The sequence below is a fragment of the Prenolepis imparis genome, unplaced genomic scaffold, assembly GCF_030444845.1.
Source record: "Prenolepis imparis isolate NDT839.2.m4 unplaced genomic scaffold, iyPreImpa1.0 SCAF_10, whole genome shotgun sequence".
Lineage (NCBI taxonomy): Eukaryota > Metazoa > Arthropoda > Insecta > Hymenoptera > Formicidae > Prenolepis > Prenolepis imparis.
This window is the reverse complement of record NW_028141168.1, coordinates 5066067-5138155: the sequence shown is the minus strand read 5'-3', so window position 1 is coordinate 5138155 and position 72089 is coordinate 5066067. Positions and strand designations below refer to the sequence as shown.

Genomic DNA, 72089 nt, shown 5'->3' with positions numbered 1-72089 from the left:
AAGATATTTAATATTTTAAAACCGAACAAACAATATTTCATGTTTGGGGAAAAAGGCATCAGAAACGAATTAGTCAGTCATTTAATCTAAATTTCTTCAAGTATGAGTTTTATATTAGTTGTATATTTAGATATTTAAGTAAATGCGTGGACCCCCAATAAATTCTAATCTAACTCAAACCTATGTTCTATTTTAAAATTAAGATTGCCGAGTTTTCAGTGTGACTGGTTTATATTTGTAAAATTTCACACAACGCACACATGGGTTTACAACTTTCCACGTGAAACGAGGTCCACCACTCATCACCTGGTGCTTTTAGTGTGACAAAGTCTAAATTTGTAAAATTTCAGATGTTTGCAAGTTTCCAATTTCCAATGCACCAGGTAACCTTAATTTTAAAAAAGAAAATAGGTTTGGGTTAAAATTTATTCGGGGTAGAGATGCAGGGGAAGGGGTGAAGCTTTTCCTTTGCCCATACATTTACTTAAATACTTAAATATATAACGTATTTGCTTAAATTTTTCCGAGGACCAATTTTACTGCATTTTTTGTTATTAAATAAATTCAATCTACAGTAGATCTACTGCTTTTGTAGCATTGTTATTTGTTCTGCTGTGAAATGAATATCTGTAATTTCAAAATTTGTACAAAAATTAGCCATTTCTCAGACAACACAAAACCAGATTAACAATTATCGTTTCAAAACAATTGTGATCGATGGCTAACATTCTAGATAAACTGACATAGAGAATTGAAAGTTAAATAATAAAATTATACAATATATACTCGAAATGAGTTCTATCTACAATACAACAGAAAATACTTTTTAATTCGGAAATACATTTTTGGAATACTATTTATTAAGATTTTTTGGATTGTTTTTACTAATTTTACATACTCCTAAAATTTGGTGCCATCTTTTTTGTACACTCTGTATAAAAAGAAAAGAATTATTAATAAATGAAAAAATTATTAATAAAACCAAAGTCGTGTTTGAGTCAGAGTAGCTAGCGAATAAATAAGAAAATCGCAATCATCAAAGATTTTTTCGAATAGAATAAAGTTTTCTTTTAAAGTGCACGAAACTGTCGCAACTGATTTTAATCAAATCCGGAATTATCCAGCTAAAGAAACTTTCCGCGAAAAATAAAGAGAGATAGGATGGGGAGGAAGAAAGAAAGAGAGAGAAGCATTCTGGACAGTTTTATTTCTCGACAGCAATTATCAAAATTTTCACTACCGGGACAGCGATTGCCGGGCACTTTACACTTTGTGAATATTTTGGAATCTCGAATGTAAGACTCTTGTATATATCACTTGCACACGTTAATTCATTCTAATTTATGCTGAATATTATGTGCGCTTCAGTGGCTCGTGGCGTTTGTGGCAATCTCTATAATTCACAACAGACAGTCGTGTGCACAAACGTCCTAATCGGCGCTATCAGAATTTCAATCATCACACGGCAGCGCTCCGGGCTTTCGGCACGGCTCTCCGAGGATTGCGGTCTGATAACGACGGCGTATGCGACAGACAGCTATTCCTGACGAGACGATCAGTTTACTGGTCTAGTTTTGAAATTCTATCCCCCTGCAGCTAGGTATAGTGGACACGTCATTTATAATTTAAAATTAATGATTTTTAATCCGATAAAAAAAGAATTAATTTACCTTTTTATCAGTTTACTAGTCTAATTTCGAAATTCTCTAGTTTGCTGGTCTAGTTTCGAAATTCTATCCCCCTGCAGCTAGGTATAGTGGACACGTCATTTATAATTTAAAATTAATGATTTTTAATCCGATAAAAAAAATTAATTTACCTTTTTATCAGTTTACTAGTTTAATTTCGAAATTCTCTAGTTTGCTGGTCTAGTTTCGAAATTCTATCCCCCTGCAGCTAGGTATAGTGGACACGTCATTTATAATTTAAAATTAATGATTTTTAATCCGATAAAAAAAGAATTAATTTACCTTTTTATCAGTTTACTAGTTTAATTTCGAAATTCTCTAGTTTGCTGGTCTAGTTTCGAAATTCTATCCCCCTGCAGCTAGGTATAGTGGACACGTCATTTATAATTTAAAATTAATGATTTTTAATCCGATAAAAAAAGAATTAATTTACCTTTTTATCAGTTTACTAGTTTAATTTCGAAATTCTCTAGTTTGCTGGTCTAGTTTCGAAATTCTATCCCCCTGCAGTTAGGTATAGTGGACACGTCATTTATAATTTAAAATTAATGATTTTTAATCCGATAAAAAAAAAATTAATTTACCTTTTTATCAGTTTACTAGTTTAATTTCGAAATTCTCTAGTTTGCTGGTCTAGTTTCGAAATTCTATCCCCCTGCAGCTAGGTATAGTGGACACGTCATTTATAATTTAAAATTAATGATTTTTAATCCGATAAAAAAGAATTAATTTACCTTTTTATCAGTTTACTAGTTTAATTTCGAAATTCTCTAGTTTGCTGGTCTAGTTTCGAAATTCTATCCCCCTGCAGCTAGGTATAGTGGACACGTCATTTATAATTTAAAATTAATGATTTTTAATCCGATAAAAAAAGAATTAATTTACCTTTTTATCAGTTTACTAGTTTAATTTCGAAATTCTCTAGTTTGCTGGTCTAGTTTCGAAATTCTATCCCCCTGCAGCTAGGTATAGTGGACACGTCATTTATAATTTAAAATTAATGATTTTTAATCCGGTAAAAAAAGAATTAATTTACCTTTTTATCAGTTTACTAGTCTAATTTCGAAATTCTCTAGTTTGCTGGTCTAGTTTCGAAATTCTATCCCCCTGCAGCTAGGTATAGTGGACACGACATTTATAATTTAAAATTAATATTTTTAATCCGATAAAAAAAATTAATTTACCTTTTTATCAGTTTACTAGTCTAATTTCGAAATTCTCTAGTTTGCTGGTCTAGTTTCGAAATTCTATCCCCCTGCAGCTAGATATAGTGGACACGTTATTTATAATTTAAAATTAATAATTTTTAATCCGATAAAAAAAGAATTAATATACTTTTCTGTCAGTTTATACTAGTCTAATTTCGAAAATTCTCTATTCTCTATAGTTAGCAGTGGACACATTATTTATAATTTAAATTTGATTATTTCTAATAGTAAAAGAGAAATAATTAATGTCAATATTTTTCATCAGTTTGCTAGTTTAATTTCGAAATTCTATCCCCTGTAACTAGTGGTGAATATATTATTTACAATTTTAAATTAATTATTTCTAATCTAGTAAAAGAGAAATAGCTAATATATTTTTATCAATTTGCCAATTTAATTTCGAAATTCTGTCCCTCTGTAGTTAGCAGTGGAAACATTATTTGAACATGCAGTAGAAACATTATAATATACATAAAATAAATTATTTTTAATCTATTAAAAAATCTAGTAATGGACACGTTATTTATAATTTTAAATTATTTCTAATCAAGTAAAAGAAAAATAGCTAATATATATTTTTTATCAGTTTACCAGTTTAGTTTCGAAATCCAATCCTCCTGTAACTAGCAGTAGACACATTAATTATTTCTAATCTAATAAAAGATCTAGTGATGGACACGTTATATTTAATTTAAAATTAATTATAGTTTAGTGAAAAAAATAGGTCATATAAATATTTTTATCATAATAAATTGTGCAAAGGCTCTGATATATAAATGCAAAATTAGATATGAAAAAAGTTAATTAGAGCTAGGCGCAGATATTATTTTCAGCAGATCGACTAATATCTGTTGAAGGTGATCCGAAAAAAGAAAACGTACAAAATACTTAAAAAGGAATTTAAAAACAAGTTTGTTGCGCCTAATATCTGCACCTGGCTCTTATTAGCCCTCTTCACATATTATCTAATTTTATATTTTTTATCAGAGAAAGAGAGAGAGAGTTTGCTAGTTTCGTTTCGAAATCCTCTATTCCCCGAAAACTAGCTGGTGGATACATTATTTATAATTTAAAATTAATTTATCAAATCTAGTAAAAGAGAGAGAAAAATGACTATAATATAAATATTTTTATTTCCTATTTTAAATACCATTCTTTTGCCTTTATCCTTCTCCTAGTAAGCTCAAACTCTTCTTGTAATCTTTGTATTGCATAATGAAAGTTATAATTACTATCTCTTTTTCATATCCAAGATTTATAAAAATGATGCGTGTATAAGAGATCCAATGTGCAAAAGTGTCATTTCGGATAAGCGAAGTAAATCACCTTCTATATAGGATCAAACCTGGCGGTTTTAGCCTGCTTTGTTCGTACATGATGCTTTAGCTGTGGCTAATGCGGCATTCACGCTAAATTTCGCGCATTGAAGCTCCTTTGTCCAATCCAATGGCCGACTTCTCACATATCCGCTTTTAAATCGCGTTCTAACGGGAACGTCGTCTCCGTCGAGACGTTCAACGACCAACGATAAAAAGGACAAAAAAAACTTTAATGAAGACACGAGAATGTAGGAAATCGTCGGAAAGAATGGAAATTTAATTCGCTAAATTTCCGCTCGCGAATAACGCACAATAACTTAAGAAAAAAGTGTCGCTTGCACTTAAACTCCGATTCAGTAAGAAAATTATAACATTAATGTGAGAACCACACAAAAGATAAATCACGTTCTCGCGTGAGAACACGAGATGACAATTTTTAATCTTCGGTCCTTTCGTCATTTCACTGAAACGCGAAATGATACAGGATAATCGTCGAGAGAAAACGTCGATATATATTTCATCGAGGTTTTACGCGTCTATATTACATTAAGCGCAATCACAGCCTATTACTGCGATCCGTTGATACGTTAATACGGCACGGTCGCGTATATTATCAATATTTTATTAATCGAGACGGTCAGAGTAAAATTCCGTCAATTTTAAGGTAATGCACATTTCGTGTCTGTGATGGATTTTATAAATTCATAATCATCGCACTTTGAGGGAGGGGGAGGAGGGCTACCTGCGCGCTGTTATTGACCCGTAATAAAGTTGCAGTTCGTAAAAGTGGCAAAGCCCGCGGGCTGTCAGCAGCATGAAATTCCTGCATTATCAAGGTCAAAGCGGTGCGCGAGCGTGACGTTTCAGAGCGGGGCTGTTACCCCGTGTCACGCACGAGTGACCGTGATAACCGACGACAATGGACGACGCTTCTCGGAAGCATCAGTCTCGGTCTGGTCAACGACTCCCGCTTCCTCCTCAGGATCGCAAAAAATGATTCAGAATATCTATGTATATACAGGGTGTTTACAAAATGGGCACTTCTATGGCGTTTCCTCATATGTCAAAATAGAGAGAAACGTTTATATATGCGTATACCCATAGTCGAAAATGAATGGGTACGAAGTTATGTTAGCGTTAGCTCATGTTAACGTTATTATTGAATAATCATGAGTAAGAGCTTAATTCGTAAAAAAATGCCTAAAATGACTTCCATTTGAAGACAGCCAAATTTTCTTTTATCGGGACATTTAAAATCTAGTCTAGTGTATTCATAATCTATTGATAATGAAGAGATGTTACGTCAACGCATTCTTAATACTTGACTTGTGACACGAAATCGCTCGGGAATCTTTGAAATGGTACGACAATCTTTACTCTACCATGTCAATGACTGTCTTCAATCAAATGGCGGTCATTTTGGGCATTTTATTTGAATTAAGGGCTTACTTATGATTATTTAATGACGGTAACATAATCTTTGTTTTACTATAACTTTGCAACCACTCATTTTAGACTATGGGTATATACATTTAAACTTTTTTCTTTATTTTGATGAGGAATACGTCTTGTTAGAAATTTGTCCAAGTATTTCGTAAACACCCTGTATATACATATATATCGACACTTTCTCGCGAGGCGAATGTGCAAGACAGATAATCGTTCAATATCGTAAAATGAATCGATCTTGAAGAATATCGGCAGTCTTAGTCTTTTTCTCTCTTTTTTTTTCTCTCTAGTTGCTCAGATCTTTGACACGAGATGCAGAGACTTTACTTGATATTGAACGCAAGAATTGTTTTGACATGACGCGCTACAATTTTATTATACAGAATGATTTATATACAACAAGTGTAAAAAACTTTGTCAGCTTGTTCGTTATTTGAAGTAAAAAATGCTATATGAACATATATAGATCATATTTTAATTAGGTCAAGCTTGCATTTGAGCTCAAGGAGCACATTTGAGCACTTGTTATAACTCATGCACATGGATTGTTATTTTCCAATAATAATTGGTAATTTATAATAGAATATGTTTTGTTTTTTGAGTTGTAATTAGTAGATATTAATCTACTATTTATTACAGCATCAATGAAACTTTAATCTTTGCAATTTCATAATTGAAGTAGGATTTATATTATATAACATTTTTATATAACATTTATATAACATTTTTTACTTAAAATGACCTCTCGAACAAGCTATCGAAGTTTTATACACTTATTGTAGATCATCCTATATTCAAGCAAAAAATCTTTCAAGATGCAAATTATCATTTTAATTCGTTAAAATTTTAGCTTTTGAGTTTGCATTTGTTATTTTAAATTTGAAAAATATATCTTTATCTTCGAAATTTAATATACGAAAACCAATATATATATATGTAAATTTTTTAAAAATGTATTTAAAAAAAAAATTTGTTTGCAAAAAGCAAATTTGATTTTGCTTTTTGTTTTCGTTCTCAATATTAAGTCAATAATTTTAAAATAATCTATTGATTTTATATTCAAATTTAATAATCTTTCTCTCCCAAAAATCCTCATAATATAGTCCTTTTTATTAATTGACTCATATATATATATATATATACCTTAATGCAAAATTTATAACAAAAAAATTACAAGTTTCTACTAAACTTTAACAATTCATTGAAGATTTAATAACTTTTAAATAATCTTACTTCGCGCTCATAAAATTTAATTTAAACTCTCTAACGTCGTGTAATACATTAATTTTTATAGAAGAGAGCCATGATTTTTTAAATAGATTTCTAATACACAAAAATATATTACTGACCCGCAAAAGAGTTAATTTATTCATATACGCGATGTGATACATAGATGCGTGTTGTGATTACGCGACATACGATGATCAACTTACGCAAGCCAGACGGATAGGGAAACGATAGCGTGTAAAGAGAAACATTTACACCGTTTTAAGTAAAGCGGGAACGAATCAAATTGGCCGGTGAAGATAAATGACGCGGGACTCCGCCACGAAGAACTATTTCCTGTTTCAAATGAATAGCGCGGAATGGACCAGAGATAACAGAAATACATATTGTACGCATGCGCGGCGATAACTTTGTCGAGAAACCAAGCACAATCGGCATTTACCGCGATCAGGAAATTATAGAAAAAAAGTGATCTGCTAAATATATATATATATATATATATATATATATATATATATATATATATAGATTGCGCAGGCGCGCATGTGCACAGCAGCGGGAAACGTATTGCGTGATAAAATATGCATTGCGTGCGGTCGCCGGAATTCTGAACGCACGTCCCACGGGAATAAAGTAGATATTGCGCGTAGGTGAGGCAAATTAAAGCCGTAAATCGAGGTCTGGGGGATGATGCGAGGTCCAAGAGAGATAAGTTACCGTTCTCGCGGATTACCACAGCGAGAAATCGAAGTTGAGCTTTATATTCGCGTTTACTGCGTTCTATCATCAGTCGTATCAGTTTGAAAGCGCATTACAGTTTTAAGCATAATGGAGAAAATATTAGGGATTAGTTATAAATACTAAATATTAGGAGTAATAGGAATTAGAAAAACAGAATAAAAAGGTAACGCATAATAAGAAAATATAAAATATAATATTATAAGAATTACGTCATGCAGTCATAACATAACCATAACCGAAATTATTTATATTTTAGCTTATAAATTTAAATAATATGTGGATTTAGATATTCCTAAGCATGTACAGTATAAGGAAATTTCTAATTCTAAGGTATTATTTTTATTATCATGTTTAGTTTCTTAATTAATGAGAATTAATAAAAAATTTACTTATATTAAAAAGTGGAAAAATCACCTACAATTTTGGAGAGATAGATGCTAATGGGTTCGTCCTATCAATTTACAAAGTTAGTCTAGATGATTTTTTAATTTTTGTGAAAGAGCTTAAATAATAATGCAATCTTTTTTTTCTTGCTATACTAAAATGATTTCAAAAACATATAATCTTTTAGAAAAAATGTTTCTTTTCTTAATTAAAAATAATTTAAGAAAATCTTTAGCTCCAGAGAAGCATTTATTTATTGACGCTAAAAGGTATTTATTTAAATTTAAAAAAATTTTGTATTACAATAAGTCTTTACAAAAAAATGGAAAATACTTCTTAGATGTTAAAAATTAAGTAATTTTTTAAAATTTTTTCTTGAGAATATTCTGTTTTTTTTTACACTAATATATTTTGGAAAAATTAAATTATTTTTAAATAATAATGTATATAATTTTATAAGAAATAATTTTCTTCATTTATATATTTGTGTACATATCGTTCTCCATTTTTATTATATCAATATTTAAATCCCCTATATTATTTACATTCTTAACATAAATATCTAATAAATATCTAGATTTCTCATGATTGGCCGCCATCACTGTATAAGTTATATTTAACATTTTATATTCCGTCATTTTTATTTCTTATTTCTAATTCTCAATACATTGTGCGTTAGTTTATTTCTTTGTTTTGAAGTAAAATAATTCCTAATTTCTATTCCTAATATTTTCTCTATTGAACACAGACCTAATCCTAGTCGCGCTATTAAATGAAAAGTTAGACGTCATATGAGTGACATCTGTCATCCATTTTTATAAGATAAATTAAAACATAAAGACATACATTATGAATATTATTTATTCAAATACAGATAACCACTACATTTAAATTTTAAAAAGATACAAAAAAAAATAAGAAAAAATTGCAGATTTGTGCGCGTGGTTGACTATAATGTCATCCCCGCGATCACTCCAGAGTTAAGCGTATCAATCCTGTTTAGAGCGTCTCGAATCCGCTTCGTCATCGAATATCGAATCTCGCGAAAGATAATTACGAACGTGTTCTTCGGAAGAGAGAGGCCAGTAATTATATTCCCGCGCAAACAACGTTAGATCTTTACAGCGTGCAATTTTTTTTATTATCCCAATAATCAATTATTCCGCAGGTATTCAAGATTGACGCACAAAAGAACCAAGTAATCTGATGATAATAGATATTTCGTATGTAATTGTTATATACAGCGAATATGTCATGAGTTAGATTATTCCAAATAAACAATCAAATGTGAATAATGTTTCGTCTCGCAATCTCCATTTAATTCCTAATAATAATATTTTAAAATATTAAATATTTCAAATTATAAACCTGAATATTCTTAGACGTCATAAGTTATGATAATAGGGGAATACTTTATACATTTGTATATAGTAATATGACATTTGTAATAGGAAAACCGTTCAGATATCTGATTCCACCAGTAATTGAAATTCTGAAACATGTACGCGCTCGCGACATAAATATGTATTTACACGAACGCACGAGGTGACTTAAGAGATTCTTACGTACATGATAAAGAGACTATAGGATGTTTCAGAAAGAGAGAGAGAGAGAGAGAGAGAGAGAGAGAGAGAGAGAGAGAGAGAGAGAGAGAGAGAAGAGCGAACAAATTACACTACCGTATATAAGAAACGCGAGTGCGTGAGAAATTGCTAGATGCGCTTGTAAGACGCCCCTTAAGACGTATCATAATTCCGCTATTTTCGCGGCTGTTAGCGCGATCCTTTTTTTTCTCATTCCTTATTTCTCCCTCTCTCTCTCTCTCTCTCCCTTCGAAAATTCTCGCGGATCGTTACCGGGGCCCCGCCGATCCGCTCTGCTCTCTCGGGGATCCCTCGCAAATATGAATTATTAAATTTGGACAAAGGTTCACGCCTCGGCGATGTACTCGCGCGAGTGCCTACGTGCCCTGCAATAAGACGACCGAATGCAGGCAGACTCCCTGTAATCAAGCGCAATCTCGGCGACTGCTTATTTACACCTCGGGACTCTCGTGAAAGCCGTGCAATGAGGGAGGGAACGGGGGGGGAGGGGGGCATCGCCTCAATGAGGCCCGTCTGCAAAAATCATAAACACCGTGGTACGATCCTGCTCATAAGTTCTTCGCCGTTCGAGAGGCTGCTGGCGAAAAGAGAATCGCCATCGTCCGTTTTATATACAGGGGGGTTGCATATATGTCATCCCTATTTCTAAAATTAACGTATTTATAGTATCGTCAGATGTGTCAAACGCCTTTTTAATTAATTCGTCATTCGTTATTATCTGATTACATAATTGCGACGGATAAATATTATCTGTTGATAAGCGCGTATGATCGGATTAATAATTTTGAGAAGAGGGGCAAATAATTTAAAAACGTCGTGTTATAACTTATTTAGAAACGCAGCAACACACATGATAAATGCTGTTGTATATCCCCGACTGTACACTGGGGGATTTCCTCTCTTCGCCGTTTATATCTTGAGAACAAAGGGAACGATGTTACAACGTGTAAGAATGCAAACTGCAAACTCGTTATTGCTGAAACAATACGCTCGTATAATGCATAATGTCGTCCCATATCCGTTTAGAGTTTGAAATAAAACCGAAAAGGACGTATTAATCGCTATTTATATCGTGATGGCCGCGAGAGATATTACAGTCTCAATTATGTGTGAATTATTATATATTATGTGCATCTCTCCGGCGTCCAGATATAACATATATTACAATAATATATACGCAACGAGATAACGGGCCGTCAAATACGAAAAGTTTTCCAACGATTGCGCAAACTTAGCATTAATTAATTTTTATCAATTAATTTCCGTTGTTTATATATATTATAATTTAATGAAGCGAGCTTTATACGCGAAGCAAGAGAGGTGGAGAAAATGATTTTATAAATACCAATTTGCTATTTTGATCGCTTTCCAACAATACACGTATATGTCATCGAAATACTATTTCCGGTATGTTTAAAAATTAAGCGAGTTGGAAAAGAGCGAGAGGCGCAATTGTGTATTTGTAAACTTAAATTATCGGATCGAAACGACATACTCGAACTTGTACATGTAATCTACTCGGTCTATTGGAAATTGATCGGTCATTTATTGAATGAGAAAAAAGCAAAAAGTTTTGAAAAAAGTTGGGACCATTCAGATTGAGTACCCGTATAATTTAATCTAAATGCGTTTTGAATGCATTTTAACGAAACGTAATTTTACGATAATTGGTACAAATTTTTATTTATTAACTAAGTTTTACTTATTAATTCACATATTGAAAGAGAGAGAGAGAAATGGTTGGTACTTTTTCGCTTATATCCAATGCGAATGATAATATATGAAACTAATTTATTTAGATACGCATTTATACGAGAAAAAATTTATGATTCTTCATTTGTAATATCTCAATGTTATATTGAGATGCAATGCTCGTACAAGAGAATTGAAACAAAAATGATGCATTAAAAACACAAATAAACAAATATACGGAAATATATAAACAAAATTCTCAATCGTAAAAATTAAATAATTGTTTTTTAATAATTTTTATTTTTTTAAGTTATATATATGTATATGTATATATAATTTTTTGTTCTATATTTATTTTTTTTTATTTGTGCGTACAAATATTATATTATCAAAATAATATAAAAAGTTTATTACGATAAATTAATTAAATCATTTTAATTAAGTTGAGAGAAAAAAGGAGTTTAATAATTTTTAAATTATTTTAACTTGCCTTTTCGTCTTACTCATATAGGGGTAAGATGACGAAATTGACATATCTTAGAAAAAAATCTAAATTAAAAAAAATTCTAATTAGTTTATCAATTTTTCAATTCTTAATAGATGATAAGCAAGATTTAAGTGTGAATCTGAGAAAAAATATAATTTATTACACTCGCGTTAAATTTGTTTCCGGCATGACAGATTCTAGTTTCATGCCATATTATAGTTATCCAAGAGAGAAGATATCTTATTTAAATATTATCGCATAGAAAACCTAGCTACTGAACGCAAAAAAAAAGGAAAAAATGTCGACGTGCTGCGGAAGGGCGAGACGCGTCAATTGCGAGATCATCCTCGAGAAAACTTGAGCCTCCTCCCTGGGCGTGTTGTAAATAGAATAAGGTACCTGCGCGATTAACGGTTCCCCGCGAATCGGAGTCGAGAACCGGATACGCGATAAGAAGCGACAAGATGCTTCGTCCCGTCGTCCCGTTCCGTTCTGCGCGGAATCGATTTTCAACGGGCAGAGGAACGACAAGGAACGACGTTTTGACGACATGACGCCGACCATTATCCCTCCTACGCGAGATCGCGAAAAAACGCGCCGCTTCGTTAATTTCCTCGATACGCCGACAGGCGCGCCTTCAAAGTCGCTTCGCCGATTTCGCATCGCAGGTGTGCTCCGAAGAATGAGAAATTTTACGTAAAAGCCTCTCCGAATACACCTGAATACAGCGATACTCGATACTTATCCTTGGATTATCACGTTAGATCCTGGAGCGGTCGCGCGGACATTAGCCAACCACAGGTACGAATCTGCAATTTTTTCTTATTTTTCTTATTTGTCAACAATCTTTTTCAAATTTAAGCGTAATGGTTAATACATGTATTTAAGTCAATAATATGCTCGTATAAAAGTGTCTTTATAAATTCGTCTTTTGAAAATGGATGACAGATGTCATCCATGCGATACTTATTCTAATGTCCTATTTAACAGTGCGGCCATTTAAAAAAAACGAATTCCAGATGTGTGAATAATAATAAAATTATATGTCAATAACATTTACGTGAAAGTAGTTAAAAAATATATAAATATAATTTCGAGACTTACACATGTATACATATATGTAAATATTCAAGTGTAATCTTATATATAATAAATTTTCTTTAGAATTATTTTTTTACATACATATACATATATATATATATATTTATAAATAAATTGTATACATATTTATAAATAAATAATATTAGAAATAAAATAATATTAAATAATAATATTAAATAAATTTATATATTTATAGTTATATACACATATACATATATATACATATAATATATATGTATATATATATTAGGGTGATCCTTATATGGGTTTTTTCAGAATTTTAATGTTAGATAGTCGTAAATCGGCTTTAAATGTGAAAAAAAAAATCTCTAATTTTTTCAGATTTTTATGATGAGCCCTGAGTCTCCCTGTTGGCACGTAATTTTCTTTTTCATTTAAAAAATATTTATTTAAGTTAGTTCTAGTCTAAAATAGCGACTAAATTTGCGCTTAATCATTGAGCACTGGAATGGAATTCCCGACACATCTTTTTCCTATATAATCGAAAATAACGACGATTTAAAGTTCAAGGAAGATTAAAAAAAATATAAAATACGTCGTTATATTGCTTGAAAAATGGATAAAAAATAATTAACTGAATTAAAAACACCCACGACTCGTGTGGAATAGCCCATATACGATTTTTGACTATCTTTTACGAAAAATTGAATAATTTCACTACTTTTGCAGCTGACTCCATCTAGAACTGAAGTAAATTAGTATTTTTTTTCAAATTATTAAAAAATATCATATAAATAATATTTAAATAACATATAAATGAATAAATAAATGAATTGATATAAGAATATAACATAACACACAACTCGAGTGAAATACCCCGTATACAATTTCATGCTATACCTCACGTCAACGAAACTTATTTAAATCAGGTTTGTTGATTCTATTTTTAATCTAAAAATTACTTAAATTGGTATTTTTTTAAATGGAAAAAATCCACGTGCAAACAGGGAGACTCAGGGCTAAAAATAAAAATCTGAAAAAATTAGAGAATTATTTTTTCTAGCTGATTTAGAGCTGATTTATGACCATCCAACATGATCTTCCATTTAACGACCACCCTAATATATATATATATATATATATATATATATTTATAACTAAATTTATATCTATATATACATATATTTATTTAGTTTTAATATATTATTTATTTAAACGTTTCTCATATCTTCATTTTCAATGAAAACAAATCTTACCACATCTAATAAATTCCAACCCGTGTAAAAAAAGTAATAAGGCTTTAAAAAGGACCTGATTAATATGCCTTAAAATTAATCGGGCCCTAATAGGTACAGATAGCTTGGGCCCTAAATGGCTTGTAACAAATAGTTCTTCGGGACCCCATAAGGAAATATTACGGGGACCTCATAAGGAAATATTACCGGGACCTCATAAGGAAATATTACCGGGACCTCATAAGGAAATATTACCGGGACCTCATAAGGAAATATTACTGGGACCTCATAAGGAAATATTACCGGGACCTTGTATGTAAATTTTATCACAGGCCTTATTTTAAAAATATATATAATTTTTATTATATTTTTATCCTTAATTCATGTTTTATTTTAAAAGCTTTATTAGTTTCTTATTTAAAATTTTAGTTGTAAAGAGATTGGCTTCAAATGCCCTGAAATGTTCTCAAATATAAAAATAGATCTTTTAAATATATACCTATATCTATATTTAAAGGCTTTCTTGATATTATTATAATAATTAATATGAAATCCATTCACTTATTTTTTTCTCGTATAGGTTGTGAATGAAGAAAGTTGTTTATATGTATATATAGAAATTAATATTTTAATATTCCAGTTTTATTCAATATTCGCTTATATTATACCGATAAAGTAATAGTAATGTAAGTAAAATATAAGTACTAAAGTAAATTACAAAAGTAAAATACAAAAGTAAAAAATACTGAGAATAAAATAACAAATAAAAATGAAACCATTTTTTAGTTTCTAATTTCTATTTAAAAGGAAATAAAATGAAATTAATTATTCTTGCTTATTTTTAAATATTATAAGAAAGTAACTGTTAGTATTGAATCTCTTAATAAATTCAACAAAGTTATTTGGTATCTAATAAGTATTCAAAATAAAATATTAAGTACTGAAAATAAAATAACATAAATAAAACTTTTTAATGAAATAACGTTAACGAGTAGGTAGTAAATATACGCAGCTTGTAAAAATCAATCATTCTCGTTTGCTGCTTCAGTTGCTATGAGTCGACGTACGTTTCTCTGGTTGTCCCAATCTTTAGCATTGTTAAAAATAGATCCTAAGGCTTTGTAGAAATCCTTTTCCGTTATAGGTTTGTTATTTTCTCCTGTGCAATTGCCACAGATCAAATCTACAAAATGAGTTATAAATTTCATTATTTAGTTATACGTGCAAACATTAATTTGTTATAATTTTTTTATAAAATTTGATTAATTACCAAAAAGAACTTTATAAAAAATCGTATCTTTCATAACATATTTTTCTTTTGATCGACGAACCGCAGTACATTGTATGGCTAATTCTCTATGCATAAATTTTTTCAATACTGTAAGTACAGTTTTGTACATATTTTCTTCTATCAGATGTTTCAGGCATGCCTTCTGCAAATAAAATAATATCTCTGACTAATGTTTTATATACATATTATAATTTTATATGTATATTAAATTATATTGAAATTTATTTAAAGTAAATTAAAAAATAAATAAATAAATAAATAAATAAATAAATAAATAAATAAACTTACAAAATCAGAAAGAAATTCTCCATCTTCAGATAATTTCTCTTCAAAATTTTTAAGTGCTGTTAAGTTTGATAATTTAAGAATTACATTATGTTTGTTAATAAATTTTTCAACAGTCATCGGATCCACTTTTATTTTCAAAGTTTGTTCAATAGAATTCTTTAATTGCCTTATTTGCTCGCTTTGCATAGATATTTCAATAGTTAAGGACTTTACTGCTTTATGAAGCAAAAGAATTTCTAAAAAAAAAAGAGAACTATTTATAATCATTTGTTAATTGGAATAAATACTTACAGTGTAAGTTCTCATAATATAGAAAATAATTTATAAACCTTTTGGAAATGTAGCGTCCTGATAATTTTCTATATGCTGTATATTTTGATTGGGAATGCCAGCTGTGTTATTTAAGTCGGTACTAGTAGATGGTTGTGAAAAATTGTTCGATGATGATTTAGTAGCATCATCCTTTAGGTTAGATTTCTTTGTCGAAATGTGTGCTTTTGTGCTCATTGTATTTGCCGAGATATTCATTTTTATATTTTGTTCAACATCTACATATTTGTTTTTACATGTATTCAAGCTCTTTTTATTTTTCATTAAACTCTTATTTTTTATAGATTCTTCACTTTGGTCACTTGCTATAAAGATGAAAAATAAACTGATTTGAAAATAACTTTAAACAATAATAACAATAAATGATATAAATTCAAATAATATTTACAGCTCGTAGAAGAACTGTCTTCGCGTGACTCTTCTATCTTATTGTCATCGTACATAATTTTCTCAATTGTTTCTTGATGACTCATCTCAGTTTTTCCTTGAAAAAATTTTGTAGAACGTGCTGACCTTTTTTTAGCGTGATCATCATTATCAATAAAATATGCATATGATTGTGTTTTATGAATAATTTTATGCATTTTTTGTTTTGCTTCTTTTAATGTTTCTAAAAAAGAAAATAGGAAACAGAAATAAAATAACAGATAAAATTTTAACTGAGATTTCAAGAAAAATTATTAATTAAAATAATTATTTTTACCTGCTTCATCTCTCAAATATACTGGATATGACGGCCATGATTCTGGTGCTTCAGATTTAGACAAGACAAAACTAATTTAAGTACGTTACCCATTTAGATGGGACACAATCAACAGAAATTTTGTTATCCTCTCTATCGTTTACAAATTCAACAATTTGATATGCTTTAACATTCACTGAAATAGAGATCATACGAACTATTAGAATCGATAGGACATTAACGTGCTTTTGATAGGGACATTATGTACTTTTTGATGATAATTTCACTCAGTTTTACATACGATAATTCACACTTATTTATTATCGTATCAAATATTTGATGTCTCTTATTTTTATAGTGTCGTGACTAGAAATATATTATTAGCAAAATTATCACACAATGCACACACAATAGACTGCAATAACTTAACCTAATCTAACAAACAACAATTGCGCGGGAGTTTTTCTGTACTGAACGTGAAACGTGTAATGACTCTGGCAGACCAGTTCGGGCGTTTTCCATTTGGTGACACAAGTCGACACAAGCATCATTCTATCTTTGTTCTACATTCTAATGCAGTGTTCCGATTAGGGACCGGCTGGCCGCGCATGCGTGCTTTTGCGCATGCGCGGCCAGAAAGATACAGTGACGTACATATGTACGCATGTAGTATCTTGGCGCTTGGCGGGGGCGGGATGCGGGATCGTGAACGACAGTTAGGGATCGGACGATCGGACGATTACGATAATTAATAATTATAATTTTTGTTTATTAATGAATACTGGTAAGGTTTTTGGCAGTTTTCCTTACCCTTGCAACAAATGTTGGTATTCTTTGAAGTTTCTGCCAAATTAAAGATTTTTATTTTATTGATGTAAAAAGTGTTTTATTTAATGATATCACCTTTTTCCCTTCCTTTTTATTTTTTATTATAATTAATATTTATAAAATAATTAAATTTTAAATATTTTTTTAATACTCTAAACTCTAAATGTAACCGGGAGAGTAACGGTGCCTCTTTTCCCTAGTACAAAATACTTCACTGATGCCGCATGCTCGCACATGCGCGGCCAGCCGGTCCCTAATCGGAACACTGATCTATGAGAACAAAGATAGAATGATGCTTGTGTCGACTTGTGTCGACTTGTGTCACCAAATGGAAAACGCCCTTCGTCTGGCAGACGATTTCTCGCAACACGTGACGCGCGATATCCAATGAGCGTACGGAAAAAACTGTACGCTCATTGGATATCGCGCGTCACGTGTTTCGAGAAATCGTCTGCCAGACGAACTGGTCTGCCAGAGTCATTACACGTTTCACGTTCAGTACAGAAAAACTCCCGCGCAATTGTTGTTTATTAGGTTAAGTTATTGCAGTCTAATGTGTGTGCATTGTGTGATAAAATACAGCTTTTTCCGTACGCTCATTGGATATCGAGCATCGCATGTCGCGAAATCGCGCGGGTCTGCCAGAGCCATAATACGCATATGCGCTCTGCGCATGTTCGTATAATTTGAGTGGCAATAGTGTAACAACAGGGTAGCAACAGCGGGCAGTGTAAACTTTTTTTTATTCTAAAGACAAGGAAATAGAGAAATACAGAACGGTATTTGTGCTTAAACATCTATGATTGTTTATGACTTTATTGTATATGACTTTCTCATATTAATTTAAACGTGTTTTCAGGTAATAATTCATCTCTGTCATACAAAAGAAAATGAATAATAAATCACGATATCGTGTTAAAAAATCTCGAGCATTAAAAGAAGTATGCATTGAAGAAATCGAACAGATAAAAACTATAGCTGGGAATTTAACTAATTTACAGACTGTGGAATCAAATATAATAGATGATCATTGTGGTAAATATATGTTTCAAGTAAAATATAAAATCCAAAAAATTTTAAAGATTAAATTGTTTTAGACGAAACCAGGTCACGTGACGTAACACAGAAAGATACAGCTGAACTCGATATTCTTGTGCATAAACATGTGATTAAAAATGATATTTGCGACGATGCTATAAGTTCCTTGACAAATGACATTGAAACAGACACAGACAATACATTGTTGGAAATTAAAGAATATTCTATAGTTGACGAACTACGTCACTGGGCTGTCGAATGCAATATTAAACATAATCATTTAGATAAACTACTAAGCATATTGAGAAAAAATTTAATAACTGATTTGCCGAAATCATCACGAACTTTTCTCAACACATCCGAGGCAACATACAATATAGTAAACATGGAAGATAATAATTCTATATATCCGAATGGCCAATTTGTTTATTTTGGTATAGAAACAGGTTTAAAACTACAAATCAACAAAGATTTCCGTCAAAATGTCATTCAGTTGTTAATTAACGTGGATGGTATGCCTATATCTGCTTCTGGAAGCAAATCTTTTTGGCCAATTCTTTGTAAAATACATTATTATCCGGATATATACAAACCTTTTACTATTGCTATCTATTATGGACAAAGTAAACCGAGATATTTAAACAGATATCTCGAATCATTTATTGCTGAGATTAATAGTTTACAGCAACATGGAATTTGTATAGAAAATCGAACTTACAAAGTCCAACTATTAGCATTTGTTTCAGACACTCCAGCCCGGGCTTTCTTAAAATGTACTAAAGGGCACAATGGTTATAATGCTTGCGAACGTTGCACAATTACTGGAGAGCTAATCAGAATAGGAAAATCTTCTAAATTAATTTATCCCGGTTTGGATTATCCGGAACGTACAAAATTATCTTTTTTTTTTACAAGAAGATCGTGCTCATCACACCGGTGTTTCTCCTCTTATCAATATAATTCCAGAGATAGATTTTACAAAAGTATTTGTTTTAGATCACATGCATTTATTTTTTAATGGGATTATGAAAAAATTAATACATTTATGGATGAAAGGCCCATTGGCTATAAGAATAAGTCGACGATTAAAAGTACAAATTTCAGAGAGACTTTTGCATTTTGCTGCTCAGATTCCTACTGAATTTCAACGAAAACCGAGAACAATTTTTGAATATTTAAATTGGAAAGCAACAGAATTCAGATTTTTTTTATTATACTGTGGCCCGATTGTTTTAAAAGACATTCTTTCAAAAAAATTATACGATCACTTTTTGTTACTTCATGTTGCATGCAGAATTATATGCAGTGAAGAGCTCGCTGTAATTCATAACACAATGGCAAAAAATTTTTAAAAAAAATTTGTTTTGGCTATGCCGTACTTGTATGGACCACAATTTCAAGTCATGAATGTTACAATTGAAATTCAGTACATCATCAGCCACATGCACAATTTATTGCATGTGGCTGATGATGTACTGAATTTCAATTGTTCTCTAAGTAGAATAAGTTGTTTTCCATTCGAAAATACACTTGGAGAAATTAAACGTGTTCTTCGTACAGCTAATAAACCTTTGGCGCAAGTGTGTCGTAGACTACACGAACAAAATATAACTACTGATAAAAATATACGCATTATTGATAATAAAATATTAAAAAGCATAGTTCATAATAATAAAATTTGTATACAAAAAGTTAAATGGAACCGTTTCATAATTACAACAAAACGGCAAAATAATATGGTACTTTTAAATAACGGTATAATTATGGAAATTTCTTCTATGTACAGTGATGAGCATGATACATCTCTTTCAAGCATTATGATCGAAGGTGAAATTTGGACAAAAGCAAAATTATTATACAAATATCCATGCAAATCTAGTTTGCTAAATATGTGGCACCTTCCTGCAATATCCCGCCATGTTACTGCTACATACCCGTTAACATATGTGTCAGATAAATTAATTCGACTTGAACTTCCGTCTTGTAAGTTACGTAAACAGAATACGTTTGTCATATCTTTTCTTCATTAGTAGGAATCTTAGGATATAATATATATGTATCTATTGTATATTTTTTATATATTTAATATCTATATGTATGTAAAAAATTTTTTTTATTTTGCACAATAAAAATAATGTGACATAAATGACATTTTTCAGTACAAAATCTTTTATATGTTATCATCAATGCAATATATTGCTAACTTTACTCTTTTAAGTTTTTTGTAAATTGGCATTACACGTAAACTTTTCATTTAAAAAATGCGTTAAATCACATTTAACAAATCCATATAAGTATCTTGTTAATTATCTTTATTAAAGTATTCTAAATTAAGGTAAGATTTGCAAATCCTTTTGAAGTCCTTATAAATTGGCATTAATACTCCCTTGTTTTGTTAAAATCATGTATCCTTAGTAATATCTAATAGGGCACCGATTTAATAATGATAGGGTATCCCTTAATATGGCATCCCTATATTATTCTTATCGGGGCCAGTAGTTTCATGAACTAGCCCTAATAATTTTCTACACGGGAAATTATTTATTAATTTTCGTAGCAAATTACTAGCGCATTTTACGGATTTATTTTGACAAATGCGGACGATGCCACGCGCAAAAGAACTCATTTATTTAGTTGTATGTTATAAAGAGAGGAAAAAAGATTTGATATTTTTTTCCGTTTCATAATTTAAGGGGGTGGTAAAGCTATTCACTTCTGTTTCTCTCAATACTTGCGACTTCGTAACCGGCTATGCGTTAGAAGTAATTGCCGCAAAAAAAAAAGAAAAAAAGAAAACAGCTATTTTAAAAAATTATTTCTATTTCTTCCGGGAATAATTACAACTTCTGATGTCTCTCTCTGATGCGTTTTTCATTTCCTCGAAGGAAGCTGTGTTGACGGATATAATTTAAGATGGGGTGACCGTGATTCCTTATATTCGTTGGTATAAACAAACATCGTGAAAGAGAAATGCAAATATTGCTCCCGGCAAGTTTATTAAACCGACTGCGAATAGTCGCGTGCGATTTGCAAGTAGAAAATGTCGACGAGAGCGGAGGATATACGACGAGCAAAAATAATCTTCCCCCTCTTCCCCCTATCCGATTAGAAGAGGGAGGAAGCGCGTCGCCGAAGCTCCAAATCCGTGCTATTAGATATACGGAGAGTGCGTCGGATTTCCTCCTCTTATCGCGTCGGTATTTGCAGAGAAATGGATCAACTATACGCCCTGGTACCGCGCGTAAACGTCTTCGGCAAATACGGCTACCAGGGGATGGGGAGGGGGGGGGGGGGGGAGAGAAGGGAAGTAGCGAGCTCCCTGGTTTACTCAAGGCACGAACGTCACTTGATAGAGAGAACTTCGAAAAGCCGGAGATATACAACTTTCTTGGCCTCGCGACTCTTCCTCGGAGAATCAACTGTTTCGACTGTCTGAATTATAAACTTGATGTGGATACGAATGTTGAGAAGTAATTACAATGCGAGGAAAACAAAGCTGGGACTTCACTCGCAACAGGCAAAATACAAAGAATCTCGATCGTATAATAGTACATCGAACACGATGAATAAATTATATATAATTTTTTATATAATCTTTAATCGATTGCTATAATTATTTTATAATTATATTTTTATGTTTATCATATTATAATTACATTTATGTTTTGACTATATGTATTATATTATATTCTAATTTAAAATTCATTTATTGTTAATTAATTGATTGATATTTTAAGATTTTTATCGCATTGTCATTATATCTAATAAGTGCAACGCTTTGACAAATATAAGGTGTATAATAGAGAAAATATTAAGAACAGGAATAAATATTAAATATTGGAAATAGAAATTATATACATATAATGGGAAATACAGGAATTGCGTCATAACATAAAATGTTTATAGTTTAGCTGATAAATTTAAACGATATGAATTTAGAGATTACTAACCAAATACAGTATAAGAAAATCTGTAATTTCACAGTAATATTTTTATCATGCTTATTGTTAGTTTTTCAATTAATGAAAATTTTATTTATTTAAAGTTTAAAAAAACATAAAGGAAAATAGACGCTGATGAATTCGTTTTTATCAATTTACAAAGAAATAGTCTAGATGATTTTTCAACTTTTATGAAAGAATTTAATAATGATGCAAACCTCTTTTTTCGTTATACCAGAATGACAGATATACATATAATAATCTTTTAGAAAAAATTTTTCTATTTCTAATTAAAAACAGTTTAAGAAAATATTTAATTCCAGAGCAGCTTAATTAATATGCTAAGATATTTACTTAAATTTTTTAAAATTTTGTATTACAATAAGTCTCTATAAAAAAAAGAAAAAACTTTTTAGACGTTCAAAATTAAGTGATTTTAAAAATTTTCTCGAGTATGTTTTTTTTTTTTTTTGTAAACTGGTTTAATATTTAATATATTCCGTTATTTTTATTCCTTATTCCTAATTCTCAATGCATTGTACGTTAATTCTTAATTTCATTTCCTTCTTTTAAAATAAAAATATTCTTAAAAAGATTCTTATTCCAAATATTTAATATTTATTCCTAATTCCTAATATTTTCTCTATTGTGCGCAGGGCGTAAAAGATTTAATAACTATGAATTAAAAAGAAAATAAATTTGTATATCTATTATATTTTCGAGACGATCGATTTGAAACTACAATCTTAAATGGAAAAGCAGAGGATTAAAGAGAGAAAAATAATGGATCTTTCTCTCTCTCTATCGATAGACAGATTGGCCAAGTAAAAATATATTGCATTAAAGCAACGTATTACACAGAAACGCATTAAAGGCGCCGATTTTTATCGAAATTCTAAATTCGTTATGTCGTTACGAATGAATTATATCTGAGAGGCGCATTTCGGGGCACACTTAATATCGCGTCGGAGTAGAATTTTTTCACATAGTATGCACTTTTAGACAATTACTTGCGTAATGTGAAAACAAATGGTGCGAGAGAACCATTAGCATTCTTCGTGTTAATATTCTGACCGGTCGTTCTAACAACACGCATGCGATTTTGAATGCTTTGTGCTTTATAAAATTATGCGTGGATAAGGGTATGCTAAAAGTATGTTATAGAATAATATCGACATAGTTCGCGATTATGTATGATTAACACGACGAATTAATTGTATTTTTACACAGTTGCAATATTCTTTGTCCAAATGTGTGTATCATGTTTCATTTTCAAAGAAATGTCATTAAAATCTCAAATTGCTTAATAATAAAATGAGACACAAGTTGCAAAAGAGGTTTAACTTTGCAAAATAATATTCCGAAACGTAGGGCTTCATCATAAATAAATAATCAAGATTTTTTCCTTTCCTTAACTATCACGATCTTCAAATTCAATTAAAAATATTGCGACTTGAGAATTTTTATCCAATTAATCAGAATAATTTTGTGTGTAAATGGTTTCTATTAATCTTTAAGTTATTTAAAATAATTCCTTTGATTATTGCAACAAATATATGTTACATGTGATAGCAATTGTTATATTGTAAACAAAAGATTTTGCGGAATTTAATCCGTAAAAAAAAAGAATCGTAAAAAGTTGGCTGCACGTATAAAGCAAAACGTCGTAATGCTTTTGCAGACTCAAGCCAAGTTTTATGGCAAACGAAAAATACAAGCACACCTGGCAAGAAGACGGCAGGTAAATCTGGCAACGTGAAAAAGGGAATGTCTTAAAAGAATCAAGATTACAATGAAAGAGAATGTTATAAGATTATATAAGAGCAAAAGATATATCATATAAATAAAGCATGGGATGAAATAAAGAAAGCATATAATAAGAAATGTAAAAAGCAAATGTAAAAGCTTTAGAGAACAACGCGTATGATTCGTACAGTTTGTGTATTAAAAATAAATATAATATTTGCTGATTTTCCTTGCATTATAAGAAATCGCAAGGGTATAAATAAAGACTTTTTTATGATTTCACATAGAAAGAAATTCACCTATCTATTTTTAATATTTTTTAATCGCAATTATTTTCAACTAAATGAATATTTTACTGTTATCGCTAACAATGTAGAATGTAGATGTTAATGCGATTTAAAAAATAAAATAAAAAATATAATTTTTTTCTAATTATATATATTATCTCATTTTATTAGTAATATTTTATTTCTTATTTTTTGTATACTTATTTTTATATTTAATTATGTTGTAGCTACTTCGTTAGAGACTAAAAAAATCTCGCGTACATCGATTTGTAATCATAGGAAATATTAATTCCAAACTATCTATTATTTATATATAAATCGCAATTATTTTCGATTAAATAGATGTTTTACTGTAATCACTAACAATTTAAATGTAGGTGCGACTTAAAAGTATAAATAAAAATAAATCAAATAAAATTATTTTCTGATTATATATACATACAATATATCACCTCATTTTGTTGGTAATAATTTTTTTCTTATTTCTCGTATATATAATATCTTATTTTTATATTTAATTGTGTTTCTTAGCTACTTCATTAGAGACTAATAAAAACTCGCGTAAAACAGATTTGTAATTAGGAAACTACTAATTCCGAATGTATATAAATCATTTGAGATACAGCCATCGCGCCGCATCGGAATCATCTATCTTCGGGAACTTTTCGTTTGCTCGCGATGCAAGAAAAGCAAAGAGGCAAGAGAGAACTTTGGAGAACAACATCAATCCGAGATCGGTCCACAGGGCGAAGTTCAGTGAAAAAGTTGGACGACGACGCCGCTTCGCGAAATGAATTCGAGAGAATAATACGCGTTGGCGCGTAACGCATCCTCGTTCGCAGGGAGAAGCGATCGGGAATGTGAGTACGAAGGTAGGTAGCTTCTTTCATCCCGGAGAACCCCGCGGTTGATTCGGAAGGAAGACCGAAACGACGACGATGAGCGAGAAAGCGACGCAGCCGAGCGGAATGACGGAGATTTGCAATCATGCGAATGGAATAATTACGCTTAGGAAATTAACGTGCGTTGTCGGGGAGCCATAGAGAACAAGTCGACGTAATTGTTGGCGCTAATTAATTAATAGCTTCGAATCCGGGTGATTAAACAAACGATTGCGCGAAGAGCATCTGAGAGAGAGAGAGAGAGAGGGATTTTTTAAATAAAATATTAAGTAATAAAAAATTAAATAATTTTCAAGTTGTATTATTTTCAGTAAAAATAAACAATGTAGCTCTTGATATGTAGATCTTAAATATTGAATACACATACGTATTCACAGAGAAAATAAGAGCGAGAGAAGCAAAAATCTCGTTTGACATCTTAAGAAAATGTGCAAATGGGAAACTTGCACATTGTTATTCTTCACGTCGGTAAACAAATATTTTTCTCATCCCTCCTCGGGGGAAAATGAAAACTTGAAAACCTCCGAAAAGCTAAAAAGTACATGAATCCCGCGCGATAACAGTAAAACCCGTTAATTTATATCCGTGAAATCTGAAGTGAGCATCGATACTTTATCGCAAATTGCTTTTCACCTCGGCTGTGTAAAAAAAAAAAAAAAACACAACAACTGTATAACTCGCGAGAACGAGATTTAATTTGATAAACTCGCGCAAACCGACCGATCGAACGCGAATTTATTTTTGCGACCAAAGCAGCGGCCGCGAATGCCGCCGGATGCGGATATTAAATTATAGACGAATATTACTTAACACTGGAGAGAGAGAGAAAGAGAAAGAGAGAAGGAAAGACCTTTTATTCTTTATCGTCCCATCGTTGGGCCCCGTTCTTACGAAAGCGAACCTTCGCACAGTGTAACAGGCAGGTTCTAGCTCGGCAAATTATTAACAATCAGGCAGGTGTTTGCGCGATTCACGAGATTTGCTAACAAGGCGGCATTTTCGAGGTGCGGACTTGAAGCATATAATTATATCCCTGCCTCCTCCTATGCGTATGCATGCTTCGGCACCAGCCTCCTCTATATAGGGTGTGCCGATCGCCCTGGATTTTACCGAAACGCGTCTCTGAGTCTTTATGCATTTTCATGGATAATATTTTACATAAAAAATATGAAGTCTCCTTTATATTTTCATTTCAAACATTTAGTAAAATAACAAGCGTTTATATAATATACTCACGCAGAAAAAATTACATCTTTATCTATTAATATTAATCCTTATTTTTTTTAGAAATTTTCAGAAGTAAATACTGCGATTTTTAACAAAATATATAAGATAATTTAGAGACTTCTCGATATGCTAATATAAAAATAATAAATCTAGATTATTTTAAAGATTTTAATATTTCTTAAATTATAAAAGATATAATAAATATATTTATTCGATATATAATATATGTATATACAATATATATATATGTATGTATGTATGTATGTATGTGTGTATGTATGTGTGTATGTATGTATGTATAAGATATATACAAAAATATATATAATAGATATTTAATATTTAAATAATAGATACTTAAGAGCGGAGATCAAAATATAAAATACATTTTAAAAAATAAATGTGCTTAATATTTATAAAAGTAAATGGTTGCCTTTCTTATACATTATAAGAGAAATCTGAACACTCTTGAGGAAAAGTTTGATGTTTTGTGTAATGTATATTTGTATTAAATAATTTGTATTAAATACTCGTACCAAAATAAAAGAAAAGGAAGACCTATTAAGTGAATAAATAAAGCTATCTAAATTTTTGTATTTAAAGTCGAATTTTTCTATATACAAGAAAATTGTCATTTAGTTTTTGTAGAATAATTTTTCTCCACAACATCGCGTTCAATTCTATTTATTTACATATCTATAATAGTTATCAGCATTTTTGAGATCCTAATTTTTCAAATTATATAAAAGTATCGAAATTTTCCAAATATCAAAATGACTATAAAATGACTATCTATCCTATCTATCATCGATCTAATCGTGTAATCTGTATCTACGATTGTGATAATAGATGAAATAATCGACGTACAGGATATTTCCCATTTCCTACGGCATCGAAGATCGGGAAGATTATGCCGACTTGAGTCCAATTACATTTACAAGGAGAATCGATCGTGGAATATTAGAACGTTGCTCCTACGATTGCAAGGAACTGCGACGAGGAAATGCCTACCCGCGGCATTGACGATATGGACGAATAGAGGAGAAGGTGCCTACGGCGATTCCGCAAATCAATTTACGATACGCGGAACAGACGATGCTCGATGCGGACGCGGATGCTGCGCGCAGGAACGCGTTCCATCCCGGCTTCATAAATCATTACTCGTTACGCCATCGTTACGCCATCGTTACAGTTGTCATTATGCCTCTGCCCGGGAGAGATTCTATCCTATTGCACGATCGTTACGGTTTAGCTAAAGTCTCGTGGCTCTTCAGCTCCGTTAAAATCTTGTCAGCGAGATGGAAAACGTGGAATTCCTAAGCGTAGAAGCAAACCACGTTTTCCTACCACCAGGAAAGATCTTATTGGTGCGACATATATTTGCGCAAAACGTAAAAAATATACACAGGGTGTTAAAGAAAAGGGTTATATATTTTGAGAGCAGGTAGTATTAATCAAAATAAGAAAAAAAAGTCTAATAAACATGGGTTCTACGATTAATATCTTCGAAGATATAGACTATCTTTACATTTGAACTTATTGTCTTTTTTTATTAATTGTATCACTTTTACATTGCAATAAACAAAAGAGTACTTACTAGTTTTGCTATAATAACATTAGATTTGTAAATATTAGTATCAGTATAAGAAATAAACAATAAGTTCAAATAGAAAGATAGCTTATATCTTTGAAGATATTGTTTATACGACCCATGTTCATTAGACTTTTTTTCTTATTTTGATTAATACTACCTGCTCTCAAAATGTAACCCTTTTTTTAACACCCTGTATATATACTATATTTATAATTAATTTAAAATTAAAATTAAAATTTTTATAATTAAATTTATATAATATATGTATTTTATATACATATATGTTTAAAAAAAAAAGTTTTTATTTTTGCACGCATTCCATCTAAAAAGTTAGCTAGTGGGGAGATAATAATTACCTTAAAATGCCAACTCCAATAAATTTCATTTAATGGTTCCACATTCGTCTTGAAATTTTCCCATTTAAATAATATGGGGAATGCATTTTTTTCTCAATAAATTCGATTTATCTTCATCAAAATCAATTAAAACAATTTAAATTTCAATCTCAGTAGTTACTGTAGACTGTGTTGATAACTACTAAAACAAAGTAAATTAAGAACGCAGTAGAAAAATGAATGAAAGATCATTTTAAAAAAATAAAAAAGGGCGTTTTTTTCAATTTTTATCTATTCTTTTTAACATAATTAATACACCAACTTATAAAGACAAGCCCTTTTTTGGTCATAGCTGGATCTTCGTGTTAATATTTATTGTGTGATTTTACATACTATTGTTTTCAAGTTCATTGAACTGCGCGCAGAATAAATTTTTCGGTCTTGAAACACAGTTACATGATAAACAAGAATAGTAATATCACGATATTAAATTGATTAATCATTTTTTATCTATTTTTTTTAACATAAATAATACACCAACTAATAAAGACAAGCCTTATTCGGTCATAGCTGGATTAATTAATCAATTTAATATCGTTATATTATTATTCTTGTTTATCATATATAATATATACAAATATATATATATATATATATATTATATTTTATATATATTGTATTTAATATATACATTCTATATATTATTTATATGTATATATATTGTATTTTATATATACATTATATATATTATTTATATGTATATATATTATGTATTATATTTATATATTATATATATTTTATATATATATAAAATTTTTAAATAAGATTTTAGATATAAGAGTATATTACATATATATACATATACATGTATATATGTGTCCAATTTGGTCACCCCATATATCGCTTCGTGGCAGCGCCCGGTTGGCTGCGGCGTGAAACCGGTGGGTATGATTACCCACTTTAGTTAACGATCTTCGTAGTCCCATGGCGGTTCCGAAAGGTCAGAAAGAAAAACGCAAGAAGAGTGGAGCGAAAATGAGAAGGAAAGAGAAAGAGAGCGACGAGTCGACGACTCGTCGCCGTTTATATCCGCCTTTTGCGCTTTTATCCCGTACAGGTTTTTGCGCGTCTCTCTATAGCGCGATTAACAATAAGGCATTAACAATAAGCGCGGAAGTATTCACTACGAAATCGTCGACGAAAATTGTTTTGCACGACTGTTGTGCTTTCATTATTATAAAGTTTCGCAATTATAAAGTAGAAAACGGACGGATAAAAGCACTACTCTAAATGCAGCGTATTATCTTTTATCTTTGCAAAAAATAAATTACAATTATAAAATAAATTTAGAAGAATTAACCAAAGTGTAATAACGTTGCGCTTTATGCCACGTTTTATATTTTTCAGTAACATATAAATAAATATAAATTTTCTTATGTCATATTTTAAAATTTGCTCGTTACACTCAGGTAACACTGTATGTGTCTAGATAACAATAATATATTCTTCTATAGTAAGAAAATAAGACATTTATAAAAAGAAAAAAATGAGTTAAACATCAGCCTATTTGTCATAGATTGTTGCTATTTAAAAGATATTAAAAAATTAATTCAAATTAATTCAAATTAATTCAAATTAATTAAATTTAAAATTTAAAAGAATTTAAAAAATAATTAAAATTAATTAAAATTAAAAATTTAAATTAAACATTCTTTGAATATTAAAAAATTAATTTAATTTAATTAAATATCTTTTAAATAGCAACAATCTACGAATAGGCTGGTTTAAGCCATACTTTTTACTCATTTTTCTTTTTTTTTTATAAGTGTCTTATTTTCTCTAGAAGTGGAAACACACCACACACACACACACACACATACATACACACACACACACACACACACACACACACACACACACACTTATATAGAAATATACATATACAGTTACCCAGATGTAATACGAGCAAATATTTTGGTCGTTAGCTGCAAAATACATAAGGAATATATTCTATGTACCGTTAATTCGCTCAAGAAATGTAATTTTATCAACATACCAGTTCCTAATGTTTAACACCCTCAAGACCGCTAGTTTTTATAGTTCACCCTTTCGTTACGGCGCGTTAAATTGCTTCTTTGAGGTTTGCTTGGTAGCAAAATGTAAATGCGTTGCAATTACTTTTCATATTTCCATCTAATAGTATCAAATGTGTTTGTAGCATTTATATATATATATATATATATATATATATATATAAATGCTACAAACACATTTAAATAGTATTTTTTATTAATTATATAATATATCTTGTATATACATATATATATAAATATATATATATATACAGGGTGTCCGGTAATAGTCGCATCAACCGTCGTGTGCAGGTAGAGCTAGTTAAACCGAGTAGAAAAGTCCTCTACCATTTTGCGATATTCTCAATAATAAGAGAGATATTAATTAATAAAGATCGGCCAATTCGCGTGACGACGGCGAGAAGAGACAGCCCAGTTTTATGTCGTTACTAAGCATGCGGCGAAAAGAAACAGTATAATGTTACACGGTTGCTAAGCGCGCGATGAAGCGGGGAGGAGCGCTTTACAAAAGACAGTGACTCCATACGAGTAGCGCTAACTCTGGACCCCCGAGTGGGCTGTCTCTTCTCGTCGCACGCTTATCATCGCGCGAATTGGCTGATTTTCTTTAATTTATTTCTCTCTTATTATTGAGAATATCGCAAAATGGTAGAGGACTTTTCTACTCGGTTTAACTAGCTCTACCTGCACATGACGGTTGATGCGACTATTACCGGACACCCTGTATATATATACACAAAAAATTACATAAATTTTGTTAGTTTCTTAAAAAAAAAATTTTTAATATATGTATATACAGGAAATCTAGATACAAACATGCTTAAAGATTCTCTTTTAAAGAAATTAAGAAAACTTATAATTTCTGCGCGAAAAGTCACAAATATAAATACTCGCGCGCAAAGAAATCGTGTTGACCTTAAAAAAAGGGACCACACTCACTCTGTTCGGTGGGCAAATCGCGGCAGGTGGGTCCAACACGGCATCATGATCGCCATGTAAAACGTAATATTTTACGACGATCCCCGACGATGACGTATTGCGGACGGACGCGCGTAAACATGGAAGTTGATACAATTCGCTCCCTCGGTGCCCCTCACACGCGTGTGTGACATAACTACGGCGTGATCTCGGCCGTATTTCACCGGATGGTGGCGGCACCGCCTGTGTGACAGGCAGTATGCAAAACGCGTGCGTGTTCGCGAGCGTGAAATTACACACCGTGTACATGCAAGTATGACCTGAGGTAGGTAGGTAGGTACGTAGGTAGGTAGATAGGTAGAGTTGTGTATATATACAGTGGGGTATAACTGCGGGCGATCAACGCGGGCGCGCACACACGAGGGTGATAGGGGGCAGAGGGAGAGGGGAAGAGGGACGAAAACCCTTACCTCTCGGAATTTCGTAAATGGGGCCGCGTAGCGCGCAATTAGTGTAATAAAGTGCTGGATGCGCATCTGCCGGCGCCGGCGGAATTGCGTATTCACGCGCGCTAATTCACGACAACTCTCTGATGCCGCCCTGATGCCGTTGACGTTGCAGCCAATAGCTGCGATTCGATAAAACGGAGATTCTGAATGACAAATGGAACGTGTACGTCGACGCTACGTTACATCCACAGCGGCGCGTTTAGTTGCGGAGAAGTTGCGCGACGAAACCGATTAATTATGTGTGTGTGTGTGTGTGTGTGTGTGTGTGTGTGTGTGTATTTAAGATATAAGATATAAGATTCCAGCATAGATAAATCGCCGATTGAGTGAGAAAAAAACACGCGTGTTATTATGAACAAATATATGATCGAATTTTTCTTTTCTCTTTTCTTTTTTAAAGTTATAAAACTTACAAATAAATTATTTTTTAGATGAATACTCAAATTACGTAAAAGCTAAAAAACGAAAAGTAGATGATTTAAATGCCCAACAAGAAGGAAAAAATATATCCTTACAATATAATGTGAAAAAATGTAATAAACTACATTTTAGAGAGCATGGCACCTCTCTCAACAGTGGATATGCTTTCCTTTCGTAAAATGTTTGACGATCTCTTATCACACACACACACACACACACACACACACACACACACACACACACACACACACACACACACACACACACACACACACACACACACACACACACACACACACACACACACACACACACACACACACATCAAAAAGAGGAATGTAGGTAGTGACAATAATAGTGATAATGAAAGTGTTTGTGATGAAGTAACAACTGATAATCAAATATTAAATAATATTCCAGCGATGCCAATAGATTTACCTGATTTTCAGTAAAAAAAAAAAAAAGATAAATTTTAACACAAAAATGATAATATGGTAGTTGGTACATATGAATATACGGTATCATCAATAAGAATAAATCAAATTAATAAAATAAATATAGACATTTAATCCTGCTGTTCTGTTCGAATTTCCTATACTTTCACATCGTTTGAGTCAATAAGATCGAAAAGCTTTAAAACAAAAAAAATAAAAAGTTTTTAGAAATATATTTCAAAACAATGCCAATAGGAGCCAACACTGGATGTTTGCGTGTACAATAATTTTATCATCCGAACCTAATTGATTTCGAAAAGTTTTAGAAAAGAGATCTTACATTGACAGATGAAATCATCAAAATGCCAGAGAAGAAGTTTGTAAATGAAATATTGAACGAAAATAAAAAATATTTTGGGTCAAAAAGACCCGAACAGAAGGGTTAATGTAATAAAATTGATATAATAAGAAAATCAAAATTAAAATTGCAAACTTAATTATATGTTTGAAAAAATTATAAAATAACTTTTATTTATTATTCATAATTTGTAGAATAAAGAAAAATAATAATTTTACTCGTTATTAATATATATAATATATATAAGTTTAATAAACTTATATATAATCTCGCCTAAAAAAATTTTCGACGATAAAAGTGAGACAGAATATACGACCAATACAGAGAGTACATATGACTTTAAAGAAGATACTGAAGAAGATACAAGCGATACAGATAATTTTTTTTGAAGTTATAGAAGATACAACCGATACAGATAGTTTTTATGGAGTTATAGAAGATATTGAAGAAGATATGACCGAAACAGACAGTTCATATGAATCTACAGAAGATACCGAAGAAGATACGACCGAAATAGAGGATACATATGAATTGGAGAAAAATACCGAAGATGAGGACGCGCAAGAGATGGAGACAAAGCAACGACCAGCGCTATCGGGTCACGTATCGGGTCAGTCCTCAAGGAAACACGGTTGCCCTCCCAATAAGCGTCCAAGAAGCGAGTTTTGGACAATAAAAGATCTCGAACTAAGAAGCAAGTGATTGCAAACCGACAGTCCACGAAAGGTGAGGCTTTAAATGTGATAACACCGGAATCTGTTTACTGATAAAATTCTAAATATTGTCTTTCACACGAATGAAGAAATTGCTAGAGTAATTCAGAAATTAAAAGATAAAAATAAGCACGTTGAGTCATATCAAAAAATCAGATCTTGTTAAAAAGTTAAAAAGTTTTATAGATTTATTGTACTTGGCGGGAATCTCTCTCTAACGATGGTATAGGAACTATTCGCAAAAACAAGCGCGAAATTCCAGAATCGTTTTAAAAAATTCCAATCTAACAATTTGAAAGTTCACAATTTTATTATCACAATAAAAAAACTTTAATAACTAAATGACACTTATAAATAAGTCCAATATATTTTGAAGAATACAAAATACTTAATACCTTTGTTTAAGGTACATATATGATTGCTAACTTGACCAATCAGCCGATTATCGATCGCTCGCGATATATAAGAATATAAAATGATCAAAAATACAATTTTTGAAAAATTCTCTGAGTCTCAATAAAATTTCTTGAGAATTCTCTCGGGTTTTTCAAGATAAAAAAGAATCCCACAGAATCCCGTTTTTTTTCAGGGAGTAGACACCCTGTATTACGATGATTGAACGATCGATTGCATAGACGAATTATAATTAACTGCATAATTAACTGCAAGTATTCGATTTGACTTAATGGAAACGCGCACGGCATTAATTCCGTCGACACGCAACAATGACGTTTTGCGGCAATCTTGCGCGTGTAAACGAATTCGCGAATTTAAGCGAAGGATAACGAGATCGTTTTGTTTCCCTCGCGCGAGTGTGTAGAAAGGTCGTACAGGGGGCTGTTTGCACGATCATAATTAACCAGCACGTGAGCTCCTCTCTTTTCAACATTCTTCTCCTCCTTTCGCTTCTCTCTCCTCCGCCGGCCGGTCAGTAATTAATCGCATGCGCGCGAGTGACGTTTTATTTAATTTCGTCATTATATCTCCGGGATAGACGGGAGGGCCGACGAGAGAGAGAGAGTAATAATTAAAATCTTTCGGTTCGACAACTCGCGCATTGAACCGTGCGTCGGAGATGGGAACATTTTTTTTTATTGCGAAAAATCACCAACGTGACGGAGGTTTGATTTCATTAATATTTTCCGATCGACCAGAAAGTCACGCGACACTTTCGCGCGTCTCATCCGCGAGAGTAATTGTCAACTGGACAACTGTTGTTTTCATTGGGGAGCGTTTCGCCAGCTTTTCGCGTCTGGTGTTTATATAATTGTTCGTCGAATCATTCGATCGTTTCGCGAGAAACGTGAAATTAAATTTTAATTCGTCAACATGACGATATAATTATTATACCAACGGCACATCGCGATGTACATTTTTGTGTGTAAATATATGTGTATGACGTGTATTATGCGCGAAATAAGTAGACGGAAAGCTAGCAACCGCGAATAAAGAATAACAAATTTTTCTTGCGCGTTTGTATATTATATCAAGTAATATGCAGGGCTGCCACCTCTCCGGGTGAAAGAGCAAATCTCCGGGTCTCCGGGTGAAGGATGAAAATCTCCGAGTCATTGGAGTTTACAAAAAAAATTTTTTTATGCCGGATTTTTTATGAATTATTACGCTCTTGTCGCGCTCTTTTATGCAGCCAACGGCTCGTTTTTTAAAATATATTATGAATCCTAAAGAAAGCGAATTACTGAAGAGCGTATTGAGTAATAAAAAATATAGTTTTAAAGTCAGAAAAAAATAAAAGGTAGTATGTCGCAATCCTTCTAATAAAGTTGTTATTGTGTTGCGTTCGTTTCTAGAATTGATAATTTTTCGTGCAATCGAAAGCGTGCAATTTTGTTTTGTTTTGTACAATCGAAAATGTCCAATTTTGCAATATTAAAAATTATAATACATAATAAGTAAACACAATCAGCATATCGCGTTTGATTTTTTTTTTTTTTTTAGAAGGTGATTTCTGGGTGAACGGAGATACCGAGGTGGCAGCCCTGAGTATATGTATAAGGTGTTTACGAAATACTTGGACAAAATTCTAGGGCATATTTCGATCAAAATAAAGAAAAAAATGTATATTATTTATATTAATAATTAATTATTGCATATACTTATAGTCAAAAATGAGTAGTTGCGAAGTTAAACAAAATTTATTATTAAAGAATTATAAGTAAGCGTTTAACTCATAAGAAGTGCCCAAAATGGCCGCCATTTGAAATTTATTTTTGACTATGAGTATATAATAAATCTTTTTCTATATTTTTATGTAAGGAATACATAACTACACTAGAAATTTGTCCAAGTATTTCGTAAACACCTTGTATATTAGGCGACATACGACTAACGCAGTTTAATTGAAAATGTAATAATCCGCTTTCGGCTTCTCAACGGAGAGAAGGCGAGATTAAACGGCCGCCGTTTTTTAAAGTTTTTACAGGATTTTCACGATTGATGTAAACCTGGTACGTCTCTCTAACTTTGTAAAAATTAAAAATAAATGACATAGAGTTTGTTTGTACTTCGTTTATATCTGTTTTTGTACCGTACTTTATTTCATTTGTATCTCAAAGGGCACAGTACTACAGCAGTTTTGAATTTTTAAGTATCCCTTATGAAGAGTAACTTGGCTTTTTCTTTAAAGATATATAAAACGGGATTCAACAGTTTGTTTTTAATTTCGTTCGTGTATTGCAAAGAGCAATATTTAAAAAAATAGTATACAAAAATAGTATACAAGTAGTATAGTATACAATTTATCATTTTAGCGTTATATAAAAAATTGAGAAATGCTGTAGTTTCAAATCCTTTCAGGTACAAATGAAAATGAAAAATAATACAAACGTAGGTCGTTTTCTATCTTGTTTAATCCCTTGAGGCACAAGCAAAATAAAGTGCGGCACAAATAAGTGTAAATAACAAAGTACAAACAAATTACATTAACAATTACATTATTAATTTTTAATTTTTATAAAATCAGACGCCAGGTTTACATCGACAATTTACATAAAGAGATTTGTGGATTTTATAAATATTTTTTAATAATATATTTGTATATCTCTTTTTCATAATTTATAGAAATAATCTGTGAGTGAATAATGTGAGTGAACTAAATACAATATCTATAATCAATAATTATTTCTGTGTAATTAATTGAAGTCTGACAAAATCTCTGATTATTCGGCAATATACGATTTTTAGAAATGTATAGTCTCTCACCGCGAAAGCCTCAAATATCAAATGTATAGTCTCTAATTACTGATTATTTGATCTGAATTGGGCAAACCTGATAAGTGATATTTAATCAATCGTTAATTATCTGACTGATGCGATTCATTCAATTATGTCGTGAGATTTTCTTTATCTCGCGCGATTGCTATTTTAATATAATCTTCATATAATCAAGTATATCGTTCATTAATATTGATATATCAAAATACAATAACAAAATATAACACGTAATTTTACAGCTTGTTATTTCCATTTTTGCTATCATAATTATATATAATTATTATCATTCTAATCACACAAATATATTTTAATCACAATTTCTTTATTTCTTTTGATTGTTTTTTTTACTAGTACAACTTATTAGATCTTATATAGCGTATCAGCTCTTTACTAAAAAGTAATATTATAATTTAATTAACATTTCTTTTCTCAAATAATTTCTAAACTAATTTTTATAATGACTTTATAATGACTATAATAATGTAAATGTATAGATAATTAAATGAGAAAGTCTTCTACGCTCGTGTAATGTTCAAAACGAATTCATATATTTAAGAGGCCAACTTTTCGAGCCATTATTAGGGTGTTATATTAAACTCAAGTTTATTCAATTTATTATATAATACAAAACATAATAAAATATAAATGGAAGGTATAAACGTTTCAACTGCACGCAGTCTTCTTCAGTATTATAAAAATTCTTACAAACAACTTAATCCTAAACATTGGCAGTAATAAAATTACTATGAAACGAGCAATTTAGTGAAAATTTATGCGTATTATAATGTGTCATATTCGAATTGTCGTACGTGTATTCGTTGTGATATGATCAATCTCAGAGGTGATAAATGAATCCCGTAAAATTTCATCGTTGATATGCGAGAAATTGTTACTAGTAGAAAGCACTGTGAGTGATGAATAAAGATTAATTAAAATGTCAATTATTATAAAAAAACCAATACGGAATTGGCACGCTTGCTTATGTATCGCTCTTCTTGACATATCCTTAGACAGACCGGTATGATAAGACCGCTCATTTCCAACTGTAATTTTGTCTCAATTTGTGTATGTTTTTATGTGTTCGGTTAAGTATGCCTGAAATAATATTTGACCTATTTGTCTGTATATTTATTTTATGTTTGTTAATTTTCCTAAAATATCATAATACGATTTAGTAACTCAGTATCTTTATTTAAATTTAACCCGTTTGTTTGTTCCTTAATGTGCAACATCTCAGAAATGAGTCTTTTATGATAATTACTTTCGCTGTCTAAAATCTTCACGTTGTCCCAGTCGAAAGTATGGTGTTCATTGATTATGTGTTCAGAAATTACCGTATGTTTATTCGAATCTAATCTAATATTGTATCTGTGTTCTTTCATTCTAGTCTGTAATTGTCTCTTCGTTTGACCTACGTAGGATGCATTACAATCATTGCAATTGATCTTATACACAACATTTGAGATAAATGGGCGTTCATTTTTATCTTTATGTGCTTAATGATTTTATCAAGTTTATTGAAACATCTATATCCTATTATGAAGTCCGAGTTTTTAAACGATGAGACCACCATTTCTGAGATCTTATTAATGTAAGGTATAACAAATAATTTTTTTGTTACTGATTCCTTGTCTGTCTCTTTTATTTTTCTTGAGTTGATTTGTTTGTTTATAATGCTTTTTTTGGAAATGAGATGTCCTACCCGGTGATTAATTCTATTAAAAATGAGGTCAAGAGGGTAACCGTTACTTATTAGTATATTGATAATTAATTCCAAATTTTTATTGAAAAATTGAGGGTGGATAGTAATAGACCTCTGTCAACCAAGTTGTAAATTATTCCAATTTTGTGACAGAGTGGGTGGTTGGAGAAAAATGATAGAGTTCTTCCTGAGAAGGTTTCTTTTTGGTACCAATCTATGTATATCATGTTGTTAATAATTTTAATTGTTAAGTCTAAGAAACTTAAGCCACGGTTAACCTCCTATTCTACCGTAAATTTTAGTCTGTCATGGTACCCGTTAAAATCCACAATCCGTACCATGTTATCCCTAGAGGTGGTTAATAGTATGTCGTCAACATATCGAAAGTAGAACGTGCATCTTATGTTTAATAGATCGAGAACTATGTCTTCCAGATCACGCATGACTAAATCAGCTATGATTGGAGACAATGGAGGGGTCCCAAAAGTTTGCTTATATATTTTGTCTTTGAATGTGAAATATGTGGATGTCAGAATGAATTTGATACATTGTATAAACTCATTATGAGGTATTTTTGTATTTTTTGCAATGTATTCCCACCTATCACTGATACCGCTGATCGCAAGTTCCAGAGGCACGTTCGTGAAAATATAGATAATTGCAATTAGTACATTAGTAGACTACATTGTATAATACACTTTTTATTTTATTTTTGATGTTCTATATATATATATATATATATATATATATATACATATATATATATATATAATATTATTTATTTTTTTTTTGGTTCTAGTTTTTGATTCGTAGAATGCTATAAACTGATGGAAGAAAAATAGATGTTAATATTTTTATTTTCTCTGTTAAATAACATTTTTTGTGTGACTACCTCTGTCTATAATTAATTAATTCGTTCAATAGAAAATTTAAAATAATGATTACTTTTTATTACGCGAATAGACTGTTCTAAAAATATATCGTTTTCGAGAGAATAAAATAAATGATTATACATCACAAAAATATCTCTTTCTCGTATGTCTTCTTTTGTCTTCGTATTACTTTTTTAACAACGCTTCCAATATATGTATGTTTATCTTATATCTCTTCGGAAGTGTCTGTATACCGTACATATGCAAAGGAAAGATAAGTCAATGATACCCATTCCATTAATTCGTTCTCTTGTTCTCGCTGATGAGATGTCGAGATACGACATCATTACTTCGGAATAAGGTAAAAAGATACGGGGGAGAGCGATATTTCTCTACGAAAGAGAGAGAGAGAAAGAGAGAGAGAGAGAGAGAGAGAGAGGAGGTAGTTCTCGTTCGTGTAACGTGTCTGCAGATACTCTCGCGCGTCCAGACTGGATATCATCAGATCAGAGATAAACCCGCTTCCGCCGTATAGAAGAATTACAGACCGCGCTGCGTCGGGCGTGAAAAAGATGAATCAAGCCGCGCGCAACACGCCTTCTGTTTGACATACAGTACATCTCAAGCACATCGTTTGTGGAAATAATGCCCGCTGACGCACGGCATCGGAAATAGAAGGTATCACGCCGGGAATATTAATGCTACGAAAAATTGCTTATATGTATATTTACATATACAGGGTGGGTCATTTTAATGTATCTTTTTCCTACGTCTTTTACAAAAAAATGGATACTTTTTTTAAATAAAAATTGTAGGTCTCGTCGAGACAGATCCAACCATATGTATTAAAGATTCTCGATGTTTCCCTAAGTTACACATTTTTTAAATTAAAATATATTAGTGTTCTGTAAACGTGTTAAGAGGTTTTCTGCTCAAATTAAATTTTATTTTGTATTTTTCAGTAGTGATATTCGACGGCTATTGCATAATTAAATTAAAGTAAATAATACAACTGTATAAAAACATTGATTTTAATTTTAAAATTGTTTATTTAATTATCAACATGAAAAATATAATTATTTTTTTATATTTATAATTTCTATTTTATAAATATAAAAATATCCGAATAAAAAAGCCTTTTAGAAAAACAAGTCTTATAAAAATAACACACCAATTTAGTAAATTTGAACACAAAATAATAATTAAATTAAATAATACAACTTTTGTTGAAATAAATCGGTTTCCAATTAAAAAAAGGAATGATAAGTGAATTTCTAAAAAATAACTTCATCTGGAAACAAATTAATATCGTTGTTCTGTGTCTCCCTTAAAGTCAAGCAACTTTTGTGCGAAATATTTTTTTTGTGAAAGGTGTAGAAAAAAAGATATTTAAACATTAAAATGGACCACCCTATGTATACACAGTACAATATGACAAGACTTAACAAGTGATATATACATATAATGATACAAATGTGTCATGAATATAATGACATTGTTATCAGATTCACGTAGAGCTATATATTATTTGATGCTGCAAAAAATTTAATATATCAATCAACGAGAAAAACTACTTACGCATTTATACATATTTTCGTCTTGATAAATCCAGAAATTCAACACTTGCGAATCTTGTTTACTCTATCTAACGATTCATATTTTCTTATATTTTTTTCTAGAGATAAAAGACAATGTAATTTATGGAGAAAATGCAATTATCTTATCACTCGAAATCGCGAACATGTTTGACACGCATCGAAAATCTCCAAATTAATCGCATAATCTTATCCCGCCTCTGTGAGCTCCTCTAATTAGTACAGCATTAAGTCCGGAGATTCGCACCCTTATCTTCGAGCACGTACTAATACGCAACGCATTACGTGCGTGTGTGCGTGAACGTTAAGATGTCACGCGCGCGCATGTGTACGTGCGTTTACGCGCACCTGTTTCGATACGCTTGGAGTTTAGGACGATTATCAGGTGTGTATTTGGAGTAATGTACGCAGTCCGGAGGCTTGGTCGGTAAACTCTCCAAGCCGTCTCAGATACACTCGCTTCGTTATGACGCTAAGTTGTTGCAGCCGTACGAGTAATAGTCACGCCGCTACTTAAGCTTATTACCAACGCTCCGTTTAAGCATACTTCGGAGATATGCTGTTTATAAATTATCTCGCTAATAATTTTTGCATTTCTAATTTATTCAGTTCTTAATGGATTAACGAAGTATCTCAACAAAATAAGTATATAAAGTATAAGAAAAGTGTGATTAATATATCGGACCCCCATTTTTAAAGCCTCATATTTGGATAAGATTTTTTTTAGAAAATAAAAATTAAATCATGTAATTTACACGGACTTCTAACTGTAATAAATAAACGAAACTTTTTCGATAATATAAAATCTTTTTTTAAGTGAAAATGTAAAAAATGGTAATTTCCTTATTTGAGCACATTATAATATCGTACACTTCATTCTGAACTTTTTAAAAGCTAGATTATTAAAAATAATTAATTTATTAAATTGTATATTTAATTATCAAAACATATAGAAAAAATCCAATTAAAAAATCTTTTAGAAAACCATTAGTCATAAATAAAGCACACGAATTATATGAATCATAATTCGAAGACAAAATACAAATAAATTACAAAATAATACAAAAATTAAAATCATGACAACTTACATTTTAAATTAAAATCATGTATTTTTAAATATCAATATCAGTTGGTATATGATATTAGACAAATATTCATGAAAAAAATATGGCTGTCCAAACAAGAATACAAATCTGCAATTTAACTTTTATTAATGAAATTGAAAGACTACAGATATACCTACAGATATATGTTACATATATGTTAAAAAATAAAATTATTAATAAAATATATATGTTAAAAATATGCATGTTAAAAAAATATCTTCGTGTATCTTTTCATTCAAAACATCTGCCTAAACACACGTATGCAAAAATGTTTTTACATAACCAAAATTAATATAATTTATATCGACAAACTCATTACTTCGTTCATTTCCCCTAGACTAACGTTATACTGCACAAAGAAGAACCCATTAAGACAATTTCCAAGAGAATGTAGCATTTATAGCATAGTAGGGAAATGCAAGTGTACGATATTAGGATAGTGTACGATATTGGGCTCAGTTCCCTTATTGACTACCTTAAGAAATTGCTTTATACTATTTGCACGAGACGTAAATATCTGCGAAAGTGTTTTCAGCTCTATTTATTAATGAATAATTTTTAATAATTTTTGGATAACACATTTTTAATATACTAGACCAAACAAGCGCGCACTACGCGCGCACTAATCTTCGATATTACATTCAAAAGAATTATATATTTTCAAAAAAATAATATAAAGTTTGTTAATAGAAATTAGTTGATAACTGTCAAAAAAATTAACCGAGTTTAAAGTATTATAACATGCATATTATTTAAAATATATTATTTTAATTTTTATAACACATTATATAAAAATTTAATTAGGAATTAGCATTTTAATCAACTGATTTCTGTCAAAAAATATTAATAAAACGTTAATTTGCTAATTAAATTATAAAATAATAATACGTTAAAAATATAAAAATAGTTATATGTTGTATATAATATGTTATAACACCTTATCTTCGATTATAATAATTTTTGACAGAAATTAACAAGGCAAATATTCTAAAACTTATAGTTTTTTTACATTTTAGAATTTCAATTTTGAAAGTTATTCGCGAAAATGAATCAAACTATAAGTTGTAAAGTAATGGGCATGGGCGGTTTTAAAGGTTTTTTCAAGGTCTACAAAACGAGCCCACAAAAAATGTTCTAGATCTTATAGAGGCGTAAATTTTCGCGAAAAACGTTTAAAATTTAATTGCAAAAATTAAGGCCTGTGTAAGTCGTAGAACATTTTCTTTGGGCTCATTTTGTAGGTCTTGAAGAGACCTTTAAAACGCGTCTACAGAAAATGTTGTACGACTTACACAGGCCTTAATTTTCGCCAAAAACGTTTAAACTTTGAATTTAAAAATTAAGGCCTTTATAAGTCCTAGAACATTTTCTGTAGGCTTATACTGGGTGAGGCAATAATTATTAGCACCTTAAATATCTTTATAAATATTGATTTTAGACAAAAATGTTTCAAACAAAAGTTGTAGGGTTTCGAGGGAGACATAACATCGTAATCAAGAATTGCCCTTGAGTGGCGTTTTTCATTAATAATTAATTAATTATTTACCTAAGCGACTGATTAGTTATTTATTGAATAACAATAACATTATTTCATGACTTTAGTCATTTTGATCAGTCATTAATTTCTTGATCTTAATCAAGAAATAATATTATTGTTATTCACAATTGTTATTTAATAAATAACTAATTACTTGCTTAAACAAACAACTTACAATTTTTAATTATTTGTATTTAATTAATATTCGAAAAACTAATTATGTATACATATATGTATATGCCATGAATGTTAATAAAATATACATATAATTGTATACAAATAAACTATATACAAATTGAGTATAACACTGTGTTGTATTATTTAATACTATTTATTTGTTTTGTCGATGTTATATATATGTATACATATACATGTATAATAGATTTTGTTGCTAAATAAATAGTTTTTTAGCGATTATATAATTATTCTCTCTGAAAATGCGTCAAACATATAAAAGTATAATGTCAAATTTTAAAAAAATAGAAATAATACAGTGAAGAATATCATATATGTCTGTTAGCATATTTATTTTGATCTTAAAATATTACATCAATTTTAATTTACTAGTATAAATAGAAGGCGTGTGCACATTATATAATAAATTTAATTGTTTCAAAACCTATAAATTTTAAATATATATATATATATATATATATATATATATATATACAGGGTGTATCAGACCACTCGTCCACCCCTTTTATTTTGGAAACGGCTCAAAATTATTAAAAACGACGAAATACATATTTGATTATTTCGAGAGGTTAGTCTTTTAAGGGGGTTTCGATGGTTGTCCCCTCCAAAAGAGTGCTTCAGGGGGATCCCAACTTAAAAATTTTAAATGGAATCACCCATATTGTAGTATATCGGTTAAAAGGGCATAAGAAAAGAAAATTTTTGGCGCAAACCGGAGGTTGATACGTTGACCCGAAAATAATTTCTGAATGGGTCAACGTATCAACCTCCAGTTTGCGCCAAAAATTTTCTTTTCTTATGCCCTTTTAACCGATATACTACAATATGGGTGATTCCATTTAAAATTTTTAAGTTGGGATCCCCCTGGGGCACTCTCTTGGGGGGACAACCATCGAAACCCCCTTAAAAGACTAACCTCTCGAAATAATCAAACTCGTATTTCGCGATTTTTCATAATATTGAGCCGTTTCCAAAATAAAAAGGGTGGACGGGTGGTCTGATACACCCTGGATACAGGGTGTCCCATTTTAATCTCCTCAGGCAAATATCTCGAAAAATATGGAAGATACGGAAGAATGTTTCAGACAAAAGTTGAAGGACTTGAAGGGGGACAGATGATGAAAATATGGACTTGACCTTGAGTGACCTATTGAAGGTCAGGTCAATGTTATCGATGTTTTCTTAAATGGAACCCCCTATTTTTTATTGCATATTCTTGTAGCCCTTGTCGAGACGTTTTCAAAACACTACCTATTGATGTCTCTTACGCAAGCCGTTCCCAAGATATGAAGCTTTAAAATTGACATACCGCCGGCATTTGCATTACCCGTTGTACACCGCGGGGAGGTTGTTCAGTCGAATTTGTATATCAAGTGGCTATAAAAAGGGCAGACTTTGTGTGTGTGTGTGTGTGTGTGTGTGTGTGTGCGTGCGTGCATGTGTGTGTGTGTGTGCTTTTTTAGTAAAACTTTTATCTCTCTTTCTCTACCATTTTCTTATCCTTTCCCTTACATTAAAATAACCAGAAGAAAAATAATTAGAGAAAAGTTTTACTAAAGAAGCACACACACCCACACACACATACACGAAGAACTATATATATATATATATATATATATATATATATATATAGGAGCGAAGAAAATCCCAGAGTCACGCGGCTAAGAAATTTCCAAATTCGCTGGAAGATAAATCTGTGGGCTGGAATAATGGGTACTCAAATACTTGGGCCCGTTATTCTTCCAGACATCTTAACTGGCCAAACGTACGTGGAACTTTTAAGAGAAAATCTGCCAGATTTTTTAGAAGAAGTGCCACTATTGGAGAGGAACAAGATTTTCTTTCAACAAGACGGTGCTGGGCCACACAACGCCAGAATTGTAACAACATATTTAAACGAGCAGTTTCCTGGACGTTGGATGGGTCGGTATGGCCCGATACGTTGGCCCGCAAGATCCCCGGACCTTAATCCTTTGGACTTTTTTTATGGGGATATTGCAAGGAAATGATTTACAAAACGCTTCCTGATGACGTCGACGATTTAGAAACAAGATTGCGACATGCAATTTGGAATGTCGAAGAAGAAGTAATGGAGAACGTCCAAAGAAATTTATTAAAACGCATGAGAGCTTGCGTTAGAATGGATGATGCTCATTTTGAGCACCTATTATAAATTTTTTTTTAATTAAAAATCAATCCGCTCTTTTCAGAGCGACCAAAAACAATCCGCTCTTTTCAGAGCGACCAACACATTTATACGTGGAACATCCTGTTCGCAAAATATAATTTAAAAAAATAATAATTTTTCTCACGTCTCGCTTAAGAAAGAAAAGGCAAAACGTGCGGATAATGTTAAGTTATTAAAAAAAAAAGTATTATAATGTATTATAATACTTTTTTTTAAATAACTTAATTATTACACGTTTTCGAAATTTGCGCATTCACAATGCAAAGGCTTCGATTAACCGCAAGACATGGTAGCGTCTCGCGAGTCTCGCGTCAATCACACGTTCGGCAACGCCGCGTGATTGTTGTCGTCGCGTCGCGTCGCGTCGCCCGTCTGTTGTCGTCGCCGCAGACTCTATTGTCGTCCGCATCGAGTAACTTGTGCTGTGCATTTAACTTAACGCGTTTTTTCAAGTAATTTTTAATAATTAATCGGTAGTAACCGATTAGTGTTGTAATCGGTTATTAAATAAACTGAGAGAATTTTCGATCAAGTGCGTGAGTGTATTCGTCAAAGTGTCGATATAATTTATAAAAGAAAAAAAATTCGTTTATTATTCGGTGTGTCACGGTGTGTCGTCTCATTGTTGTCCACTCTAGTCGTGCAACAATTATTCATCAAAAGACATCAAACATCTCTACAAGGTAAAAATTAATGAGTGAGAGAGGAAGAAAGAGAGAGAGAGAGAGAGAGAGAGAGAGAGAGAGAGAGAGAGAGAGAGAGAGAGAGAGAGAGAGAGAGAGAGAGAGAGAGAGAGAGAGAATGAATGTACGCACGCACGCACGCACGCACACACACACACACACACACACACACATCGCGTGTAGCTAACAGCTGATCGCAGTGAGCGCCGCGTGTAATCGCCCGCGTCGGATAATGAGTTGCGCCGCTCCTGTCTACCGCCCGTACTCGTGCCGTAATTCGCTAAATTTTTCCTTTTATAATTTGAAAACTAAGCTTCGGATAAAATTTTGGCAAAGGAAAAATCGTCTTAGAATTCAGCCAGGTACGGCAGAACCAACTTTATTATTTTGGGATATCTTTTTATTGACTATACAGATCAATAAATCCTTTTCCACGATTAAAGTACTTATAAAAACGGACCGCGTTAGCTATAATTCCATATATAAATCATATAAAAATCAAAAATTACAGTTTTGTTATCGGCTTCTTTCATGTCAGCTCGTAACAATACTTATTTAATAAAAATAGTTCTGCAGTTTATCTGTGCATAAAATATAGTATACGCGATAGGGTTAACATGAAGAAATATTAGTAAACAATAAAAAGTGAGATTGCAAGTCTAATAAAAAAGTTATATATTAAAAACATTTTCACGCATATGTGTGCATACGTGCATATGTTGGATATGTGTGGTGCTAACCTATTGTGTGTATATGTGTATACGTGTATATGTTTGGATATGTGTGGTGCTAACCTATCGGAGTTCGACCATCCGACTAGGATCCCCTTAAGGGGATTCTAAAGTTAGTTCTGTCGGTACGGCAGAACCAACTTTAGGATCCCCTTATTATTTTCGGATATCTTTTTATTGACTATACAGATCAATAAATCCTTTTCCACGATTAAAGTACTTATAAAAACGGACCGCGTTAGCTATAATTCCATACATAAATCATATAAAAATCAAAAATTACAGTTTTGTTATCGGCTTCTTTCATGTCAGCTCGTAACAATACTTATTTAATAAAAATAGTTCTGCAGTTTATCTGTGCATAAAATATAGTATACGCGATAGGGTTAACATGAAGAAATATTAGTAAACAATAAAAAGTGAGATTGCAAGTCTAATAAAAAAGTTATATATTAAAAACATTTTCACGCATATGTGTGCATACGTGCATATGTTTGGATATGTGTGGTGCTAACCTATCGTGTGTATATGTGTATACGTGTATATGTTTGGATATGTGTGGTGCTAATCTATCGGAGTTCGACCATCCGACTAGGATCCCCTTAAGGCTCCTGGCTCCTTGCCGACCATGTCGAAAACGTAAGAATTTTCAACGTATCACAAATCGTATCATTACATGCCGTTCGGATTGGGATCGAGGATGTGTATAGGCGATAGGTTCGCTACTCTGAAAGTAAAACTCTTGCTATTTCATTTATTAAGACGATGTGACCTGAAACCGTGCGCTAGAACTGTATTACCCTTAAGATATTGTAAGAAAAATCTGTCCATGAGGCCGGAAGGTGGATTCTGGTTGAATGTACAGCGTAGAATTTATATTTAATCGATATTTAATGGTTATGCATATTTGACATTCTCCACACGTAGGAATAATTCTAAAATTTTATTCGACGTTTTTGTTAATTATAATGTGCATATAATACCAACTATCTCATGTATACAGTATAATTAAAATTTAAATACATTTTCACCTATTAACGCTCGTAAATAAAGCCTAACTTACCCTTTATCTGATTTATCTAATAACTACGAGCTATATAAAATACTATATATTATACAAATATTTTCGAAATAATTACATATGTATAATCGAAAACAAATATAATCGAATAATTAACTATAATCAAATATAATCTAAAACAGTTGTACAAAACAGCTATTTTAATTTTTTACAAAAATAATGATATTAAATAGTTGCACTAATAATTAAATAAAAATTTATGCTATATATTGTGTGTGTATATATGTATGTATATAAATATATATATATATACTGCATATACAGGGTGTCTTTTAATATGGGAAAAGTATTGCAGTGGTATTATCTAAAATAAACACACGTCATGTGTAAAACTGTCATGTCATCTGTTGTGCGATCCGTTCAAAATTTGTTGAAAACACATGTTCCTTTTTTGAATAATTAAAATGCCTCTATGAAACTGTTATTGTGATACTTATGAATGTGTCCGATTACAATGAGTTATACGATTAAAATGCATGCTCAACCATTCATTACGCAAGTGTTTGCTGTATTTTATTAATCGGTTGATGCGGAAAAATAATGTCAATTTTTTGTTTTTCGTGCTGAAAAACTATACACAATGCGTTGTTATGAATTTACGACAATGCGTTGTTATGAATACAAAATAAAAAACTATATACAATGTATACAACAATGCGTTGTTATGAAAACATGTCATAGCATCGTCACCATCAGATATTTATTTGACACAGTCGTATTGTTAGGTTGACAAGACAATAGACGTGTCAAATTCGCAATTAAATAATATAAGCATTTTTTACTTGTGTCTTTTTATACACTCGGCCAAAAGAAAAACGATACACTTGAAAAGTAATAAAAAATTGTCAAAGTTCAAGAATTTATAACTCAGCTAATAATTATGTTATCGAGGTGTTTAAAAAACGAAAATGAAGCTTGAAGTCTGTAGTTTGAGAAAATTTTAGTGCCGATTACGTGGAATGATCAGTTTTGCAATGACAAATGATAGAATGTGAACCTGCAAAATTGCTGAATAGAAGGTCCACTTTCCTGAAATGCACGGCGTGAATCAGTTGACGTAGCTCAATAGGATAAAAAGCACGTGAAAATTTGAACTTTTCTCTTTAAAATGCGGTTTGGCGGAACTCGATACGATAATTTTTCGCTGAGTTATCGCAATTTGAAAAAAGTCGGTTTTTTAAGGACAAATTGTGATTTAAAATGTGTATCTGCTATCTTTATCAATTCGAATCGTTGCAATTCTATTCAAGAATGTTGCATTGAATGCGGTGGTGTCCCGAAGCGAGCAAATTGTGCCGGGTATCTCGCGCAAACAAAGTCCGAGTAGGATATTCGCGGGGTTTTCGCCGTAAGAGTTCGGCACTACTTTCTCGGAGATCGGAGGGGATCCATGAGGATTTCCCTGCGTAAAAAAAAATAAAAAAGTAAAAATTTTTTCCTTGTAGTGCTTCTTTTAATAAATCGAAAAGATGAAAGAAAAAAGAAAAAAAAAGAAGAAATACTACGAGAAAAAAAATATTTCTTTGGATGAGAAGGTCGTTGCAGTGGTGCATAACTGGCTACGCATCCAACCCAAATCTTTCTTCCAGGATGAAATACAGAAGCTTATTAAGTAGTGGATCAAATGTATCGATGTTGGTGGGGATTATGTCGAAAAATGATATGTAAATTTTCCACATAGGTTAAAATAAATGTGTTTTTCTTTATTTGTCCCTTTACTTTTTGATTTACCCTCGTAGTACCCCAGTAAACACGCATGGATCATTTATGTAACAATTACAGAATATTTTATATATTATATTTTATATGTTACAGATCATTAAAACGAAACTATGATTTATCGTTTATGTCACTAACGTAATGAATCTATAAATGTTACATAGAATTGTTATGTAATTTTGACGTTACTTTGTTATATAACATTTATGTAATTTCGTGAATGTAAATGTGCATACTCTAAAAGTTTTGTAAATGCTACGTAATTTTAATGATATAATTGTAACGTTATATTAAATACGAAACATTTATGTATTTTGGTGAATGTAAATGTATTTACTCTAAAAACTTCATAAATGCTACATAACTCTAATGACATAATTGTAACATTATGTTAAATACGTAACATTAATGTATTTACGTGAATGTAAATGTGTATACTCTAAAAGTTTCGTAAATGCTACGTTATTTTAATGACATAATTGTAATGTTATGTTAAATACGTAACATTGATGTATTTTGGTGAATGTAAATGTGTATACTCTAAAAACTCCATAAATGCTACATAACTCTAATGACATAATTGTATCATTATGTTAATTACGTAACATTTATGTATTTACATGAATGTAAATGTCTATACTCTAAAAACTTCATAAATGCTACATAATTTTAACGACATAATTGTAACATTATTTTAAACATGTAACGCTAACATTATTTTATTGACATCGATGTATATATTCTGTAAAAACCTTGAACCGTTACATAACTATAATAACGAAATTGCTATATCGCAATAAACATAAAAAAATATGTAAGTTTGTTGACGTTTTTGTAACGATGTTTTTGAGCATTCTGAAAAAATGGGACATTTAATATCATTGAAAAAAACGTATCTGGAATACATTTTTGAATATTTTCTTAATATATAATTACTTTCAACATTTATAATTCTATTAACGTCATTAAATATTTGTGAAAAAATGGAATTTGATATTATAGTATATACATAATCAAGTTTTTCGAGTTCAGTTTTTTCACAAAGTACTTAATGACATTAATATAGAATTATATAAATGTTGAAAGTAATTATACATATCAAGGAAATGTTCAAAAATGTATTCTAGATACGTTTTTTTCAATGATATATTATAATATGCATGCCATTTTTTAGAACGCTCAAAGACGTCAACAAAGTTACATATTTTTTTATATTTAATGTGATATCGCAATTTCGTTATTATAGTTATGTAACAGTTACAAAATTTTTACAGAATGTATACATTGATGTCAACAAAATAATGTTAATGTTATACATATTTAACATAACGTTACAATTATGTCATTAGAGTTACATAACATTTATGAAATTTTAAAGTTACACATTTACATTCACGAATATATATAAATGTTACGTAATTGATATAACGTTACAATTATGTTATTAGAGCTATGTAGCATTTACAAAACTTTTTGAGTATACACATTTACATTTATACAAATTACATAAATGTTACATAACAAAGTAACGTCAAAATTACATAACAATTCTATGTAACAATTATAGATTCATTTCGTTATTGACATAAACGATACGTCATAGTTTCGTTTTGCTGATCTATAACATATACATATATAAAATATTATGTAATTATTACATAAATATATTTTTATTGAAATTATTTATGTTCTTTGTTTAAGACGCGTAATTAGCAAATGTTTCTCTGCATTATGCGTCTATGTAAGTTTATGTGAACTTGCCCTTACTGGATAAGTCTGCTGTGATTAGCTTAAGTGTGTGCAAGTGCGTAATTGCAAAAAGTATCCCGCGCATTCCGCGTGCTGTACTTTTCAATATGGCAGCATCTACGAAGACGGCAGTCGTGCGTGCGTGAAAGTCGTCTCGAAAGTGTGAACAGTGTCAAGATTTTGGTAAGTATAACATATAAACTAATTTAATATTGAATGCTAATAACTGAAAATCGTTGTCTTGTGGTAAAATATTAATTCTATGGATTGAATTTCTTTTATACAGAAACAAGAGATGCATCACGTAAGAATCGTGTGTGAAAACCGCGTGGGTATAATAAAGGACATACCGGCAGCATAAGATACACCTCGTGCCTCATTATTTTTATCTTCGGTGAGTACGATTAATTTTATTCAATATCATATTTCCCATATATTTTGTACATCATTTCTTGCACGAGCATATAATGAGAAAAATAAGAAATTAACCTATTACCCAGGTAGCAAGGTATCGTCATTTTGACGTTATTTTTTAGTCATTGGTTACGTTAAATTTACCTTTAAAATGACGTAAAAGTGACGTTAAAATGACGGTCCTAAGACACAGATATTTATGACGACAAAATGACGACATTTCTCCAATGTTGTATGACGTACATACAACATATATAATTGGTGGAATTTAGCCATTTTTAAAAATTTCTCATTAATCTATAGTGTAAAGCTAATCATTGAATTTTGAACTCTTTACCAAATAAAATAATAAAGATAGAATATATATATTATAGAACATATATTAAAATAAAACTACAAATGTAATATAATTTTTATATATATACACACACACATATATGTATATATATATATATTTTAAAGTTATTCTTTTATTCAATTTACTTTTATTATCTTTATAATAAAACGTTTTTTTTAAATTACAGTTATTATTGTTTATTGTGTGAGTAATCTAATATTTCTTTAATGTTTCTAGATATACAGGATGTACATACGTTAATATCAGAAATGTTCGAAAAAATGGAAGGTTTTGTATTTATTTTTTGTCTTATAATCTTGTTTTAATATCTCTTTTTGGCATTGTTTACTCAATACTATTAATTTTTCAGATAATTTTAAGAAAATATATACAGAGCTATAACTACAGTTACATTAGGAATACAAGATCTAAATGTTCGTTTAACAAACATAGAAAAACAAAATAATCAACATAAATCTAAAGCATCTGCCACGGATACATCAAATATACAACAATCTTTTCCGTTTAAAAATGTAAATGAAGTAACAGCTTTCGAAAACCGTTTAACACAAAGTGTAGATGAGTACAACAATTTTGTAAGTTTAGTTATTTAAATGTAATTATTTAAATGCAAATTTCATCTAAATAGAACAATAGAAATTATATTATCGGTATGTTTTATTCCTAAAGGTGTTGTATATATCTCGCATAGGCGGAAGGTCCGCTAAGGAAAATTTAATTCGTATATACCGAACTTTATTTTCTAATGAAGTTGCCAAAGAATCGTTTTGAAAAGGATTACGAAATCATTTTAAAATCAGTAGCTTAAAGTCTATATTAATGGGAATACAAGGTAAAACATATTTTTATATTTATAAATAAGTTAATAAAATATGAAATTTAATTTAATGTAAAATTTCTGTAATAATTTAGCAACAATTTCGGATCAACATCAATTCGCAAACAAAGAGTTTGAAGATGTTACAAAAGAATGGTTTCGCCAAGGTGATCAGAGGCTTAGCAGACAACAAAAAGACTTCGAAGAAGCAAATCCGCAAATTATTTAAAGTTATTTAAATGTTATAAAAGTTTATCATTTTTTCATTATAATCTTTTTTCTATTAGTCTATGAGCTTTAAGTTGAAGTAAAATTATTTAATATAATTAAAATTATCATTATAATTATTTGAAACAAATTAGTAGTTTTATAAATATTAATAATATATTTGTTAAAAGATTTATTAATTCATAATTTGTTTTATATTGATTAATAAAGGACCCCGCACAAATCTTATGGAAAATAGGTCCCAGTCGAATTGGCTGAAATTTTAGTATAATGTAGTTCATTGCATCCTGATGAAAAGTGTCCATGGGCACAAGGTCGAAAAATGGACAGTTTTCGAGTTATAGAGCGTCAAAGATCGGAAAAATGGGTTCATCTGCTCTTGGTAGTTTTTTTTTTTTTTTCTTTTTTTGTTTGATTATTTGATTGATTGAGACGATTGATTGAGGAGAGAGAGAGAGAGATGAGAGAAAATTATTTGATTAATGTTAACTAATGGTTTACCTTTTATTATGAAAGATATAAACATCTTAGAATTCAATCGATTAAAACGGAATTTAAACATCTTAGAATTCAATCGATTAAAACGGAATTTTGCATATCTCTATCCACGCACGCACGCACACACGCACGCCAAAACACACTACCATAACACTATCATGACCGTACGCATTAAGACTACCAAGAGCAGATGAACCCATTTTTCCGATCTTTGACGCTCTATAACTCGAAAACTGTCCATTTTTCGACCTTATGCCCATGGACACTTTTCATCAGGATGCAATGAACTACATAATACTAAAATTTCAGCCAATTCGACTGGGACCCATTTTCCATAAGATTTGTGCGGGGTCCTTTGTTAAAAGATTCATTTAACAATTTATGTGTGGAAATAAAGAGTTGTTCAAGAAACCAAGTTTTTATTGTTTTATATATAATTAATATATATACATTACCTGTAAATTACATAATGGTTACCAGAACAGATAATATCTGTTCTGTAAATAGTGTATAAATATTACAGAACAGTGTGTACTAAATTCTATTACAATTACGTAATTTTATATCTAAATTTTATGTATCTATTACGTATTTTATACAGGCATTATGTTGCTGACATTTCCATCTAAACATCACTCAAAAGTTGACGTAATGGTTTATCATATCTGTAAATGTTACAGAATAGTATTTACTATGTTCTGTTGCAGTTACGTAATTTTATATATAAATTTTATGTATTTATTACGTTTTAAAAGTTGGCATAACGGTTACCTTATCTGTTCTGTAAATGTTATGTAAATGTTAGAGAACAGTATTTACTATGTTCTGTTATAGTTACGTAAATGTTACAGAAAAGTGTTGACTATGTTCTGTTATAGTTACGTAAATGTTATAGAAAAGTGTTGACTATGTTCTGTTACTGTTACGTAAATGTTACAAAAAAGTGTTGACTATGTTCTGTTACTATTACGTAAATGTTACAGAAAAACTTTATGTATCTATTACGTTTTAATTTTATGTATTTATTACGTATCATATACAGGCATACTGTTGCTGACATTTCCATCTAAACATTACTTAATGGTTGACATAACGGTTACCAGAACAGCAAACATCTGTTCTATAAATGTTCTGTAAAAGTTACAAAACAGTGTTTACTGGGACGTTTATCGTAGTTTAATTTTGCATTCGAATTATCTTTTAACGATTATTTTATCACAAAATGATAAAAAAAGTTCAGTTCATTATAACAAAAAAACATATTTGCCTTTATGTCATTAATATTAATATTGAAATAAAAAGTAATCAATGCATGACTATATGAGAGAACGTGCTGCTGCTGCGCATAGGCGGGCAAAGTGGGGAGAGCGTGGCGGCGCTACTCAGTACCGTATTAGTTCGCTCAGGCACATTCGGACCCCGGATTATTATCTCATTGTCAGCTTAGTAAATTGAGACATTTTTTAATAAACATTTTTATTAAACATAACATTTTTATTAAACATTTTAAAAATAATAAACATTTTAATAAGCATTTTTTAAATAATAAACATTTAAAATATACTAAACTAAACACTTAAAATAGAATAAATATTTTTAATAAAGAATTAAAGAATTAAAGAATTAAAGAATTAAAGAATTATAGAATTTCGACATTTAATTGAATAATGGATTAATCGCTATCATCAGAATCAGAAGTTGTTGTTTCGCCTATGTTAATTATTAATGGAGATATCTTGTCGATCATACTATCAGCTATAAGCTATATGGTCGATCTCCCATATCTTTTTCTCTTCATCTCTAACGTGTCTAATAAAATTTTATTCTATTTTATTCTATTTTTAATAGAATTAAAAATAGAATAAAATAGAATAAAATTAAAATAGAATTTAAAATAGAATTTAAAATAGAATTTAAAATAGAATAAATATTTTTAATAAATATAAGAAAAAAAATTTGAAGATGTGATTAATAAAATTACTCCAATACTCAGTTGTTACTCGCTCAATACCTTGTTCAAGTAATCATTTTATATCCTGAATTTTAAAAGTGTTATTATTACTTTTAACATATCCCTTAACCATTGACCAGACCATTTCAATCGGATTAAGTTCACAGTGATATGGAGGTAATCTGAGAATCGTTTTATTATCCTGTTTTGCTATTTCGTCTGTGACATATTTATCAAATTTATCTTTTTGTAGTGCAACAATCTGCAAGAGTTCGGCCTTTACCATAGTATTTTCTATTTTTTTTTCCTTTACTTTGTAACCATTCTATTATTTCGGCTTTTCTCCAGGAAGTATTTGGCAGTTTTTCCAATTTCACAGAATGATACGGAGCGTTGTCTATGGCAATAACAGCATTGTCGTCTAGCGATGGTAAAATATTTTTAAACCATTCGAGAAATGAGTCGCCATTCATTTCATCGTGATAATCTCCCGATCTTTCTTCGATTCGAAACATAGAAGCCCGCCAGGAACGAAACCAGCAGCACTGCCAATATGCAGAACAATTAATCGTTTTCCTTTTCCTCTTGGATTAGTTGGCCCCATAGTCAATCCTCGGAGAAATGCGTCCTTCTTGGATTTTATTGTTTCATCCATCCAAACTTTCTCTGTGACGTCACTGGCGTTAATCCAAGTCTCATCCAGATAATAAATTTGCCGATTTTCTTTTCGTTATTTCTTTATACTCCTCAAATAATTTCTCCTCCAAACAATCAAATCTTCTCTCTCTGTTAAGATGCTATTGCGGTGTCGGGTAGTATATGTAAAATTTAATTCTTTTAATAATGAGTAAAAAGTTGTTCGTTTAAAATTTGGGAGATTTTTGTCAGCGTTTACTGCATGCAGGATTTTGTCCAACGTTGATAATTCTTTATTCATGTAAAATTCGTGAACTTTTTTCCGAATAGCACTCTTATCAAATTCGTCGATTTTTTCTTTAAAAGATAGGCGACGTTTCCTTTTATTTGGGGATGTAACCGTACCTGTTTTTGTATATTCCTGCAATGTTTTTCTTATGCTATTAATACCAATACCCGACTGTTCTATCAATTGAGGAATAGCATCTTTATTTACAAGGTTTGGGTTGTTTTCTTTTATTTTCTTGTACAAATTGATTATCATAATTTTTTTACATTTGCAAACTGGCTGAAAATACAAATAAAAAATATAGGTTACAAAAAACAGCAAATAAGAATACATAAATAATAATTAATAATTAATTAAATATTAATATTATTAAATTAATAATAAATTAATATAAATAAATTATTAATAAATTAATATTATTATTATATTAATATTATTATTAATTTAAATAAACAAGTAAAAATATTAATATTAAATTAATTAATTTAATATTAATAATAATGTTTGTCATCATTATATATTAATATTAAATTAATATTATTATTAAATGTTTATTGAAACGTCAGATTAATGTAACCTAACAATATAAATGTCACCATGTTTCTCGCAATAAACTCATACTAAAAAGGACAAAAACCTTAAAACTGTCTTATATACTAAACAAATTAATAATTTTTATTTATCATTTACCTGGCCTTGTTTATTTTTCTTTACAGGAGATATGTGCGGTACTTCCATATTCTTCACAAAACTGTAAAACTGAATACTACTACAACATATACAGGGTGTCCGGTAATAGTCGCATCAACCGTCGTGTGCAGGTAGAGCTAGTTAAACCGAGTAGAAAAGTCCTCTACCATTTTGTGATATTCTCAATAATAAGAGAGAAATAAATTAAAGAAAATCAGCCAATTCGCGCGATGATAAGCGTGCGGCGAGAAGAGACAGCCCACTCGGGGGTCCAGAGTTAGCGCTACTCGTATGGAGTTACTGTCTTTTGTAAAGCGCTCCTCCCCGCTTCATCGCGCGCTTAGCAACCGTGTAACATTATACTGTTTCTTTTCGCCGCATGCTTAGTAACGACATAAAACTGGGCTGTCTCTTCTCGCCGTCGTTACGCGAATTGGCCGATCTTTATTAATTAATATCTCTCTTATTATTGAGAATATCGCAAAATGATAGAGGACTTTTCTACTCGGTTTAACTAGCTCTACCTGCACACGACGGTTGATGCGACTATTACCGGACACCCTGTATATAAACTTAATGAATATATACTTTATAACACTTTTTACTTTAAACTTTAAAATAACTTTATTATAAGCGTCGCGATATGCGATATGTTATATAAGCCGTGGAGGGGGAGACTATGGGCGGAGACATGACCGAAACGGACGAGTTTTCGTCCGAACCGCAGCACGTATACTCTCATTGAATAGAGTATATTAAGGGCGTTTTCCATTTGGTGACACAAGTCGACACAAGCATCATTCTATCTTTGTTCTCATAGAATGTAGAACAAAGATAGAATGATGCTTGTGTCGACTTGTGTCACCAAATGGAAAACGCCCTAAAGTGCGCAATGAAGCAGTTGCTTATTCACTATCAAAGTAACTGCAGGAACGACATAATCGCGATTTACCTTCAATACATATCAGAAGTGATCATAGTTATTGACATTTGTAGTCATAATGAAAAAAATGTATAACTATTTATTTGTCGAGCTCTCTGGTAAGTAATTCTATCTTTTTAATCAAGTTAATGCATTCTTTAAGATGCTACAAAAGTATACGTATATATTAATTCTAAATTCTAAAGACTGTTACATTAAGATAAAATTTGTGCTATTAAAACAGTGTTTTATATGCGATATTCTTGAATAAACTTCAAAACTTATTCTTATTTACGTCAAAGAAAATACCCCGTATAATTATTAAGTAAAAATTACCTTTTAATTATACAAATCTCATTTTTTTGATATTTCATAAATCTAAATATTATATAAACATTTTATAATACAGAAACTCATCATTCTTATTAAAATTACATTTAGAAAATAATAAAGATTCAAGAATTGAAGAAAATGTGATGGTAAAAAATAAATAAAATTGAAAGTTTGAATTGTCATGCTTTCTTTACCTAAACGGTAGAAAGTCCGCATTATCTTCTTGAAGTGTTTAAAAGCGACTTTGTTTTATTAGCGATACAAATTTCTTATACTTATATAAATGTTGGCGCAAGAAAGTATAATATTATTTAAATAATGATACTCTATAATATACAAAATTGTAAATATTAATGAACTAACTCTCCGCCTTTAAATTTGATTACCAAAGATATTTGTGCACACTGTATATTATATTTCAAAAACCATTTTGCATTTTTTTTACAGCTTTATAAACTCGCGAATGGCCATTGATGTCTTCACTATTTCCGTTAACGTTCATAATTTTTGGATATTTATTTTTTGTTCTTTACGCTGGTCCTCGCTACATGAAAAATCGATCGCCGTATCAATTGAGAACCATTATGTTACTTTATAACGTAATACAAATTTTAGCAAACATATGGTCATACAAGAACATATATCTTCCGGTTGGTTCTCAGAATATGGTGTAATAATGCATCCAGTGTCATCTCCGGATTCTTCCAATGCGATCAAAGTATATTTTCACAATATATAATAATAATTATTACTTGTTATCGATTATATTGTTTGCTAGAAAAGGTAAAATTATATGTAATTATTAAATATGTAAGGAGAATACATAAGCAGAGAAAATACGATAGTGGTATAAGATCCATAAGTGACTCGATTATTTATATAGGCAATATTCTTTTTAAATTCTTTAGTAGTACTTTGTATACTTTGTATTATCAAAGTTGAATTTCAGATCTACAATATTACGTGGTGGTTTCTATTATTGAAAATATTCGATCTTGTTGATACATGCATATTTGTATTAAGAAAGAAACAAAATCAGGCTTCCTATTTTCACTTGTACCATCATGTATCAAATATATTTTTCGCCTGGACTTATTTAAAATATGTTTTGGACGAAAGAACGGCATTAGTTACTCTGCTTAATTGTGCCGTACACGTAATCATATATATGTATTATTTGATCTCTTCAAGGGGGCCGAAATATCAACAAATATGGTCTCCTTTTAAGCCTTTTATAACTAAAATACAAATGGTAAGTTATATTATATAATATTTTATAACAAAACTTAACACATGTAACTTTACACACACACACACACACACAACATATACATATTTCAATAATTTATGTTTCCGTAATATAATGCATATTTGTATAATTATTTTGTTTTTCTGTTTGCGAAATTAGACACACCTTATTGCAATAATAATATACTTAATGCAGTTTGCAAATCCAGCTTGTCAATCACAAGCGCAGTTTTATTTAATTATATATGCTATTTTTAGTGTAAATGTACTAATAAATCTTATTTTATGATTTTTATAAGACATGTTATACTAACGTATCTAAAGAAAAGAAGAATTAAGATTGATATCAAATTAGTACAAATAATTATAATGACTAATTATTTTTTTACGTAAGCGACTAATTAGTTATTTATTGAATAACAATAATGTTATTTCAAAACTTTAGTTATTTTAATCATTTCTTGTGTTTATAATCACTTATTAATTTCTTGATATTAGTCAAGAAATAATATTATTGTTATTCACAATTGTTATTTAATAAATAACTATAATTAATCGCTTGAATAAACAATTTACAATTTTTAATTATTTGTATAATTAATTGTTTAATTAATATTCAAAACACTAATTATATATACATATATGTATATTTCATGAATGTTATTAAAATATAAAAATAATTGTATACAAATTGAGTATAACACAATGTTATATTATTTATTACTATTTATTTGTTTTTTCGATGTTATATATGTACATATATAATAAAGATTTTGTTGCTAAATAAATATTTTTTAACGACCATATAATTATTTTCTTTTGAATTGCGTATAAACATATAAAATATAATGTCAAATTTTAGAAGAATATAATATGCTGAAGAATTATTACTATATGTATATTTATTGAGTGAATATTGCGGGGAATCGATTTATATAAAAAAAATTTAGATAATTCCATTTAAAAAAACATAAATGACCTTCAAATGACCTTGAAAAACGCCACTCAAGGGCAATTCTTGATTACGATGTTATGTCCTCCTCGAAACCCTACAACTTTTGTTTGAAACATTTTTGTCTAAAATCAATATTTATAAAGATATTTAAGGTGCTAATAATTATTGCCTCACCCGGTATATATGTATATATTAGATAATCGTTTAAAGATCACATAGAGATCACCTTCAATTTCTTAAATGGAATCTATTATTTCTAATTGCATATTCTTGTATGATAAGCATATGCATATTTTGTAAATTATTGTTTAAAAAAAATTTATGTAATTTGCAACATGCAACTGCGTACTTTTTCTTAAAAGCAATTATGTGTTTTTTTACATCAATTATGATTTGTCTCATTATTCCGTCCATAAAAGTATTAAAGTAAGATTACCGAAAACTGAATATTTTACAAGATATTTTACATTTAACGTCAAAAAGGCCTACAAAACGAGCCTACAAAAAATGTTCTAGGGTCTATATAGCTTAATTTTTGCAATCAAAGTTTAAACGTTTTTCGCGAAAATTAAGGCCTGTGTAAGTCGGAGAACATTTTCTGTGGGCGCGTTTTATAAAAGTCTCTTCAAGGCCTACAAAATAAACCCGAAGAAAATGTTCTACACAGGCCTTAATTTTTGAATTCAAAGTTTAAACGTTCATAACAAAATAAATCAACATCTTGAAATAAGCACAATAATTAGACAATTTCAAGGATATTAAGCAAAATTCACGTCTCACGGCGGACTTCTTGGATTTGTGACAGCTGTCAAACAGTGCGGTCGTGTTTGAGACAGCTCCGTTTTTTATAACGCGGAATAACTCGGAAATAATAAAAGTTAGTGTTCGTCAAGAGGTTTCGCGCGATTATTCGACATCGGGACAATCAATATTTTAACATCGCGGATAAAGCGGTGACACGATCTTCGATATATGTATATGCGAAAATCGACTTTACATCTTCTTTTTAATAATGGAATATAATTTGTATAATATAATTTATTAATAAATAATAATTTATAATGATTTCTGCATATTATAATAATATAACAAATAATAATTTATAATTATTATTTATATGTAAATTATATAATAATTTGAACAATATTATATGTATATTATGTTATATAAAGGATGTCCCATTTTAACTTATACACTCAAATATCTCAAAATCAAAGCATTCTAAAAAAAAAAAAATGTTTCAAATAAAAGTTGTAGGGTTTCAAAGGGACTAATAAAAGAAATATTTAAATTTTGGGCCCGGGACCTATTTTAAGCCCAATAAAACTCAAGTCAATTTTTTCAATTAGGAACACCTACTTTTTATTACAGATTCGCATTCTACGTAAAAAAAATACATAACTTTTGTTCTTACAAGGGAACGGTCGGAAGGGTCCCTCACCGATTTTGATGCGCTTTGGATATGTTGTAGAGCATCAAAAAATATTAGACCTGTATTTTTTTGTAGGTGCTTATCTCAACGTTTAATCGTGGAAACATAATATTAATGTACATAGATGGATTTGAAACTTAATGCTCTTCAATTTTGTTCTTACATAATTTTTAAATTTTGCAAAATAGGTGGAGGGAGGGGTCGATTAAAAAATTTCACATTTTCGAAAAATGTGATTACACCATTGTAAAGAGTATAAAATACCATAAAACTTTTGTATAAAACATTTTTTTATATCTCTTATATTTTCGCAGATATTCGCTAAAAATGAAAGTTTATTATTTTCGAGGGGTTGTTTCAACCCCTAAACGTTGAGATAAGCACCTATAAAAAAATACGGGTCTAATATTTTTTGATGCTCTACAACATATCCAAAGCGCATCAAAATCGGTGAGGAACACTTCCAACTGTTCCCTGGTTAGTCATTTTTCGCTAAAACCCTTCCAACGGTCCCAAAACGTCGATTAAAGTTTTAATATTCTTATACAATGTGGTATGCTGATTTTTTTCAGATATCAAATTTAACAAATAAATTTGTATTATAAAGTTTTGTGCTGATAATCTGACAGTTTGACAAAATTTCGAGGAAAACCATGTCGGGCCAATATGTCCTTAATCATTTTCTTCGCATGGGGACATTTATTTTTTGTCCTGGTCCATTCGAGAGTGTAATAATATTTTTCAAAAATGTCAAATTTTTGAAAAATATTATTACACTGTTTTAAAGAACATTAAAAACCATAAAACTTTTATTTGAAACATTTTCTTATATCTTTTACCGTTTTGACGTTATTAGCTCAGAAATAAAAAAGCCGATTTTCTTCAACGGGGTGTTTCACCCCCTAAACGTCAAAATACGCAGCTAAAAAAAATATGGGTCTAATATTTTTTAATGCTTACAACATATCCAAACCCATTAAAATCGGTGAGGGACACTTCCGACTGTTTCCTTGTAAATCATGCTTAGAAAGTTTCTTTCACGCGTCACAACGATTCCAATATAGACATGGAAAGTGTTTGCCGTACGTAAGGTGCATTTACCCGGTTAAAGAATGGGGAGCTATCCAGAGATCAATAGCGACGTATTAATTTTTTGAAAACGTGTCAAAGACCACCGCGGACTTTACCACCTATCGCAATTCCACGCCATCAAAATTCCGCGGCGCTCTTGCACTCGATACCTCCGGTCTGATATCCCGGGCACAACCATCCATACAAATCGGATCTTACTAAATTGGAGTACAATTTTCACGAGCGGAGTTCCACGAGCTCCGCACAAGCGCCGCGGAAGACGGCGAGGTCGAAGGAAGAAGGAAAAAAAAGGAAAAAGAAGGGAGAGAGGAGAGCACAAGAGAGAGGATAAGATAAAAGTCTCTATCCCTCTCTAAGCCGGCCGGTGGAAGATGAAGCGAATCAAGTAACAGCGTTGGCTTACGTGCGATGCACCCCTAAACCGTCGCCGAGGGAGCATCATGGGTGGAAACACGTTACCCGTTGGAAAAGTGTCTGTGCTTAGAATTCTCAAAGCCGGTAAATTATGTTTCACATCACGGAGCCGATGATTCTTGAAATACATAAGTCGCAATGATAATCTCGTTCCGTTGAGCAATAGGTACCGCGCGACATTTCTCGCGCCCCTGCCCTCTCCCCAAGATCTAAGAGGGGGGAAGGAGGGGCACGAGAGTGGATGACACGTGTTTATACACGAAAAGTCTTATCGAGATATATACATTATTCAAACAAAAACCTATGATATATTCTTCGTTAGTTATTCTTAGTTAGAAGATCAAAATTATATATATGCAATCAACTGATCGCTCGACTTTGACAGCTAAGTGACAGTTCGATAAGATGTAATTATCGCTTAAAATATTTACAAATTTCTCACATCTTCTCCAAAATATAGTTTTTTTCAGGATTTTATTCGTGATTCCACAGGGATCGTGAATCGCGTTTGCTGACAACGCGATGTCCTCATCAACAATGGCGCTTTTGAATGAAATACGGGACATCGGATTTTTGCGCGTCGAGGGAGTCGCGTTTCAATCAATTCCTTCGTCTTTGAAACGAGCGGAACTGCGCAAAGGCATCGTCGCGATTGCTTATTTCCGGCTTAACCATCAACTGGAAACGAAGATGGAAGGAGCAAACGCGCGTGTGTATGAGTGAGAGAGAGAAAGCTTGTGTGACATAACGTCTGCTTGGACGGCCCCGCAATGTCGTTTTTACAAAAATCGAGTTCTACGACCGTCTTCGTAAGATATTGAAAGCAATCTTTTCTATGCAAAAAGATCGAAAACAAACGCGGCTGTGGTGCAGAAAGGAGGCAAGTTTGTTGCTCTGATAATATTTTTTACTTCTGTTTTGTTAAATTTGTCACAAATTCCGACATTTTTGTCAAACCATTCAATCTACTTTATATTTTATTGAACTATATTTATGTATGTATATATGTATATAGGTATATATATATGTATACATATATATATATATATATATATATATATAATATACATATATACAAAATAAATATTATATATATTATATATATAATTAATTATAAAAATTAATAATTAATAATAATAGTAATATATATATTAATAATTAATTATTCTATTAATTATTAAAAATCAGTCTTTTAACACACATGTACATATAAATAATATAATAAAATGTATGTGAACAATATTTAAATAATATATGTATATATATATATATATTGCATATATATTATATTGTTTAAATATACATGTGTGTTAAAAACTGATTTTTAATAATTGATACAGATAGAATTGAATGTATATACATTCACGATTGGGTAGCGCAGCTGCAGTTTTGCAGTTTCGCTTCGTAATGTCTCGCTGAAAAATATTTCTACCCGATAAAATTGCATTGTTATTGATTACACTTTGGGCTTTTTTGCCTAGAATATTTGAAGAGATATCGGCATATTATTTTTACCATCGGCAGATTAAACCACGGTAATAGTTGAGTTATTTACGGAAAAATTTCTCTGATTCCGAAGATTAATATTGATTTCATACAAAATGTAGAATCCAAATAAAAAAATGTTTCGCCTTCCCACTTTTATTATTATTTCATTCGCGTTGAGAAGCTTAAGGTATCCATTATCTCTCCGATTCGCGGGAAGAGAGTTATGTTATAATACAACAATATTGAAATTGTTCGTACGGAATGAGGCGATAAAAATAGAAAATGCATTTTCATATAGCGAGAGAAAGGAGGACAGAGAGAAATTTCTCGAAGCGTCGGACGTATTATTTCGTCATTTGATTCGTGATCGGTCAAATTGGAATTTCTCGGCGAAACTATCGCTCTCTACGCGTAGATATTAAGCCCGAGAGTTTCCAAATAACGCCGAGGTACTTTCGCATAAAAGTTTTCCATAGAAAGGCATCGCATAGCGCACTCGGGGGACCTCTGATATCAAAGGCGAGGAGATAAAGGCCACCACCTTCGTCGTCCTTCCCTCCTTCGTCGGAGTGGAGATTGGCACTCGCGATTGATACACGCGTGCTTGATTTTCGCCTGTTCTTTGAGAGAAGAAGCGCGTCTCTGTCCGTCCGCGAACGAATCATACTCGGGAAATTGCCCTTCGAAAATTTCCAGGCCGGTGCGATACGTCAAGCGTGACATTTCATCGCGCGAGAAAAAGGAAGAGAGAGAGAAAGAGAGCCGGAAAAAGACCCTCGCGGAACCTCCAATATTTTCCCGGTCGTTGTATGTAATTCACGAAAATCTTTTTGGCGCGGGCTATCAAATTCTTCTTTTTGTTTCTACGAGAGGGGGGGAGGGAACGCCGGACGAAAAGCTTCGACCCTACATCCGGCATCCGGTATGTCCGATCATCTGTTCATTTGACGATGTACCACATATCCGCACATGACCCCCGGATGATCGATCTTACTATCTCGTATCTCGGTAGGCAAACAAGACGTTGCTCCGGAATTATGTATATATTGGGACGAAATGGCGCGAATCACCTGTCAAATAATGAAATAAAGCCGACAGGTCGCTTAATCTGATGGTCTCATTAACGTTCGACATTCAAGAGAGCGATAATATTCGCGAAAATATATTCCGAATTGAAATTATATTTTTAGACGATATTATTATCGCGAGGGTATCAATATGTATGCGTTTGCAATTTTTTCCGATACTGTTTATAATAATCTTTGTAATAATATCAGAGTTCGCTGAACCGCGATAATAATTTGTTTTCATTTACATATTCAAATTTACAGTCGTTGAATTTCGCATATTACTACTCCCACATTCTTTTATATGCAGCGATATTTCAATATTATATAATAATAAAATTTTAAACATAGATATTAATTTATAAAATTGGATATCAAACCACAGTGAAATATAAAATTTATTGATATATTTATATAAATAATTGTATTTAGATATATTAGCATGTGATGATACAAATACTATGATACAATAACGTTTTGTAACATATTTTGAAAATATTTTCTCAACCTCTATTTTTGTACAATTTTCCAGAGTTTTAAATAAATTATTGAATTTATAAAAAACAATATCTACACATATAATACGCTGATACTGCTGAAAAAGATTGATTATATATATGTTATATGTTTCGAAATATATATAACACATATGAATATATATAGTTTGAATTGTCAGAATTATCAAAGAGCAGATTTGGCAAGCAGCGTGCGGTCACATGGACCAGATAGCAATTTACGAATCATTGAGCACGGAACCATTGAGCGAGAAACGCTGATACATAATCTATGGTATTGCTTCAACTCGCATGTGTCGATTACTGATGACGGGCGCCATTTTCTAAAGAAGGCAAATATGCCGATTGCGTTTCTTAATGCAAAAATTCGAACTCGGGATCGAGAAAATATGTAATTCATTTTGTATCCATCGCAGTCGGCTCGTTTGTAATTTACAATTACGTATTTTCACGATTCCACCATTATGTAATATTATACAAATGTATCTTCAGAATTCTTAAAGTAGTTTAACCTTGAGTTTAACAAATGTTAGTACATTTATTAACTCTCTAATATTAATAAAATATATTTCTGTTTATGGTATGTATTATATTTTCGCGTCTCTGCATATATCTTCCTTTAAATCGCTTCCTTTAAAAAGCTTCACATGTCGATACCGATCAGCAAGAATCCATTAGAATCGCAAGTATGCACTTAAAAGAAATTATGCCTCGAAAAGTATAATTTCGTGATAATATATCTAAGCATTCTATCTCTCAAGATTTTATCTAATTATATATCGCGTTAGTCATTGATATAGAAGTAACAATTATGTAAATAAATATATTATATAAATAAAATAATTATATAAATAACTAAAAATAATTATATAAATAATTAAAAATAATTATAATAAATAAAAGTTTATAAAAGTTATTATATAAATAACACAAATTCAAGAAAAAAATCTTCATGAAGTGTGTGCTACATACTATTTTCTTAATTTATTTATTATAATATTTTCTTGATATGTAATTTTATATAAGAAAACATTATTCTCTCTCTCCCTTGCGGTGAATTTTCATAGGATCAGAGCGTATTTTACTTCGCACTGAAAAACGTTGAAATATCATTTTCTGAATGTCTTCATGTTACGTTTTTATGTAGAGCGCGAAGCGTAATATTTATGATGGTCATTTTATTTTCCTGGAAATCAGGTCACGTAATCCTTCATCATAAGTTGGAAAATTTTAATTACGGATACAGATAATAATGACAAACGATGCGTGATATCAGCGTCACCGCAAGGAAGGGCACATGTTCACAGTTGGTCATTTGCGACTTTGTTCGGGACAAGACACATTGATGGTGATTGATACCCCACCTGGTTCAATATTTATCGAATTGATGCTCTCTCCGAGCGACATCCAGCTTTGAAAATTTACAGTGTCAAGCGGATAAAATAAAATTCTCTATATATTGCGAGATATACGTAGATAAAAATAGACGCGAGATAATAATGTCAACGTATGTGACAAAATTGATTTCAGTCACGATGAATTGGAAATAATTTCCATGTGATTCTTTTCATTCGTAAATCGTCGCATTAAATCGATATAAAATCGAAATTTTCTTTATAAAGTATCAAAAAATAATACTTGCAGGACAGAATTATTTTATAAGAATAAAATAAAAGTTATAATCTTTACACTTAAATTATATTATAAGAGAAGATATTGTAAAGTATTTAAACGAAAAACTCTTAGTCTATTATTTTATAACTTGTGTTTTATTATATTACATATCATTTATTAAATGTTGTTAAAGTTAATAAAGTTATTTATTAAATTTTGATCTATCGAAATGTTTATAAAATAACTTGCAGGACAGAATTTATATATATATATATATATTTTTATAGAAATATAATAAAAATTATAATCTTTATACTTATATTATATTATAAGAGAAAATATTGTAAAATATTTGAACAGAAAGCTTGACTTATTATTTTATATCTTGTGTTATTGTAATTTATATCTCATAAATCATTTATTAAATTTTTTTACACTATCGAAATTGTGTTTATAAAGTTTCAAAAATACTTGCAGGACAGAATGCTTTATAAAATTAAAATTATAATTATAATCCTTATATACTTATAAATTATATTCTAAGAGAAAAAACATTACAAATTTAATTATTTATATTAAATTTTAAATTTTAAATATATAAACAAAGAACTCGGTCTATTATTTTATATTTTGTGCGTGATTATAACTTACATGTCATAAAGTATTTATTAAATTTTGATCTACATTATATATCCCGAGATCTCGAGAATGAAAACAAAAATAACATCTTAGTTCGCGTGAGGAACAAATACGAGAAACCACATGGATGGGAGATTTGAGTAGAAATAACACACACGTACAACATTTATACTATACGCGCACGTGTAAATGGGAAACGGTTTCTTTTCACGACGTGTTCGTGATCGCTTGTACTCGCGGGCAGTGATTAGGAGCGATGCGTGAAACGTTCGTAACGTTAATGAAAGAAGAGATCGCCCGCAGTACGTGACGTGCCATTTCCACTCGCGGTCAGATCAAGCGGAGAATTTTATCCTCTGTATAGCGCGCGCGATTGTTCTCGCCCGATCCGGCGACGTGACGGCGTTTATTGGATCGATACATCCTCGCGGTTCTTTTCCTCTTCTCTCTCGACGCTAATAAAAAGCACGGACCCGATATTATCCACTGTATATATGTGGCGCAACCAGGCTGCTGCTGGTGGCGCACACTGGTCACTCCGGCATCTCTCTTGATGATATAAAAAATGGCGTCCTGCAACACGGCTACGTGACGTGAGTAATTACCAGCAGCCGTGTGAAACACACACATACAGGTATGCAACACGATAGTCAAGATACGAACTCGTCCTCTATATTTTGGTGCGTAAAATGTTCCGAAGGGGGACGTTCGTTAACTACCCGCCTTTTCCCATTTTTCTCAAAACGCATCTCAGAAAACGCGACGATTGTCGCACGAAATTGCGTTTTCAATTTTAGATAAGAGACGTGACATCTCTGTCTTTAACACACTCGCATGCTGTTGTAGTAGCAGAGGATCCGAGATCGGGTTTGTTAAATTTAAATTTATACACAGAAATTGGAAAATTCTAAAAAAGAAAAAAAAAGATCCAAAGGAAAGACCGAAACGTTCAAAATAATTAAAAAGGAATTTAAAAATAATTTTGTTCTGCGTCTGGCTCTTATTAGTCTTTTTTGTATCTGACTTATATACATAGGAGCTTTTTTAATTTATTATCTTAAAACATAAAAAATTTCAAAAAATATAAATTCTAAAGAAAAATGAAAAATTTCGAAAAATAAAAATTTATTTAAATAAAAATCGTATAAATTACTTGATTGCATAATAAAATGACGCAGAATCTACGTTTGCCAAAACGAAGAAAACAATCTGACTTGTGGTTTATATGTAACAAACATTTCGAGTGAAATGCAGAAGAACACGTATAATCTGTTCTGTAGCTATATGTTTTATCGCCAATGTCACGACTTTCAGGTATAAATTCTAACTTACATCCCGGTTAATTTTAAATCGCTATCTAAACAGAATTAATAAAGATATTATAACATTCATGAGATTATATATCAAGGAGATAAAATTCTTATCGATTAAGATGTAAATAGTTTATATGTCGAATCTGTAAATTGTAAATTTGTTGCATTCGACTTTTTTTCCTCAAGGACATAATTTAAAAATTATCCGCGCAGGATATAATTTGTTCAAAAAATTTTTTCATTGATAATAGCTTAAATATTTTGCATATGTCATATTCAATATTGGACGAAGATTCTGAATATTCTCGTATACGATTGAAAGATTACTATCCGTCGAATTATTTATTCGATAGCAATTTTTAATGATAAATAATTTTGAATGTACTTGTACACGTAAGCCCTTCGTTAATATCTCATTTTTTGAAATATTTAAATCTGATACATTCACCTGTGTGTATATACGTGAAAACGCACACATTTTCTCATAAAACAATACCTTTCTAGAAACGCGGATTGCAGTGATTTACAATCGGAAATTAATAAAATTAAACATTTCATATCTCTCTATTTGCGGACGAATTCGTATCCATTCGTGTGCTTTTTTAATGGGAATTAGTGTGTAACAAACTCCAGTGAATCGAATATAAATCCATTGTTGTAATTTTATTACGCAATGTATTATTAACGAACAGACGTTTCCGATAGGTCGTATCTAACTGTATCTAACTAATATTTATCAGCGCATTTATTACTTTAC

General features: G+C 30.9%; 2 protein-coding genes, 1 long non-coding RNA gene and 1 pseudogene across 6 annotated transcripts; 3 read left to right on the top strand and 1 right to left on the bottom strand.

The window, feature by feature from the left end:
* Positions 1 to 13152: 13152 nt before the first annotated feature.
* LOC145941968 (uncharacterized) lies at positions 13153 to 17254 on the bottom strand. Of its 2 annotated transcripts, none has more exons than XM_083048403.1 (7): positions 16956 to 17254; positions 16709 to 16883; positions 16394 to 16615; positions 16005 to 16310; positions 15676 to 15911; positions 15367 to 15529; positions 13153 to 15279 (listed from the first exon to the last, which is right to left on the bottom strand). In XM_083048403.1, the coding sequence occupies exons 3-7, from the start codon at positions 16587 to 16589 to the stop codon at positions 15119 to 15121; spliced, it is 1062 nt and encodes a 353-aa protein (XP_082904529.1). In that variant the 5' UTR covers positions 16590 to 16615; positions 16709 to 16883; positions 16956 to 17254; the 3' UTR covers positions 13153 to 15118. The 2 variants fall into 2 exon arrangements, with proteins under 2 accessions (XP_082904529.1, XP_082904530.1); XM_083048404.1 differs by having other exon boundaries at positions 17118 to 17254.
* Positions 17255 to 17898: 644 nt separating this feature from the next.
* Positions 17899 to 19984, top strand: LOC145941934 (uncharacterized). The gene is made up of 3 exons (XM_083048363.1): positions 17899 to 18294; positions 18375 to 18550; positions 18613 to 19984. The coding sequence occupies exons 2-3, from the start codon at positions 18406 to 18408 to the stop codon at positions 19569 to 19571; spliced, it is 1104 nt and encodes a 367-aa protein (XP_082904489.1). The 5' UTR covers positions 17899 to 18294; positions 18375 to 18405; the 3' UTR covers positions 19572 to 19984.
* Positions 19985 to 52400: 32416 nt separating this feature from the next.
* On the top strand, positions 52401 to 54310 carry LOC145941999 (uncharacterized). Of its 2 annotated transcripts, XR_014426277.1 has the most exons (6): positions 52401 to 52602; positions 52706 to 52813; positions 53408 to 53458; positions 53541 to 53766; positions 53861 to 54023; positions 54104 to 54310. It is a non-coding gene; the product is annotated as an uncharacterized LOC145941999 (long non-coding RNA). The 2 variants fall into 2 exon arrangements; XR_014426276.1 differs by having other exon boundaries at positions 52401 to 52813.
* A 4840-nt stretch (positions 54311 to 59150) lies between these two features.
* On the top strand, positions 59151 to 61192 carry LOC145941655 (very long chain fatty acid elongase AAEL008004-like; annotated as a pseudogene). The gene is made up of 4 exons (XR_014426195.1): positions 59151 to 59341; positions 60003 to 60273; positions 60505 to 60807; positions 60964 to 61192. The product of XR_014426195.1 is annotated as a very long chain fatty acid elongase AAEL008004-like (transcript).
* The last annotated feature ends 10897 nt before the right edge of the window (positions 61193 to 72089 follow it).

What these genes read in the sequence shown, in the direction of transcription:
- LOC145941934 (XM_083048363.1), top strand. Translation starts at nt 18,406, where the DNA reads ATGAATAATAAATCACGATATCGTGTTAAAAAATCTCGAGCATTAAAA. An exon ending in TATAATAGATGATCATTGTG is followed by an intron (nt 18,551 to 18,612) that starts GTAAATATATGT and finishes AAATTGTTTTAG; the next exon opens with ACGAAACCAGGTCACGTGAC.
- LOC145941968 (XM_083048403.1), bottom strand. Translation starts at nt 16,589, where the DNA reads ATGCATAAAATTATTCATAAAACACAATCATATGCATATTTTATTGAT. An exon ending in GGACGCTACATTTCCAAAAG is followed by an intron (nt 15,912 to 16,004) that starts GTTTATAAATTA and finishes TTTTTTTTTTAG; the next exon opens with AAATTCTTTTGCTTCATAAA. An exon ending in GAGAATTTCTTTCTGATTTT is followed by an intron (nt 15,530 to 15,675) that starts GTAAGTTTATTT and finishes TTTTATTTGCAG; the next exon opens with AAGGCATGCCTGAAACATCT.